Raw genomic sequence first — 72089 nt, 5'->3', positions numbered from 1 at the left:
TACATCTAATATAAGAAAAAGTTAAAAAGTGATTTATTCTTCAGCTTATTAACCATGTGTAAGTTAATGTTTTGAAAAAAGTAGTAAAAGTGCAAGTTTCCCTTTAAGGGACTAATTACCAGCAGGTTATCTCAATTTATGAAATTGCTGCTAAGATATATAAGGTACTTTTTGTAGCAAAATGGCATTACTTGATAAAGCTCAGAACTGTCTGAGTGAAAGCGCTTGTGTTTAAGGTTTTTTGGTTTCTCTCAAATAAAGGACGTTGTTTTTATTCAATATCTGCTGTCGCTCTACTTCCTGGTCTTGGATTATTGTTCCTTGGTTTGCTGCTACTTTTTGTTTGGGTTAGAATGCTTCTCAGGGCTTGGGCGATACCTTCTGGGCTGCAAGACTGGAGAGCTATTGCATGTCCCTGTACATGTAGTCCAGGAAGGTACATCTCAGGGCAGTGACACTAACATGGAGAATGACAGCCAAATCGTACCTGGTGAGGTGTGGCATGGGTGCATAGGTTATGTTGCGGATTCTGTTACCTGACAGCCAGATGTAAGCGACTATCGCCTTGTGTAGCCTGCTGAGTGGGACATCAGTGTGACCGCCTACAGAGTCACCTATGACCGGTGTGTTGGGTATGTTATGACACCCGATTGAATAGTTGATGGGCACACATAAGTCTGTGGGCTATAAGTAATTGATGTTGTGTTTGGTGATGGGGGCTGCCTCTGTTGCCTACACAGAGAGTATGGAGAAGTTCTGCAAATGTTGTAGTCATACTATGTGTGGCCTGCGGTAGTGGAGATTTAGTGAGACTATGTGATGAGTGGGGTGTGTTGCAAATGTCAAACATCCCCACATGAATGCCAGGTTCAGTCTGGGTTGGTGAGAGCATTACCCCCAGCATGGCTACATATGTGCATCTGCCACAGGCTGTAGTGTCGTATGTTGGGAGGTGAGCATTGACTGTGTACATGAGACAATTTCTCTATTGCCTCATGTTTGCCATATTCATCATATAGACAGGCAATAACACTGGTAAGTGACACTTGGACATGCCTGTATATTCAACCATGTCTCACAAGATATGCGAGTTACGTGTGTACAACAGCTGTTGTACTGTAAGCAAGCCGGAAACGTAAGGACAGACAGTGTACTTGTAAGAAATGAGTTGGAATGGGTGCTATAGTAATTAGTAGCTCATGAAGTGCTTACATGTTCTGAACAAGTGCTGAGCATGAATATGCAATACAGATAGGGTGTTGGATAATATAAACCCACTGCAACCCACAAGCGGAGACGCCAGTCATAATTGGAGGCACTGCACTATTACCCTGCTGAGTATGGTCTGCAAGTCTATGAACCTTTATCAATGTAGATGTTAGCAGTACAGATGTAGATGACAGTACGGATGATTTCACACTGCATAGCATATCTGTGACAGGTCATAGGACATCATCACCCATACTGTGTTCCAACTACACTGAGTATACTAGATGTACCTTCGTATGTCACAGGAGTGGTCTACCAGTGGCCTGTTGACAGAAGCAACACTACAAAAGGTGTCTGAGGACATGTGCATATCACACCAGTGGCAGCTACAGTAAAACAGGGTTAATGTTTTGTACTCCCCCCTCATTGTAGCCCATACCACACAGACAAATGTGAGGCATCTGCGTATGTAAGTATGTGAATGGCCATGACCTAGGAGTAATAGCTGTCTCAGTGTTGTGGACAACATACAGAATGGGCTTTGTGGGTGAGGTGCGTGACATATGTGCACAGTCTGACAGCTGATAATAGCATTGTCACCGCTAGGTGAATAACCCTGTACCCATTAGCTACCACTTAGGCAGTGGTCAACATTATGGACACTTTTTGTAAGGGATGGTGCTGTGCAGTTCACCTCCCTGAGCTGATGACGTCTCCAGGCCTATTAGGTAGTCATACAAGGCACCCATGTCATGACAGGGTGCCATCCATGAGCATGGAGATCATTGGACAGGCATACTCAGCACTCAGGTGACCAATATCGGATCACATATCACCTTTAAGGGGTATTGGCCATGCGTGGATGGGTAATACCAGCCTTCATAATCCTCACCTCCACTATGCAGCATGCTAGCTGCCTTGCATAAAGACATGTGCTACACTGTGATGTTGGGCATGCTACATGTACATATACTGATCTGAAAGACATACATCATGGACAGCCACCATCCTACTACAAGGATCACCACATGCTGGACAGATCCCTGTGCCATACATGTTACATACTCCTGCCATACCATGCAACCCTGTCCATCAAAGCTGCACATGTCATCTCTGTCATACATGGTGCGATGACCGCATTGTAGATGTATCATTAACTGTCTGGATCAGTAATGTGGCACTGATGCACCTGGCGATGGCAAAATGGCTGTTGGATACAGCTAGAAAACCTTGCCCGTATATGCTATAGTTGATAACCATCCCTGCGAATAATGTCTGGCTAGCCATTGTCCCATGTGTATCACATGTGCAACCCAGGTGATACGTGGCAGGATGTTGAACTGCTGTACAGTGCCGTGTAGATGTGTATGGCAAAACACATGCATGTAAAGGTTTCCGTGCGCATGTGTGCATTGTCACTGCTCATGTCCATTAAGGCAGTGTATGTGTTGATATGTGACATATACACAGCATCAAGGTCAACAGCATTACTGTGGACACATCCAGGCATGTGCTGATAGGTAAGAACACCAGTACAGGCAAACAGACATGCCCACATCAAGACAGCATTCACATTGAGTATGAGCAATGTAATGAGGTGACATACATATATGGTGATGATATCCAATGCACAACGGGTGTTACATGTGTGTGTCACAAACATATCAGTCATGTCAGTGTCATGACGATTTGCAAAGATATCTGTTCATATGTACTAGATTTAATACAAATGTATGTGCAGCTGTATCTCTGTACATCTCTGTGATACTGTGACCTGTCTCCATCATTATGTCTTCCAGATAATTCCTCATTCACACCTGCCAGTGTATAGCCACCTGGAGGATGATGCCCTCATCCCGTACCTCCATGATAACTATGAGGTGTTGTTCAGCCATGTGCCACAGCATGCCCAGCAGCGTGATGACCTGTGGCAGGAACTACACAGGAGGGTTAATGATGTGGGTGGCCATAACTGCACCTACCAGCAGGTGCGCAGACACTGCACAGACCTGATATGACATGTGAAACAGCGTGCCAATGCAATTGCCAGGGAACAAGGTGGAACAGGTGGTGGGCCACCAACCCAGCCCCCACTCACACCCACTGAGGAGCTACTGGCCAGCCTGGGAACACCCTCAGAACAGCATCCACAAACACTAGCTGCCATCGTGGAGGTGGGTGTCTCCCAACCACTGAGCCTGGAGTTGCCTGGTAAGTCACTACTGCACATATGACTATTACATCCCATTTAGTTGCATGTGTCATTGTACAATATGTAATGTAACATCGTATGCAAGGTATGTTTATACACATGCCGCATACTATAGTATGCTACCCTGTGTATGCACACATGTGCATACTATATGCTATTGTACAGGCGAATGTGTTAACATGCACAGTGCACCCTGTAGCTGTCATACAGTCATGGATAATGTTCAGACTGCTGTGTCACCCCTATACAGGTACCTCTGGCGTGCCGCACAGACATCAGTCCGTTGCAGGTGAAACATTTATCAGTATCAGGCATGTTAATGCATATATTTATTCGCCATGTGGCCAGTTAACACATGTACACATAATGTATGGTCCAGTCACGATATACAGGTCGCATCTGTCATCAAGCACATTGACTACCCATGTGCAATATATACAAACTAAATGAAACACCAACATGAAACCACAGTATCTGTCATTGCTAGATGTGTGGACAGCTGTGCATACAATGGTGGAGGTGTTGTTCAATGTAGGCATATGTACTATACATTGGAACAACATATGTGTGGTACGCAAACAGTACCACACAGTGAGCTGGGATATGGGCAGCCCACAGGATTCACCATTGTGTAATATGCCCCTGCAATGGGTGCACACATTATGATGTGCCATCTGACAAGTCCCAGACATGTAGTGTTCCGGCTACAATATTGTCTCACTATCCCATAATACATACCATACATACCAAACATACAATTTTTTGTCTGCATAACCCTGTTGACAGTGATGTATCTGACATCTATGGGTGTATGTCATATGGGACAACACAGACATGTGAGATAGATGGCTATCACGTACATTTGGCCAACACATGTTCACACATGGCCATGGAGGATGGCCAGAGACATGTAGCCACACAGTAGATGTGATGTGTATGCACATTGTCCACACATGGTCCAACTATAGCCTTTGTTGAATGGTTATATAGTTGATGTGGAACACTGCACATCCTAAAAGCCTGTGCACAGCTTGTGGAGGTGGCACTTAATTCGACCATATAAGATGTTTTGAACATCATGACTGTGTCATAGCATGACAGTAGTCACCTGTACAGCTTCCACAGACATAGACACCACATCAGGCCACAGATACCATCCATTTCCCTTGCTGCTGTTGGACATCACTGTCAGCCATGCACCTCGTGTGTGTGGTACATAAATATCATGTGGGACATGGTGTATTGACAAGTCTGCCATGTGTGGACACGGTTGCCAGGCAGCTAAGATATTTTAGTAGTTGTGCAGGGGTGTCATCCGTAGGTCTTCCAGTGACCTGTAACATGACACAGCATGGTTTAGTGTGTATACACCTCAGTGACGTGGGTCACAATCCACAGTAGTTATGTAACGTGTATGCATGCAGTCATGGCTATGCACTGTGTGTGTATTACACACTGTATAGCAATATAGGTGCCTCATGATGCCATGCAATGGCACAGTGTCTGTACTTCACACTGTATAGAAATGTAGATGCCTCATACTACCCTTCAATGCTCATGCACATCTGCTAAAAGTGCTTTCTATCTCTAGGGCATACAGACAACACTGCAATGTGATACCCATTACACTGCTGTACATGTGTCAGGACACCATTGTGTCAGACATGTATGCATGTCAATGCACATGTCAGCAGATTACATGTCATATTACATGTCATTGTTAAGGTCACATCAGCCATGTGTACTGTTAACCTGTGCTGGTCCACATGGTGTATCACAAGGATGCAGGCTTACTACCATGATTGTGTGAACTGCATGGCTTCTGATATGACACCTGCTTGCTGTTGTGTGCAACCCAGGGAGGTATGCTAACTACCACTATACATGTTTGAGATGCATGCTGTCTGCTGTATCACATGCATGCTGCATGCCATCTGTCAAATCACATGCATCGTGTGTCTGTGTGTGTCTGTGTGTGTCTATTGTAATGTAGAGTCTTTCTTTGCATTCACAGGTGATGTAGGTGCGTTACCCTCCTGTGGTCCATCTGATGATAGTGTCCCCACAGATACTAGCAGTGATGAACATATGCATGAGGTACAGGCAGGGTTGTCAGGGGCTGAATCTGTGCCAATGGTTGCCATCCCAGCTATGTCCCCCTCTTCCCCGCACACAGTTCTCATGCCAACACATACCCCATCACCAGTGGCCGTAGAGGAAGGACAGTCAGCATGTATTAGCTTGGAACAAGAACGTGTGGTGCTCTGGAAAGTGTGTCTCCACACCATGGTGTCAGTGTAATGACTGCAGATGTGCCACACAGGCATGTGGCCAGTGCTGCTCATAAGAGGACCTCTGGCAGACATGCACCTGCAGGACAGAGTGCAGCAGCCGGTGTCACCAGACGCATGTTCCAGACTGTAATGGTGGCACAGGCACGTGCTGAACAGCAGAACACAGAAGTACAGAGGCTTCAGAGGGCTGCTATCCATTCTTTAAACAACAACATCCAGGCATTGGCAAATGCTCAACAGCAGATCGCTCATGTTCTGGACAGGTGATTGGCTGACATGGTTGGAATCCTTGACCATGGCATGGCAAACTGCGAGTGTGAGCTGTCTGTGCTGGAACATCTGGTAGGAGTGAGGCATAGGCCACATGGACATAGGCTAGCTACACCACCTGGTGCAGGTCAACATGAACAAGCCACATCACATGCCCACTCCCACAGTGCCAGTAGCAGTGCAGCTGGTGCTGCGCTGTCCACACCAGGACACAGCAGCCCATGTGGACATGGCCCTGGATGTTCTCAGCAGGGACACGGTCCCAGTGGACATGTGTCATCGGACAGTAGCCAATCTGTACCTCTGCCTGGTAGTGCCCGTGCAACCCCTGGCAGGCACAGGTCACGTGGCCGGACACAGTGAGCTGTACAGCCTGGTCCGTATAATCTGGAGCTGTCAATAATACCCCTGTGTAGGCTGGACACATGGCAGAACTGTGTGCACACATACACGCACACAGCAGAAACATCTGTAGGGCACTGCAACACCCACATGCATAACGACCACACATGTCCAATCAGATCACCGGCCCTAACCCACACGCATGATGTCATCCACTGGTGCAGCCTATGCCCCTGGCAAACATTATCACCCTGTGCATATGATGATGCCTGTGCCACATCCCTGTCATCCACACCATCGGTGCAGGGACATGCTCATATGGTCTGATGCACAGGGTGAACAGAATAGTGAAAAGTGTATATTACATTTGTTGTGTACTGTTGACACGCACCAGACATACCATGTAGTACAGCTTTAGAATGCATTGTCATATGTTCACAGTATGTGTCTTAGTAACAACAGTAACAGCATGTTGGTAATTATACCCTGCTTCCCTCCTTAAGGTCTAATTGCATGTGCCATTACCTTACAGTGTTTGCAGCTAGAGTACATTGTTGTATGTTCACAGTATGTGTCTTGGTAACAACAGTAACAGCATGTTGGTAATGATGCCCTGCTTCCCTCCTTAAGGTCTACTTGCATGTGCCAATAAGTAGCAGTGTTTGCAGTTTCCCATGTGTAAATGTGGAATACTCACAGGCATGTATGGCAATACCAGCATGCTATACGTAGCCTCAACCTCACTGTTAGAAAGGCTACCATTCCACAGATGTCCACACATCTACTGATCCAGAAGCATGTGAGCTGTCTAATAGGCTACAGTGACTAGAGACGTGACATCCATACCTGGTCACATCATAGGTATGGTGACATGGTGTGGTGGGTTTACACAGTGGTCTGGCTGATGTCAATGTTAGAGGCCAGTTGATAGCATGAGGCCTCACTGTGTAGCAGTAATACACTGTCACATTACAGGATGAGAACATGCACAGACATACACAGAAACACACAGTAACATGACCACACTCACGGGGTCAACAACACTATAACGCACACTCGACAATGTTGAAATGAGGACCCCTGCCTATGTGGTAATCACCTTCACAGTACTGTGCACCCACATGACGTGACACAGAGAATGAACATGTACAGGTAGCCAGTAAGGCTGAGACCGATGGCATCAACAGGGTAGTAGACTGCATCACCATGAGGGGTTAGGGATCCTGTCTGTTCTGTATGGTAGCATACATCCTCACTCCGAGCACCAGACAGCCATACATACATACACACACACACACACACACACACACACACACACACACACACACACACACACACACACACTGTGGAGTCCACAAATGTCATTCACATACAGATAGCTGACATGAGTGTGATACACACACCACCCCTGCCTACATCTTGCTTTCTACACTGCAGTATGTACAGATCTCTACAACAGGGGTGTGTAACAATTGGGATGTATTCCCCACTATACGTGGCATATATGGTCACACAAGCAAACACACATGGCAGTACTGTGAATCATACACCTGCTATATGATGATACGTCTGACAGACATGCAGCTGTATTGGCTACATTATGTGTACCAACGCTACCTTCGGCAATTGTGCTGCTATATGCACACGGGAGAACGTAAGAGTTACAGGTGTCAAGTGATGTGCAGTCAGTAACACCCTTACTGCTGTGTAGGTAGTATGTCTTCACCTTCAAGTAACAGTAACATAGCGTACTGTTTGCACATGTAATGGTAGGACAGCTTGTGACACACCTGTGAGCTGTCTTCAGCAAACATCCATCTGCAAAGGTGGACCACCACTTTATGTACACACATCCATCCATACCTAATGTACACCCTACTGTACTGTCAGTATTTCACCATATACAGGTGTCAATGTTGGGGCTGCATTGCAACTGCATGTTGTAGTTAGACACAGATGAATGACATACATCAGCTACCGCACATGCATGGTAGCTACATGCACACCACTACATGTACATGTGTGTTGGTCCTACATTCCTGTCATGTAGCCATGTTTGTATGCATTGCAATTGGTAGACATGTGTGATGATATACATGACACATGGACTGTTGTGTGATATGTTGGTTGTCATGGGCAACTAGTACAGAGGGAATGTTACCTCAGTCAACATTGCTACCTTATGTACTCTTAGCATTCAACATCCATGGACCTACCTTCCATGTGCATGCATGTGATTGCTGTAGCCACTTATCTGCATGGATGACAGCAAAAGCTATGCTATGTACATATGCGTTGTGTGTGTGTGTGTGTGTGTGTGTGTGTGTGTGGGCCATGTACATATCCACTGCGATTACATGTATGTCATATTCAAACATGAGTGTTTTTTTGGTGTACAGCGACAGTCATCTGTTACAGCTGTGTTAAGACCCAGGGCCCCTGTTATGTGTAGAGCCAACCTGGTTATGAACTTTGGTATCATTGCATTGCATACCACATGATGGAACCCTGTCAGTACATGTGTAGTCTGCACAGTTACTGTAGACCTATGTACAGTCCACTGGTCATGAGTAACATGGTGTTGTAGTAATGTATGGATGTGTGTTGCTGGTCCAAGGACATGGTGATGTCTGAGGGCTACATAGTAGAATGCGGCATTTACCACTGTGATCTGCACCTGACACATCTGTGATGGCTCTTGAGTGTGTACTGGTCAGTACATATGAGTGGCCTTCATGTATGTGGGGACAGTAACACCTGGAGCTGTCCGTCACAGTCTTATGGCCCACATGTCTGTATCTGAGGTATACGGTGGTAGTGCTATTGTGCACAACTGTGCCATATGCCAGGTGTTCCTCACTGCAGAGATGTCCATATTCCCCATTCTTGGATCTGGATTCTCAGCTGTAATCACGAACACTACACAGCTAGCACTGACGACCGGTGTCAGATGTATGTAGTGCAGCATTCGTGCTAACAATGTTCACTACCGACATACTGTGCCCTTCCGTGTTTAGAATCCATGTGCATACAAGACAGCCCTTCACTACTACTAAGTGTGTGAGCATGCCCAGTTCACCGTTGTGTAGATGAACACACAGTACATTCCCAACTGTGCCCTTCCGTGTTTAGAATCCGTGTGCATACAAGACAGCCCTTCGCTACTACTGTGTGAGCATGCCCAGTACGCTGTTGTGTAGATGGACACACAGTACATTCCAAATGGACGTGTGCTACTAAGTGTGTGAGCATGCCCAGTGACACCATGTGTCGGTTATGTGCCTCTGTGTATGGGCATGACTACTGAAATCCTGTATAACGATAGTGGTCATCCAGGCAACAGATGTCCATACCCCACGTCAGGATGGATTCCTACATTGAACACACTGGGACTGTCTTGAAGCGTGTACTGTCTGTGGTGCGTCTCGTATCCATGTAGTGTTGTAATAGTGCTCCATAGATAGGCAGTTGTCCCGCTCACACCACTGCCATGTGTTTATCTACGTCTACCTTGGGACAGTAATATGCTTTTAGACTGCTCACTCTCCATACATTCCCTATCAGCGTCTTTGCCTTTGCTGATGATGTCATCCACCTAGAAGTATGCCTCTGGGAGTGCTGTGTTCCAGTAATCTTGGTAGTGCATTCTGTAACTGCATAATGCTGTAGTGTGATAAGGTAATTAGGTGTATGTTCGACTCCCGGCCGTGTGTGTGTTTCCAGCTGCCTGGGGACAGAGTAGTGCTTTTAGACGGTTCCCTCTCCATACATTCCCTATCAGTATCTTTGCCTTTGCTGATGATGTCATCCACCTAGAAGTATGCCTCTGGGAGTGCTGTGTTCCAGTAATCTCGGTAACGCGTTCTGTAACTGCGTAATGCTGTAGTGGGATAAAGTAGTTAGGTGTATGTTCGACTCCTGGCCCTGCCAAGTGTGTGTGTGTGTGTTTCCAGCTGCCTGAGGACAGAGTAATGCTTTTAGAAGGCTCCCTCTCCATACATTCTCTATCGGCGTCTTTGCCTTTGCTGATGATGTCATCCACCTAGAAGTATGCCTCTGGGAGTGCTGTGTTCCAGTAATCTTGGTAGCGCATTCTGCAACTGCGTAATGCTGTAGTGTGATAAGGTAGTTAGGTGTATGTTCAACTCCCAGCCTTGCCAAGTGTGTGTGCTTCCAGCTACCTGTGGACAGAGCAATGCTTTTAGATGGCTCCCTCTCCATACATTCCCTATTGGCGTCTTTTCCTTTGCTGATGATGTCATCCACCTAGAAGTATGCCTCTGGGAGTGCAGTGATGCTGAAACTCGGTAGCGCATTCTGTTACTGTGTAATGCTGTAGTGTGGTAGACTAGACAGGTAGGTGCTCGATTCCAAGGCATGGCAGGTGTGTGTGTGTTTGGCAGTTATACCCTATGTGTTGGTATCTGTGGGTGGCTAGCTGCGGGATGTGTTCAGTGTGTTTTGTTAATGACCTATATAGTGTCCACATCCTGCATAATCTGCCAAGACACTGGGTTGTCAACACATACATTCGCCAATAGGTCTGGTGAGTAAATGTCAGCAGTCCTACTCTTACCCTTAATGCAGTCTGACCCATGTGATGCAACAGAACACACATGCCTTGATAGTAACAACACTACATGATGCAGATGGCACATGTAGTTTCCTTTTCATGCCTGTCTAATGCTTTGCTGTCATGTGGTCTGCTGTTGTGATATAAATGCAATATCTACATATGTGTGTACATGTATATGTGTGTATGTATATGTGTGTGTGTATATCTATGTATATATGTACACAAATAATATATATATGATATATGTAGATATAAAGAGATAGACATAGATATAAACATATATGTCTGGGGACATCAGCACTATTGAATGTTTGTGCCGGATGATCTGTACGTGATAACCTGGGACGTATGTATATCTGCCATGGCATAGTGGTAATGCACATCGTCTGTTGTGTGCAGGGTCCCGGGTTGTAGTCATGTAGACACCGGTTATTTTGTTGCTGGGAGGTCCATGGGACATTGAATATGGTGATAGTAAGGCACCTGTTACCAGTTGTGTACAGATCTGAGCGACACTAAGTAGTGGTTATTAATTTGGAGGTTCGGTATGGGTCATATAACTATTCATTAGAAGACTATACTATGCAGATGAGGTTGACAATAGTGTATCCCATTTATCCCCAGGGTGTGATGCAGATACCTGGGGTGTATGTGTGTAGTTAGCCAGGTGCAGGGCTCGAATATAGTTGACAGCATGGGGGGGGCAGGCATACTGTACATACATTGCAGAACTGTGCCTCGGGAGTGCTCCTGCCTTAGCGCGCCTAAGCTAGAGGTGTGTCTATACCTGCCTGGTGACATTGGGAGGGACAACAGCAGTGGTGGGGTAGTCAGGGTGTACAGGCTGCACAAACAGGTGATGATCAGCACAATCAGCAGATGACATGGCCAGCCCGCACCTGAGCAGTATGGTAATGTGAGCAAGCAGCATACACACAGGTTTCTTCTGCACTCTACACCACCGGTGTATACCTGCGGGGACATTTCATGACACAGTCCAACCAAATGAGAAAGCGTGCAGCAGTCAACATAGACCAACATGTGCAGAAGGCTGAGGGCAGTGAGGATGTGTATGCTGACGAACATCCCTTACTGGGGTGTCATAAGACTTTATAGACCCAGGGTGACTTACCAGGGGCTACATGAGCTGGGGATGGTGGAGCACTATGGGGTGGACATGGACAAAGACCTCCTACAGCAGCTTGTTGACCTGTGCCTGCCACATCTGACACATCAAACAGGCCGAGGGAAACCCATCACAGTGGATACCACGGTATGTGTTGGCCTGGGTATACTAGCCACAGGTACCTCACACAGCACAACTGAGGATATCATGGGGATCTCACAAGCATCTGCATCCAGAGTATTGCACCAGTTCACAGACACCATGTCAACACATGCTAGTGAGCATGTACATGTCCTCAACACACGTGATTAGTAGACCAGCAATATGCATCTCTTCAACCACATGGATGACTACCCTGGGGTACTGGGTGCTATAGCCTGCACACACATACACATCAAAGCACCACTCGGTGAGTGGCATAGGGCCTACAGTCACTGAAGGGGCATACCCTCCAACAGCTAGGCCATATGCTATGGCCAGGGCATTAGATTGAATGTGTGTGCTGTCTGCCCTGGAAGCTATGATGATTCCAATATATGGCTTCTGACATAGCTGTACTACATCTTTGCCAATATGGACATCCCCTACAGTGTCCTAGTGGGGGATGCTGGGTAACCACTGGTGTCGTGGCTTATGACACCCAGCAGCAATGCACACACACCTGAACACTCACACCATAATGTGGTGGATGCACAGGCAAGACATGTAATTGAGCATGTGTTTGGGATGCTCAGTTCATGGTTCTGGTATCCGGACACATCCGGTGGAGCCCTGCAGTATTCACTAGCTACATGCACACAATTTGTTATGGTATTTGCTATGCTACACATTCTGATCCTGGAGTAACAGTTGCAGCAGGAACAGCATGGGGCAGGGCCACACGGCCCAACACCACTGTCAAGGCCTGTACAGGCACAGTGTGACTTGGCGAAGGAACTACCTGAGCAGGGCCCAGTCGGCGAAAGGCCGTGCACAGTATGACCTGCCCTTGGCAAAGAGGCAACACAAGGCATATGCACTGACACAGTAGGTACCCATGGATGTCTCCTCTCTGACCCGCACACAGTACAATGGATGCCAAACATGACACTACCTGTGCTCAGCCATGTATAGGAGGTGCACTGTGTGCATCCGACGTAGGCAGCCCTCCAGCACCATCCTCAGGTCCAGAACACCCCCAGGGTACATCTATCACCGTAAAAATTGGCAGTTGTATTAGAATGTGTATTTATCCATTGCTATGGTATGTATGTGAGCATACAAGAGATTTTGGTGGCCAACTGTTAGGGCAGCAGACAGTACACCTCCATAGTGGCACTATGACATCTGTAGCACATACGGGGGTCACAATGGTAGCCAGTCGTACACAGGGTGTCCTAACCCACTGCAGAGTATGGGCTGAACATCATGTGTGTCCATACAGCCCACAACCGTTCCATGCAGCTGGACAGATGTGGACCAATACAGACAAATGATATACAATGGCCTATGGATATGCCCAATGAATGACCCCAACCCCCAAAGAAACACACAGACTACAGCAGGCCAGGCAGTTTGATCTAGGTTGTGAAAGCTAGGACATCCAACACCACTGTGCTGGTATTAATGCTGGGATCTGACGTACACTGGTATCCCTTCAACCGGCAATTTAGGTAGGTCCACACACTGACATGGAGTACCTGGCATACCAGTACAGTAGAGGCAGACATGTACAACTGTCAGCTGTGCCCCCCCCATCCAACCTACACATGTGAGAGTCATGTGCGCCACCCACAGTGCTGTGTAGGACTGTGGATGTGGTTGGATGTCCCCCCACGCTATGCAGACGTGTAGCAACTGTCAATGCCACATGACCATTAGCTACCCTGCAGACACAGCATGACAACTGTCTGTGTAGAATGGAGGGATCGGCAACACAGTACTGACTATCTGGGCATGTGACACATGCGATACAGTTGTCCATACTTGGCATGCTCACACACATGATGGTATGACGGTAATGTCGGTCGACAACATGCGTAACAGTCATAATGGGCATGCTCACACACTGAAACACAGGATGGCCAGGCATGCATACACCAGTGGTCCGGACATATCTACCAGTACATTGCTATACTGTTGGATGACTGCGCTGCATGGTGTGTGTGTGGTCTATTGTCTGTACATATGCCATGGTCTATTGTTAATTCACATGAGCTATGTGTGCAGGGTACTGCTACCAACACGTGAATAGGGCGGTTCTTTGTTTGCGGACAGACCGACGCCTTTGGATGCAGACTGGGTAAGGCACATTCCAGCAGGTGGGGGCAGTTGTGCGTGGGTTTGCACAGTGTTAAACACTGCTGATCTCTGGTTACAGCACCTTTTACCCGTTTAGACTCCACATTTCTTTGACAGTGCACTACTGGCATACTGGTAGACAAACACGCTTACAGCCGCTCGCTCACCGACATTTCTGCTTACATTTGTCACTCACGCTGGGTGTGTGCGATCCCTTGTGATGCTTATTACATCGGACTACATGATTACAGTATCGGGTATGTCTAACCATTTGGCAACGGCAGGCATTCGACTGTACGGACTCGGCGGCCTGTCCAGTGACGTAATCATATTATATGCGTGTTCCTCATACGATCTGCTCCCATCTGCCTGATACATGGGAACCGATACTCTGCAATGTTGACATGTGACTATGATTTTGCTAACGCAGCTGTCCGGTGAGTCATGCTACCGCATACCTACTGTACGTTTTCCACCTTTCAGATTGCACGACGGGAGACTGTAGGAATAACACCTTTCCCACTTTGCATGGGACAGTCCCTCATTTGGCATATGTCATGTGACGATATTCTAGCCATTGCAACTGTCCTGATTAGGGCACATTCTCATATTCTACGTGTCTGTAGTGGTTGCTTGTTACAGGTCTTGTATACCTGACACGTTGATATGTTATATGTAGTAGCATAAGCAACTTTACAGCTGCTAGACTACACTTTGATTTGTGCTGATATGTATATTGCTGTACTATGCATGGCTGTAGGTATGTTCTGCTCTAGTATGTCTGACATTTCTAAAGAGCAGGTCCCACTTTGGCCATTCAGAATGGTGACGGCCCTATAGATCCTATATGTAGAGCTATCACATATGTCAAGGCAACACATACCCACAGCTTGTTGTCAACTGACTACTTCCATGGTTTGTATACGTTAAGGTTATTCCTGTAGCATTATAATTGCTAATACTGTTTCCTATTACATGTAGCTGTTTCTGATACAACAAATTAATTTCTGACACCACTACACACACTATATGGCCTCCTTTCCCAAACTCACAGGCCATGTGCCATAACATTCATTTTGTAGGACACAACTGCCCAGACAGGTGTGTCACTCAAAGGCGTACGGGTGTGGAACCTCATCTATTATGCTATCATCTACCTAAGGTGGTCAGCAAATTATGCACTTTCCGTCACTAGCAGACCTCACATACCAAAGGGAGAGAATGAACACTGTATCAGGAACACTGCATAACACCCTGTGGGACACATTTAGACGATCGGTTCTATTAACCAGACACATTGACAGTCACAGAGCATATGTATTCATTCACGTTTGTCGAGGTACATGCCGTTTATGACTCATACATGTTGTCATCTGTCATTACCTGTATTCTACCACCTGTCCAGCTAATATCACTAGTTCTGGAAGTGTTTAGTTGGACTTTGTTACATTCTGATTCATAACTATGGACGTCCATGCTAATCGGGTACACGGCACTGATTTGGTCTCTATGTATTCCCTCGATGATTTACAGACTATCCGGTAGATGTGCTTTTCAGGTTTGGGACATATAGGTGGCTGCTATGCCCACATAGGAATATTAATGACTTCCACTGGGAGGGCTTACTACATCTCTGCCAACCAGCACCTGCACACTTAAGCCCATTATCGCATACCCATGGTCCACCTACCTGGCACCCCTCTACAGCACTCATGACATATACTTACTGTGAGCGCAGCTGGGTTATGAGCACACCCCTACACATTCCCCACTCTCTCCATCTCGGGACATATGTCGTACGTTTTGTCAACCCATGTATTATCACACTTGCACAACCTACTGTTCCATGTACACCTACATCCTGCTCTCATCGATGACAACAGGTTGACACATACACTGAATTTTTGGGGTCCCGCAAGGGACACCGTTATCCATGTTTAAAGTGTAGACCTTGCAGATCTCTCCCACTGCTACTTTCCTGCTGGTGTTTTGGACAGCAGCAGTGTATTAATCTTTATTGCCTGTCTGTATGTCTGACTGGCCTAGCTGGGTGGTGTGGTGGGTACAACGTTTATTTATTGGACCTCCCAGTCACATATGCCTGGGCTGTATATATGTTATCCCTAATTGCTGTAAAGTAACCTAGTTATGTACATGTGTATATCTACAATGACATATATATTTGTTTTGTGAGTATGTGTATATATCAATACCTGTTTTTGTGTATACATATCTATCTATATATATCTGTAGTATATCTTTGTGTGTGTTTATCTCTGTATAAATGTATATGTGGATATAAATCTATAATATATATATATATATATATATATATATATATATATATATATATATCTATATAAGTTTTTATCTATATATACATCTGTGTGTCCGTTAACCTATACATTTCCCGGACATAGACACTTACACATGCGTATTGGGTTTTATCTCTGCTTCAACAGCATACTATTGCCTTAGTCATTATGACACCGACACTTCACTCCGGTGAACTTGTGATCAGTATACTGCAAGTTATACAGCGGACAGATGTCGCACGTTTTTCATGTCTGGGGTGCCGCTGATAAGTGTGATGTGATACAGTGTCATTCAACCTAGTACTCATATGCGCAGCCTGTTATTCCTACTACTGTGTTTGTTTCTGTGCACATTCATATTATTAATGTTAATAGAATGAGTGTTTGTGTTACTGAGATTGTACGTCAACATATTGATGTCTGCATGTAGTTGTGTCTTTCTGCTTTTCCCAGTTTGGGGTTGTCACAGCAGAACTCTGTTCCGCTCATGGGTGGCGTATAGGTTTTACGTGCCGGGCTGCCAGCCCTGATGCACAACGTCCGACAACGATACGCCCATTCACGCATGTCTCCACGCAGACGATGCTCTATCTGGGAATCGCACCTACGTACTAGCTGACCTCCCCAGGCCGCTCCATTGCAACCGGTGCAACATACCCTAGCACTCCTGTGTCCATAATCGCATATTCATAGTTTCTCCAGCACACTCGTGTTGAGTTTCCACGCATAACAGCCATTATACACCTGATATCACAGCCATGACACACCTTTACACATTGCCCTCTCCAGAGCATTGGGGCCCTACACACATTTTGTACCACCTCGTGTATTCACAGGGTCACCATCCATTCATATTTGCACATACGTGCCTTTCATGGTGTTATGGATTACGAACGATTTGTGGGTTACAAGTATAGGTGGTCACAACATGTACTACATTCTGTCTGTGTATAATGTTGACGTAGCACTTCAACAATGTTCCATGTGTTTCCTTTCACATTTGCCTATTTCATTCATTTATAGATACAATGAATATTATTCTGAACATCAGTTATAAATTCACTACAGGGGGTTTCCATGTGTTTCCCTTCGCATTTGCCTATTTCATTCATTTATAGATACAATGAATATTATTCTGAACATCAGTTATAAATTCACTAAAGGTATGCAATAGTCCTATCAACAAATGTGACGGTTGGTTGGTGTACATATGTGTATGGACCTCTGTGATACTCGGGGACTAATTTATACAGTGACAGGGACAAGGCTATGACAAATCAGGGACAATCACGGACACTTCTACCATATTAGTACTATTAACTTGGAACATGTTGGCAGATTCGTATTACTACTAATTTTCTGCAGTTAAATGCATCTATTTCTCTTCATTGTTGTAAGTAGTCATTCTCATTCAACACCTTTCCTCCAAAGGTCACTGGCTTTGTGAGTGATTAAGAGGCTGGCCAGTTACTGTGCGAATGCTCTGACCATTGGTAGGGTTGACACATTGTCATATGTACAGGTTGGGATATATTCTGGGGGCACCAGATTGTTTAGGGCAACACATACCCACGGTCAGTGCAGGTTTAGAACATTCATTAGTTTCCTAGCTGTGAGCCTATATCTTTAGCACTTTAGTTGTTAGTCTGTTTCTTGTATGAATTACGTATTTTCTATCCTGACGTGACCGCTTTAGGCAACTGTTACATGCAGTATGGTACATAGTTATTTCCTACAATCACAGGACATTTGACATTGTATCATTGTTGGTCAGGACACACCTACCTTCACAGTGACTGTCCCTCCCACAGTGGATCAGGGGGTATTCTGTTTACGTCAGTGCCTTTATCACCCTATTTCCATGTACCACTATGCGAATGTGTACAATATATTCTCTCGATTATTCATGTTGGGACACGTGCGTCATGGGCAGGTGTTTGATCCTGGGGAGTAGGTTCTGCATGACCATCTAGGGTTGGACAGTCTCGTGCACCACTACTGCACATTCCAACTTGTGTCCAGATGTCTACAGGACTGGACATCGTGTCTTGCTACCCATTCTAATGTTTACACAGGTTACTTATCCCATGAGGGATATCCTAAAATTTAACAAGACCAATACCAATAATTTTTTTGGCATTATGAAAATGTGCTGGGGGTTTTACATGCAAGGGATACATAGTTTGCAATCCTGAAACTGCCTAGGGTGACATTGCCTACTACATATGAGTAGTGGTCACTATGTGTAGATGTGGCTGCGCTAAACTAGTAGGCCAAGTATGGCTGGATTTAGTGGAAGTTCAGGTATGGGGGTGGGTTGTGTGCTGTGGAGGGGATGCTGGATATTCCATTATGCATCCAGGTGTGTTGCATTTGATTTGGCCAGTTCCATCAGGACCAATCTGTGGGTATGTGCTGGTGACATTTCTGTACATTTGTATCGCATATTTTAATATTCATATGGTTGTGGGATTGTGTTCTACAGTATGGCCTGTCTGGTTGTATTGCAGATGTGTATACATGTTCTTAGTGTTTCTTTCTGATTCACCCGCTGCTCCCTCATACACCTCCAGTTCACCTATTCTGCATACCACACAGTCTCGCCTTTGAGGATTATACCATTACCCATCCCCCCACACACATATTCCTGACACTCCATCCATCACTGCTTTGGTTGATGGCCCATGACACAGTCAAGGTAACACATTGCATACACTACATATGTCAGGTACCTGTATGGTTGTGGGGACTACCCTGGCATGTTTCACCTTCCACATGCTATACATCACACACATAGGTACACGCCCATACTTAACTTTCATGACATGGTAGGTACACCCGGGTAATACCCATTCAACTGTGGCACATCCTGACATGTATGGCTTGGACCGCAGATGTGCGGATTTTGGCCGACTGTTCTGATCATTGGTAGGATGCCACCTTTTCCTATGTCCAGGATGGGATATATTCCAGACACATATCCGATTGTACTGGACAACACGTACCCACAGTCAACGCTACAGATAATACTGTTCCTTTAAGCCTACATGTTGCCTAATTGTTGTAGCAGTTTATATGCTCCTTCTGTTTTGTTTACATGCTTATTCTATTTCCTGTCACATATGGTATGTTAAATACGGACATACCTATTGTATGTCACTATTACATGCGTTATGGGATATAATTCTGTCATACGGTCGCTAGGTATTTACATTTATCGTGGATTTGTTATGGACACATTTGCCCAACTGTGTACTCTCCCTCACAGTATGGGTCAGCTGGTGACCCTGACCATTGGGCTGGACATACCTATTAGCGGCGTGCTAACATGATGCGTTTCACTTCCACTTGGTATAACTATCTACACTGTGTTGGACTACAGCCACATAGGTTTCAATGTAATTTGTTCGAGGGATAGGGACCCGTTATTCCCTACCGTGCATTTGTGTTTGCTTCTTCATTTTGTGTTTGCAGGAACTGTCTTGCATGCTTTGCATACGTTTCAGTATCCATGGACACTGACAGATGTGATTACTATTGCTTGCAAATTGTTATATGCAAGCATTTTAGGTTGCAAGTCGACAGCTGACATTTCCGTGCCTCCGTGCGGCACTTCGACACACCCTATGCACTCGTGCTCGTTTCCTATGCACGTGGCTGTGGTGGCAGCGCACCGCACCTTCATTAATATGCATTTGGTGCTACTGCGCCATCTTCACGCCACACAGTCGGATCAAGCATAACGCCGACCTTGCACCGAGCTTTATGAATCCCGGGGCATGTCTTATCAATGTTTTTAAATACATTCTGGTCATAAACATCTTTGAATAATGTCCAAAAGCCTTCATTTTTCTTACAATCCAAAAAATAATGTTCAAATGTCTCTTCAGTATGACAGCTATTACATAGTCTTTGTTCTATCATTTTATATCTCATGTTACTTTTCACTGGCAGTTTGTCCAACAATAAATGCCACAGAAAATCACTTGCTTCAAAAAAAAAATCAAATCTTTCCTGCCTTTTCCTTATTAATTTCTTGTATTTACCCCCCCCCATTTCCCCAAGGATCAACATAATAGTATACTTTAATATTTTTTTATTCAGTTCTTTCCTTTCCAGCTATATTTCATTTATATTAATTCCCCATGTCTTTATTTTACTTTCATATTCATTCTTTCTTAACCCCACTCATCCACTTGTCTTTATATGTTTCAAATAAAAATATTCCTAATGTTGTCTTTTTTTTAGACACTTTTTCAACAACCAAGGTAAATTTATTGACACAATCGGATTTATTAAATTCAGCCCCTCCTCCTTTTCTTTTGCAATATACACTATCCCTCTTTTGACAGAATTCAATCTTGTTCCCCAAAGAAAACCAAAACAAAAAAAAAAAACAATTAATTCAGCTTCCATACAGCTTTGGAGCATGTACATACCACCTAAATATGTTAGCTTTACTAAAATATCTGTTTAGCATATACACCCTTTTTCTTAAGGACAATTGAAACATCTTCCACCGACTTGTCAGCTTTTGTATTTTTTTAGAACTCCTCTCAATTGTTCATTTGCTACTTGTTCCCTTCATAACTTAATCCCTAGAACATGAATTTCAGTTCTCATAAAATACATTTCTGCCATTCTTACATCTCCAACCCCCTTACCTTTTGTTTATTTAACTGTAATCCTACTGTACCTAAAATTTGTTTTGTTCTGTATATTATCTCTTTCGTCTAATGTTTGTTTATGGCTATTAAGAGAAACCATCTGCATAAGTAAACATTAATGGTAAATTTATCTCTTTCTTTTTTTTTCCCAATATACTTTTTATTGCTTTTGTTATTCCAGCAATAATATTGCAAACCTTGTAAGAAAGACAAATGAAAATACAACTTTCTACAATAATCACATAGAAACATAAAGAAAAGAAAAAGAAAAAATAAAAGTTGACCATTACTGAGGATACTAAGAAAGAAAATTGCACACTTAGTTCTGTTAGGAATGATGTAGTACCCCTAATTCAGAAAAAAGTAAAACTATTTTCCACAGTGAAGAAAAGAGAAATTAAAAACTTGTTTTATACCATCATTTGTATATCACTCGACTTTATAAGTAGGGTTACCTTACTGTTAAAGGGCTGGTGAAACTTTGAACTATGTACAAGTTACACTATTAACATTGTTGGATGCCATCCTTTTAATGCTAATCTTAAATCATGTTGTTGTTTGAGCAATATATTTTCTGAGTTTAGTTTATAAAAGCTTGTGTGGTCTACCAAAATTGTTTTTAAATTAGGGATTTTGTTTGCTTGCAAGGATCATGTTTACAACCTTATCTCTTTCTTGACTTCCCATCTACCATTCTCTAAATGTAATCTGCATGTTTGTATTACTGCACTTATTACCATTACAAACAGACATATGCTCAATGGACAACCTTACTTAATCCCTGTCTTATATCTTTTTCTTACACATCCATTCACCATCACAAATACACAAGAATTTTAATAAATTATCCTCACTATCTTTCTTATTTTTTTCTCCTATGTCATATTCATTAAAATGTTCAAAATTTCCCCATGATCAATATTATCAAATGCCTTAGCCACAACACATACTGCTACTTTTCCTTCTCCTTCCTCCTTATCTATACACTCAACCAGTTCTTTAAGTATCATTAGCATTTCATTTACCCTTTGACCTTTAACCCCATACACCCCTTCATCCAATTCTTCTTTCATGACACCTGTCATTCTTTTATGAATAATCTTTACTTCCCAAAGTAATTGGTCTCCATTCATTTCTTATCTTTCCACCCTTTCTCCATATAATTTTATAACCCCTTGTAAATCCCTTCTTCTTCTGTTATACCTTCTTTCATGTATTCATTCAATATTTCCAGAAAAAAAACATCCTTTAATTCATCTGACATTTCTTTATAAAAACTTACCCTAATCCATCAGGACCTGGTGCAGATTCTTCTTTACCTTCCTTTATAGCATCCTCTCTCTTTCCTCTTGATTCTTTTTCCTTTTCTTTCACTACTTCCCTTTTCATGTCCCCCCTGTCATATTTTTTCTCATAGCATTCTGTATATATCTTTCACATATATCCATAATTTTGTCTTGTTTATATTTAAAGTGCCCTTTTCCATCCTTCATTACATTTATTTTTCTCTGATTATATCTCAGTTTCTTACCCCAAATGGGGAAACATCTTGTCTCCCTTTAAAATAATATCTTTGCCTTTATATCATTTTTTTCTGTTTCCTTTATTATATTCATATAATTTCTTTTCTTGTCCTTCAAAACTTTCACTTGCCTCTTTCTCTACTATTCTTTCACAAATGCATTTTTGTTTATTATATATCATCTTTCCTTCTTCTATTGCTCTATTTAATTTTAAATATATTTTTAAACTTTTCTTCATACACCATCTGCCACGTTCTCAAAACTGACATAAGATGGCTTCTCTGTCATATGATCTTCACACAGTTGCCTTCTTTATTTTTTAAGACATTCCATTCCTGCATTTTTTCCTGTCAGTCTTTTTGCACCTTTTCTTTCTTTTATTATATATTTATTCACTGATATTATTACCCATGCAGCTCTGTGATTTGAAAACAAAATATAACCAATCTCTGTTTTAAGTAACCCCCTCTTATATATTTTCTCTGTTTAGCTTTCCTTAACTTACCATTATTTATAACCTCTCTCAGCATTTTTACATCTTGTGCTATTTTCCCTTTTACTTTCCTTAAATTATAATTAAAGTCCCTCACCACAATAACAGACATATTTACTATCACATAATTTGAATTTCCACATTTTTTCTTTCAGTTACATTTGCATACAAATACACAATTTCTATTTTAAACATATTCTGAACCCTCTCTTACCTCATACACTAAATATTTCTGCTACCACTACCATTATATCTATTAATTTAATTTCTTCATTTTTCAGTAATACTGCTATGCCTGCACATCTATCAATCCCTATTGTCCACACCCACATTTCTTTCATGCCTTTTCAAATTCCACACTTTACCTTTTATCAGTGCATCTTATGTCAAGTAAACATATTACCTCTGTATCTATCTTTTCCCACCATTCAAACACCTTCATTCTTCTAACATCACTTTTCATGCTATTCACATTCAGTCAGTGATGCTATACTTATATTAACTCTTTCATGTGTGTGTGTGTGTGTGTGTGTGTGTGGGGGGGGTGCGTGTGTTCATGTGTGTGTGTGTGTGTGTGTGTGTGTGTGTGTGTGTGTGCGTGTGTGTGTGTTTTGTTCATCTTTTGGTCTCATTTTTCTCCTTCTCACCTTTCCCCCAATAGAAAATGCTGCTTCTTATTTTCTAATTCAGAGCTCTTATCTCCCTCTTCTTCTTCTTCTTCTTCTTCTTCTTCTTCCACTGTTTCTAATACTCCAAACCTGTTTTCATATCTTTATGTGCTCTTTTTCATGTATTAGTTTGTGTACTTCACCCAATGCATCTTTTTCTATATTTTATCTTGTACTTCCTTACCCTGACCCCCAGTCCCACCCTTATCTTTTCAACATTTGTGCCCACCCTCTCCTGCATAAAAACTCGTTTTCCTTCCTCGTTTTCCTCACTTTGTCTGTCTTCATTAATTTGAGGATAATCAAACAAAAATGCTCCTGACTTCCATGTTTCCTACAATATGGTTTACAGTTTTTTGGAATGTCTAAACTCCCCACACTACCCACATCTTCTTTTTGTATAATCCTGGATTAAACGTGATTCATCTCCAGAGAAAATGAAAAAAATACATGCTTTTGAGTGTCTCCAATACTTAACACTCCATTTTCCCTCATGTATTACTCTTACATTATGCAGATGCTGTAACTTGTTATTTTCTGTGTTCCAAGTTAAATAAATGTATCACCCTAGTCTATATATTTGGCATGCATATCCTGACATAAGCTTAAAAAATATTTTAATTCATTCTCTTCTATCTCAGTTCTAAATTGCAAAAACAGTTTTCTTTTTAACTGTACATTAAAATGTTTATAAATATAGTCCTGCCAATGAAATATATTACTTCTCTTTTCGCATTCATTAAGAGCTTCTTCTGCTAATTCAAATGTCTCAAAAGTTATTTCACAGGAAGTTTCAGTTCCTGTATGTATTAATGTCCTAATGTCAGATAAATTGAGTCCTAAGGGCATAATATCATTGTCTAAAACACAGTGGGCTGGATTCACAAAGGCTTGCATGGAGTCTTAGAGTAGAGTAAGACACCATGCAGCCAACATGTCTGCAGAGCGATCCAGGAACAGCTGGTAGGGGCATGCAACTGAGATCTCTAAACTAGTCCTACATGGACAGGGCTGGGATATGCAAATTACCTCAATTGCAGGCTAAAGCTATGCAAATGAAGTAAATTTGCGATCCAGGAAACTCGAACCTGTCTGAGTAGGAGCAGTGTTACCTGCAGAAACATACTCAGTTGATAACTGAGTACGGTTCTGCAAATAGCAAAACGGAGCCGTGTCAGCTGGAAATAAAGCATGAATGTACAGAAGGAAGCATGCCAATGGCCAAAAATATGGCCATTGGCAATGGGAAGGGATGCAAATTAAAAATAAAATAACTTTTTTTATCCTGATCTCAACTGTAGTGCAGCGCCGTGCAAACGCGCTGCACCCTAAAAAGCAGAAAATTAATAATTAAGATCCACAAATGTGGATTTTATAGCTAAAAAGAATTTAAAATGCAAGTGAATAGCAGGCTGAAGACAATATGGCCACCGAGTAGAGGTTGCTAAGGAGGAAAGCTCAGTCTAAGAGATTTAACTAAGCATTAGTAGGCAATCCTATGCAAATGAGAGTTAGGATAGTGAATCACAACTTTACATAGCAAATGAGCACAGTCAGTGGAGTGTAGGAGTAGGATAAGGGGAGTAATAGAGTAGAAGATAGGTGACATCACGAGGGGGGTATGTATGAAAGGAGTGAAGCTCATTGGAGCAGATTGTCATGTGTCAGCTTACATTCACATAATAGTGAAAGAGGTGTGTCAACAGGTAGGCCAGATAAAGTCAAGAAATCGAAGGTGTATGCTGTGGATAACACCGAAGTTTCGTGCTGAGCGTGCATGCGAGTGTGTGCACGCCAGTAAACCCAAGTAAGACAGTGTGTGTGCATGTAACCGTGTGTGCTTGTATGTAGGCGTGAGTAAGCATATGTAAGGCTGTGTAAGCAGTTGTTAGCGTGTTTGAGCTGGTGTGTGCGTGTTTGAACAAGAATAAGCAAGTTTTAGTCCATGTAAGCATGTGTGTGCATGTGTTAGCTGCTGTGCGCGTGTTTGCACTTGTGTGCGTGGCGCTCCCCCCTGAGGAAACAGAAAGGAAAAAGGAAGCACACCAAATAGTGGGAAGTTACCAAGGAGTACTAGCAGAGCTAGCAGGTGAAAACAATCAGAACAGGCAATTGCCCAGGCAGAACACAAGCCCAGCCCAGCACTTAAAACTCTGCAAACAACAGTCCATTATGTTTCTCTTAAGAGACACTGCAACACTGCAGTAAGCTAATAGAAGTGAAAACTGAAAAAGCTTCACTGAGACAAGAAATGTTAGGGGCTGCCATTGCTGTTAAAGGTGACATATGCAACATGCTGAGGGTGGTGATAATGCAAATGCTGCTGGACAACCCACAGTGAGGATACGGAGAAGAGTGTACAGGCCCAGGGTTAGCTACCAGGGGCTACATGAGCTGGAGATAGTGGAGTGCTATAGAGTGGACAGAGGGCTCTTGCAGCAAATTGTTGAGCTGTGCAGGCCACGCCTCACACACAGAACCAACAGAGGGGAACCCATTCCAGTGGAAACTAAGGTATGTGTTGGCCTAAGAATATTAGCAACAGGTACCTTCCAGAGACCAACTGGTGATATGATGAGGATATCACAGGCATCAGCATCCAGGGTACTGCAGCAGTTCCTGGATGCCATGTCAGCACATGTCGGTGATCATGTATATTTCCCCAATTCCCGTGAGGTATTGGCTAGCAATATGCATTTCTTCCAGCAAATAGCGGAATACCCTGAGGTAGTGGGTGCAATAGATTGCATGCACATACACATCAAAGCACCAGCCGGTGAGCGGGGTAGGGTCTACTTCAACCACAAGGGCTTCCCCTCCATCAACTGCCAAGTCATGTGTGATACTGAATGTGTGTGCTGGCTGCCTGGAATCTACCATGATTCCCATATCTGGCATCTGATACAGCTGTACCAGACATTTGCCAGTGGGGACATCCCACATGGTCACCTAGTGGGGGATGCTGGCTATGCACTGGAGCTGTGGCTGATGACACCCATCAGAAACGCACACACACCTGAACAGGAATGCCATAATGAGGCACACGCACAAACACGAAATGTAATTGAGCGTGTGTTTGGGCTGCTCAAGTCATGGTTCCATTGCCTGGACACATCTGGTGGAGCCTTGCAGTACTCACCAACTACATGTTCCCAAATTGTCATGGTATGTGCTATGCTACATAATATGATCCTGCGAAAACAGCTGCAGCAGGACCAGCATATGCCTGGGCCAAACAGCACCCCATTATTGCCAAGGCCATCATAGACAGAGCGTGACTCAGAGGAGGAACAACCTGAACCTTACCCAGTAGGCAGAAGGAGGCATGCCCATTATGCTTTGGCATTGGCAAAGAGGCAACGCATAGCACATACACTTGCTCAGTAGGAACTCTGGAAATGATACATCTCTCTGACCTGCACATATAGTAAAAGGGATGCTTACATTGACACTACCTGCTTTCAAACATGTATAGGGAGTGTAGTATGTGCATCCGACATAGGCAGCCCTGCATCAACACCTGAGGCATGATTGCCATGTGTTAAGCAATATAAAGCAGTGCTAAACAGCATTTACCATCATGAAGTATATGTAAACAAAATCACACACACCAACTACTACAAATGTGGTCAATGTAGAGTAATATTGGCCAATGTCCAGCAATGATGGTTAATATTGAGCAATGTTGGACAAGCTGGGTCTAGGTAGAGCATAGCTGAACAAAAGCCAACATGCTCATATTTGCTCTACTGGCCCCTAAGCAGTCTGGTCTGCTCAGTATGAAAATATAAGTGGCGATGGGCCTTGAACCCAGGATACTGTGCACTATAGTCATAGTACTGAACCACTAAACCATGACAGTACTGCAGTGGTTAGCCTGTATGAAGAAATGTCGATAAGTCTATGCAAACTATTTCATGGAAACCCTGCAGGCACAGCATAATCCCTGTCGAGTTATGACACAAATGTGAGTCCTGCAGTAAGAATAGAACCTGACTTTCAATACACACAGTACAAATGTTAATATTGGACATGTAGACATACATCAACAAATGTAGAGGACCTCAGACAGCAACATACTGAAAGGTCACACTGGGCATGCTAACACACTTGAATACATGAGACAAATGTCAGGCAACAGAACACTGACAGTCTGAACTGGGCATGCTCACACACTTAGGCCATGTTGGAGTACAGCATTGGGCCACACATAGCAGGCAGTTGCATGTGTTAACCCAGGAACCTCTCACTACCCAGCAATCTGCCCTGTGCACACACTGATATGACAACAGACACGTAAATAATATAGTGGAATCCTGCCATAAGCAAATATGTTCTGCAGATACCTAAGCAGTTCATAGAAAGTGTGAAAGCAAAGATGATAAAAACCTGCAAACAGTATCAGCAATAAACATTGTGCATCATGAAAATTATCATAGGTTCAGAGGTTGATACTAGGCTATCTGCCCTAGGGCATGTACAAGCATAGACAGAGTGTGTTTGGCTTCTGCAACCCAGTCTAATCAGAACACTGTGCCTCTGAATAGTAGGTCACACAAGATAACCCATTCATGTTGAGTGTATTGTGCCTCTGTCTAGCAGGGACCCAGAAGATATCCCATGGGTAAACATGTGATCACCCATCCACATGTCAAGATGTCACCTGTAGGTTGTCAGTGGGTGGCTCTGCCTATGCAAAACCAGGACTATACTCCGGAGTGAGTGGAGGCTTCCTGATAATAATCTGTCCCCCCAGTATGTCCTTTTAACATCAGTGCTGAGGTATATGTCCCTGGAGTGTGTAGCTCCAAGGGAGTCGGATATCCTGAGGTGGAGCATGTCCAGTAAGTTTGGGTCAGATATTGCCTGCAACTTACAGGCACACAACACATCCGTGTAGGTGGTAAGTGACTGAGTATAGCTGAAGTTACTGTATCGGAACTGTGCAGGGCATCTGTGTGAGTCCCTACATCTGCTCGATGAGTAAAATTTTGGCCATTACAGTTGCTACAGATGTCAGGTAAGGTACATCCCAAATGTGGCATAGTAACCAAGCATGGTCGTGAAGAGTATAGGGGTACAATGACCACACATGATCAACATGTGAAACCATGTGGGATATGGTGGGCTATGTAGATGTACTGTCTAACCACAATGGCAATAGGATTGTCAAAGGCGTGAGTACAAACAGGTTGTGTCACCAAAACCGTAACAACCACTACTGTATGTAATGGATTACAACCTATGTAGTAATGTGTGGGCATTTTGTCATCCTCAAAGGGGATGACTATGCAACTAATGGCATGTAGCCATGGGCCATGGCGCAGGCACGATTCAACCTATCTCTGTGAGACCCTGTATGAGTATGCATGTGCCAGCAGAAGAGCTGATTATGCACCCAGTTTGCAGTCATCTGCGAACATGGGCAGCCATAACCTTCCTGTAATAGCCTGTACGTCACACAAATATATACTGAACAAGAGAGGTCCCAGGACTGAGCCTTGTGGGATGCCATGTGTAATTGGTGTATAGTCAGACATGGCACCTGCAACACTGAGCATGTGGGTGCTATCCCTGATCCAGGTAGCAATCAGATATGTGTCGATATTGATGCTGGGGAGCCTATGCATAATGGCCGAGCAGGGTATTGTTTTGAAGGGTTGTGCAAGGTCCAGGCAGGCTGTGTGGACAACTGTCCCAACACTGATGGACCTGGTAACTGTTGAAAGAATATGAACAGGTCCAACAGGCAAGATCTGCCCACAACAATGCTGTATTTTGTAGGACCCAGTGTCTGTAGGTTTCCCATGTCTATGTGCATGAGTCCCATTACAATACACCCCATATCTTTGCAGAACAGGCTAATTAGCCTTTTAGGCCAATATTGCCTGTGGTCTGTTGTGGCAGTATTCAGTGGAGAGGGACCACTATTGCTGTACGCCATTCCATGGGTACATATGCTGCAGTAACTCTTATGTCGAACAGTGACGTAATGTGAGTGTTATGTCTGTCATGAAGGCTGTGTACGACACAGGCTGGGACACCATCTGGTCCCATTGATGCTGTGTTGTCTGCTGTGGGGAGGGCAGCACTCACCTGTTTACTCATGATGTCTGGGAGGTTACACTCTGTTGGTATGGACAGTACCACCTTAGGGGGGATGTGGGGGACACATCTGCACTGAACCTGTTTGCCAGGATGATGGCAATGTCAGTGGGTTCAGGGTATGTTTAGTCAGTATGCAGTAACACGCAGCATATCAGTGAGTGTCCAGCCAGGTACCTGAATCAACTGAAGAAGGCCTTGTGAGTGTCCGACGTGTCTGGTGCAATTGTCCGTTAGAAGCGTGCCTGACATAATTACCCAAGTGATTGTAGCTATCTGCTAGTACAGATCACAGATGCCTTCCCTGTCAGGGATTGTGCTCTATCATGTAGTAGCTTCCTCCATTTGTTGTAAAGCGTATGAATGGCTGGGGTCTACCACACAGGTCCACTGCCATTGCAGGAATGAGTCCAGTTGTTATTTTGGATGTAACAATCTATGCGGTCCACTAGGTGTCCATAGAATGTGTATGTAAAGGATACAGCAGTCTGAGCCATACTTACCATTGACCCAGGGTGTCTGAAGGATACCACAGTGGTTTGGAGGAGTGTGACATTTTCCTATGGGAGGTTCACCAACATTACCCAGGAAGGGTGTGGGGACGGGATATGGATGTCCAGTGAGATAAAGTATGTTCTGCCATTAGCAATGAGGGGTATATCACAGGTGTGGAACATAGAGTCCCCATGTCGGTGATGATCATATCCAATATGTTGTCCCCTCTTGTGGGTGTGGTGACTGGTTGTGCCATAGCATATGAGTGTAGAAATAGTAGCAACTGTTGGTCGAGGGTGTTGTGGCCTGAGTACTATCCACAGTCAATGTGTGGGTATTTGACGTCACCCAATATAATGGTGTTTGGGGAGACCTTCATATTGTCCAATGCTCCCAGGAAAGCTGAGTGGGGTTGCTGAGTTGGGGAGTGTGGTCTGTAGCAGGCAACAAACCAAATGGCCGATTTGCACAATGATAGGTGCATATGTATGGTCTGTGATGCTTTGTGCAGTGCTACCAACCCGGAGGTATGTGTATCTGTGATGTATATGGATACACCCCCTATTTGTGTTGGCCATTCCGAGTTATCTGGTCTGAAAGCATGGTATGAAATATAACCTGGTAGTGCTGGTGTGCATGTGGGAGCCTGAACTATGTGTCTGTTAGTGCACAGATATTGCTATCCTCCATACTGAGGAGATTCCTGAGTGGGCGCAATTTGAGGGTAATACATCTGGTGTTGAGCAGCATTACCCTCAGTGTTGTGTACTCTGTAATGTCTATGGGGGTGGTTCTGTCCTTTGAGCCCCGCTTAAATAAGGCACTATGGTGGCAGCAAGTGCCCTAGCCAGTATGCAAAGGTCCAAGGGTGACAGGTGCAAGCTGTCCATAGGGAAGCTACGTGGCATGTTGAGCATGTCACCCCAGGGTGACAGACACTGTATCCCCTTTGAATAACACCAATATGTTAGCCAACTGTTAAACGTGACCAGTGTGTTGGTATACTGTGACATCATACTTGGTGAGTGTAAGATGCTAGACAAGGTCAGGGTAATACTGGGCTGGGCTACATGATCACAGAGGTCCTCTATGTTTCATGTCATGTGGTCCAGGAAGGAACGTCTGAGGCTGTACGCACCAGCTTGGACAATGATGGAGCCAGTTCTGGAATTGCTTTGGAGTGACCTGAGTGCATGTGTTATGCGGCGGATCCTGGCACGTGAGAGACAGCTCAAAGTGACTATTCCCTTGTTTGGCCTGGTGAGTGGGACGACAGTGTGTTTGACAGTAAGTGTCACCTATAACAAGTGTATCAGGTGTGTTGTTTAGACCAACGGGCAGTGACTGTGTGGCACACTGACATTGTGAACTGTGTGACATGTGGGCATTGTAGTGGGGTAGCAGTTGTATGTGTCTGCTGTGGAGGTCTCTGCTGCTTAGGCAGAGTGTATGTAGAGCCTCCGAATATGTGTATGTGTGATAATGTGGTTTGTGTGCTGTCGCTATCAGTGTATGTGAGACTGATATGTGGTGTGTGTGTGTGCGGTCACCCTCACCACCTGATAGACTATGCCAGTCATGGGTCGAGAGAGCTCAGCGTCCTGTATGTCAGTATTGTTACATCTCCCACATATATGTGAGTGTGATGTGAGGAGGAGAGGGTTGTCTGTGTACATGAGGCAGATGTGACATTGTGTCATAACCACAATATTCACTAGCTGGACTGGAGGAGAGTACACATTAAACCGACCCCTGGACATGCCATGATGACATCCTCTGTAGCCTGAGCACAAAGGATCAGTAGGGTGTTAAGTGTGTAAAAGAGTTTAACCGGGATTAGTGCTCAGGTTTGTTGGTATTTTGTAAAGAGTAGCTGAGAAGGAGTCCAGACTGAGAATCATGACATGTCCTTCAGCTATGTAATAAATAGTAATGTACACGCATATATGTGCTGAGTCAGGGACAACTGTACCTTATTGACATTGTCAACATCCTATCAGACAGGCCCATGTATACATACCCACCTCCCACAGACGATAGTCCCTGACATCATACCAGGAGATACCACATGTAGAATGGCTGAACAGCTCCCCCCAAAGCCAATAGCATGGCAGCACTTGGATTACATTGTTTCCCAATATGTGTCATGCATGCACTACAGAACAAACAGACCCTGCACCTGAACAGTCTGTTGAGCCGCACCCACTCCACAGGACCTGGAACCATCAAATGTGTTACAGCAACACAAGGCACTCCCCGCATGTGTGGGTGCACAACACACCATGGGAAGTATAGTCCAGTCAGCCTATAAAGTCTGATCTACAAGGCCATGGAGTGCATCATGGCAGACGTGATAAACAGAGCTATTGGAAACCGACAAACACACAACCCTACCAACTGTGGTATGTCCGTCTGCAAGGCAGCCACCCAGGACATACATCATGGAACAGAGCTACACATGTCCCACATAGACTTTGAACAGCTCTTCATCAACATCACAGACACATGTCGTATCCACAAAATCAACAATCTGTGCATAGATATGTGTTGACATATGAAGGGATGTCAATGTGTCCACAGATAGATCACACAAGGTGAGACTCATGGGGTCCTGTACAAGCTGCTGATACCTGCCAGCCTACATGGATCATTCCTGTGATTGCAAAACAATGTGTACACACATTACCATGTCCAGTCTGATGATGTCATCATCCTACAAATATACCAGGAGAACTGAAATCACCCAGTAAAGCAAATAGTGCACCGTGTTAATGCGTATCTCTCTAGTATCATAACATAGTTAGGTAGGGGTTTGAGTCCTGCAAATGCCAAGTGTGTGCATATGGGGGGGGGGGTATGTGTGTATGTGTGTGGTTTCCTTTGAGAGGAGTAGCCTTTTTTGAGACTGGGAAAACACATTAAAAGAGGTACATCCCTCTTTGGAAAGTCTGATGATGTCAGCATCCTACAAATATTCAAGGAGAACATAAACCACTAGGTGATGCATATAGCGCACTGTGTTAATGCATATCTCCCCAGTATTATAACATAGTTAGGTAGGGGTTTGAGTCCTGCAAACACCAAGTGTGTGCTTGTGTGTGTGCCACAGGTGGTCAATGCAGTGTGGGTTTTGTTTTTACTACGGTATGACATATGTTTCAAACAGTATGCGCATTGCACACATCGGGTATCTGCGTGTCAAATAAATATGTGTACACGTGACCTCAATCAGTACATAGGTGTGAAGCCTGCATACGACATGAATGCATTTGTAACCTTCGACAGATTGTGCCGCTGCTTCACAAATCATAGGTCACATATGTATGTCTGTGTCAAGCCCGGCCAATGTAGTGATCTGTGGCCAAGGACATATCTGCCACACACACCCATGACACGTACTATAGATTACTGTGAGTGAGGGCAATTGCTGGGGTATATGTCAGACATGTTCATACACAACAACGACTGGCAATAACGGACAGTCATTATAGGTGTACACCAGCCCTGTGGATATGCATGCAGGCCCCTAATGTGTTATGTGAAACACTGAGGGACCCCACAATACCTATGGTTATGTGGATACCAAGGGAAAGATGACATAACACGCGTCTGTCTGTACACATTGGTACCCAACATACATGTTGAGGGCTACCACCTATGTGATACTGTCGGGATAGTATGTATAGTAAATGTGGATGAATATGCCATAGACGGCTTACTGCTATACAACATGTATTGGACAGCAGGTATCTGTCTGTGTGATACCCTTGTGTAGGATATGTGTCCCATCCAGGGAATGCAGTGTAGGCTAATGCATGCATTTCCAGATGTTGATGGACATATCCCTAGTGTATTTGCTTGTACCTAAGAGGGCTCTATGCCACACAGGTGTGGTCCCAGGAATGTGTGGCGGTCAATACCATTGGTTACTGTTATTGTATAGTACTGGAAGGATCCAACTGTTACTGAATTCCCTACAACTGTGAGTCATTTGTCAGGACATCATCTAATGATTGGTTATAGTCATGCTGCTGAGATGGTGTATACTACCAGACTGCAGCTCATAGACAGATATCAACAGTATCACCCACAGCATAGTGCCAACCCATGTCATGCACACATGTGTACCCATGTTAATACATATCTGTAGTATAATGCATAATGGCCATCGAAAGATACCATGAGATGTTAACAATGTGTAGAACAGGGTATGTCGCACATCCCACGTGTCCACTATGCACGTACATGCAGACAGTGTGCACACACCATGCTCACAGATGTACACCCACTAATTTGTAATGCACACATCACACATGTACTGTGCACTCACTAACACATGCTGGCAACACTGTACACTTCAGCCAAGTGGCACATGGGTGGACATTACATACTCAGGACTAACACTGGTGTAAACAATGCTACAATGACTATCACAGCTGTGATGCATAATGCCTGCTTCGGTATACCTACAAGGATATCATTACACTTTCCTGTTGTCAACTTGCTACTATTGCTACACTGCTATAATGTCACCCTGTGCATCAGAACCATGTTAGCATGTTCCTGCATCAATGTTACAGATGACAGGAGGTGGTACAGGTGTCATCATATGCACAGGGTGTGTTGTAGGTTTGCCAGAGCCCGACATTGACCCATCCAATCAGCATGTCTGTATGTGTGTGTGTGTGTGTGTGTGTGTGTGTGTGTGTGTGTGTGTGTGTGTGTGTGTGAGGGACAGCAGTACTGCATGGGCCAATTTTGATGTAATGTGTGTGTGTATGTGTGAGCCCTAGTTGTATGGTAAATGTGTGTGTGTCTGCATGCACATAACTCCACCATGTGGCTGCCATATATGGGTGGTTGTGGGACAGCCACAGACTGTACCTGCTAGGCCGTACAGATCACTGTCTCTGGCCATGGACATGGTACCTATGCCTAGCAGGGATGCTACAGGCAGTATCAGGTACCAACCTTGACTGGGTGCTGTCATCAGAGGCAGAGGTATGATGACTGCACCCATGTCCCTGCTGGGACTGGCCAGTGCCACGTGCACGTGGTCTAGTAGGATGGTCAATGGACAGGCCAGCCCCAGCATTGCTAGGGCTGGTACTGCCACTACGGGAGTGGCTGTGATCTGTGGTCCATCTGCGATGACTGCCAGCTAATGCTGTTGCTGGCATGCATCCGCATCAGCTTTCCATCCATCCCACACTGTCCTGGCTCATGGCTAACACATCGTGGAGGTCATCTAATGTCTCCCTCCAACGGCTATCAATGACCTCGGTGTAATTCCGGATGGCACCAGCAAGGTCATGGATGCTGTCATTGATAGCAGTGTAATGGGCCCTCTGTGCCCTTAGTCCCTGTTGGGTGTACCGTTCCATACGTGCCTGTGCCTGCATTACAGCCCGGAACATACTGGAGGTTGTAATACCTCTGGGGGCACGTCTGCCTGGGGCAATATGACCAGTGGTGTTCCCCTGAGAACCCTTGGACATCCGCCTATGTGGTACCATTCCAGTAATCCGGCTATGGCTGCTGTGAGGGGATGCACGTGCCATAGGTACCACACTTTCCTGGTCAATGCCAACTGTATGCTGTCCCTCAGCTAAGGCCATTGGTGACGAGGGATGTATTGGCAGTATGAGTGTGCTCATAGATGGGGTTGACCACTGTGTAGTGTCGATTGGTGGACCAATGACAGACCCTGTCAGACCTTCCTGTGCCACAATACATGTCTCATCATCTCCACTATCAGTGGCGGTGACATCAGGTTCCCTGCTGCATTCAGCCATCCCTAACTCAGCACCTGTGGAAGGAAGACAGGAAACACACTTTACAATCTGTACGTGATATTAGCACACATGCACACATGCACACATGCACACATGAACGCATGCACGCATGCACACATGAACACACACACACGTGCACACATGCACACATGAACACATGCACACATGCACACATGCACATAAATACACTGCTCACCACACACATACACACACACACACACACACACACATACACACACACACACACACCAGCAATCCAACACATACACAGTAGTGGGTGATGGTGGGTGACAGTATCACAAGGCAAACAGTCACCACACAAGTGTCAGCATGCAGAATATGTGTTGCTGAAGACCATGCAGTGCAAGTGTAGACAGCCCTATCTAATGGCATTATACATGGCTTTGATGCATGTGTGTAGTTGTTCAGTGATTGGGTACACCCTGGAACAGAGTGTGTACATGGACACAACATTGCTGTGCAAGTATTATCTGCTCTGCAATGTCATGTGCACCATCACTCAATGGTATACATACCATGGCTGCATGTGTTATCTGTGTGACACATAGAATGCCATGTCTGATGACAATGTCTGTGTCCATAGCACATAATAGTGGGCACAGGTGTAGCAAATGCATGCAATGTACAGACATGGGATGAGTGGTGCATATAGACGTGAAGGAATCACAATGCTCGACATGGACATTGTACAGTTGTTATGGTGAGTGTGGGACATATTGCAGATATGTCAGTGCCAGCCACGACATGGCATGCTACACAACTGCAACATTAAACACCACGCATACCCAATGTGTGTCATGTGACCTATACACCCAATAGCATTCCAGGACATATATGTGACTCTTTGTACAGATGGCGACTGATGTGCAGAATGTGTATACTAGCATATGTAAGCACACGCACAACATGCTATGCATGGTGTCTATAGGTGCATATGTTTGCACACACAGAACAATGAGGTGCACAACAAAGACTGCTATGTGTAGTACTGTGGTCACTGTAACTGGATGGGGTGTAGTACCATGTGCCATCATCATCATCATGCATCTTGTGGTCACTCACGGCTACTACTGTGTGACAGACCACCACCTAGCATGATGTACCTGAAATGCAGTGCCATGGATACGTTCACTATTACACAGCCACTTTGTACATGGGTGTATGAGGTGCCCAGTAGGGAGCATTGCCTCACATGACTGTGTTATGTGTTGAAGAGTGTTGCACAGCCCCATGATAGACCTCTACCCCTGAGGTACGTCATGTGTGTGTGGATGACATGTGGGTTACTGAAGTGTGACCTTACAGTGGGTGTGTGGTTACGGCATATGTAGCATGACTTTGTGTACTGCATGTGATAAATGTGTTATGTTGTGTACAGGTGTTGCAACTATGCCTATCCAATGTGCAGTACGGGGTTTCCACAACTGTGTGTCATGCTCTGTGTATTGCATGTCAGTGAGGCAGCTACTGACATTACTGAGCTGTGCAACATCTCACAGCAAACATGCATGGCATGCATGATGCGTAGGTGTGTTACGTGTACATGGCCTACACCTCACCTATGACATGCATATTTCATTACCAACATTGCAGGTATAACACACTCACCAGCATGGATCAGCTGCCCTGTTGTCACACCATTGGCTCTAGGGCCTACGGCCGCCTAGCCATATGCTACCCTGGCCTTTGACACACATGTACTTTGATTTCACTTGCCCCTGCCAACCTGAACCACAGAGGTATTTCCTGGGGTGTATTACCAATCTCCCACACAATAATCAGGGGTATTTATAACAACTGCTAAGGAGGAGCCTTGTTTGCTATTGCTATGTGGTCTATTCCGGTGTATGGCAAATCTCTTAGATGGGAACCTATCCCTCCAGCATGTGCCGTTTAGTGAGCTGACAAGGTTTAGGGCCCTAGAGCATGTATCCTGGAGGGATTGTGATATGTTGCCATGGTGGTTGTCACCCAGCTATGGGTGTGACATACCTCTGTATGTCTGGCAGAGGTCACCTCTGTGTGGCCAGTATGCAATACAGTGTAGTTGTGGTTTTGTGAGTCAGTCTGCATAGGGCATCTGTTTGCAGCCAGTATTACCCTCTGGGGGGGTCTGTCTTTGGCCTGTTCACCTGTTGTAATTGTCATGTGAAGTACACACCACACAGGGCATTGTGATGAGTAGAGGGGAACTGTACCCTATACTTCCATAGCTGACACACCTGTTGTCATGACACATACCACACAGACAGATTACAGGTGTAGTGTGGCACTGTCTTCATCAAAGCGGAGGCTACTGTCCACCTGTGTCCCATGTTCCCTTATCACACCTTCACTGTTAGGTAGATCTCTACCTATGTGGTAGTTAATGGGTACACTGTTTTGGGAAGGTGGAATGGCACTGCAGTATCAACACTTGTCTACAGTCCATGCCTTGGTCACCACACACCTGTTGCAGTACATATGAACCCTTGCCTCTCTGTCTCTCTCACTCTATTTGTATATGTATATATATATATATATATATATATATATATATATATATATATATATATATATATGATATACATGCATATCTGTACACATACATGTACACATGCATTGCTGTACACATGTATGTACATATAGGCACATGTACAGTCCACCTTTCATGGTGGGGATATCACTTATGTGACAGTTGTGGGAATGTACAGACATGTGATTAAATTGCACGGTGTTGTGCAGAATGCATGTGGGTGTCCGCAGCCCTTGTAGCATTGGCAGGCCTCACTGGCTGTAACACAGCAGATCTGACAAATTTGTCCCACAGCATTTAATCACCACATGACGTATATCAACACTATCATAGCTGGCCTTAGGCATAGGCCAACTGGGCAGCCGCCTAGGGCGCCGCTCTAGGAGGGGTGCTTTTCCAGTATTTATGTGGTGTAGTAAGACAAGGATAGGGGCACCAGGAAGTGTAGTAGGGGGCACCGTGGAGCCCTTTTGCCTAGGGCACTGGTTGACCTATGGCCACTCCTGCACACTGCATGCTGTTTTCTAAGCCACACACTACGACCTACATGGACATATGCACATATCAACCTTCACTGACAGATATCTCTCCACCCTTCACTAACAGTTGCAGTATGTCCCTTGCCCTATGCACATGTGCAGATACAGATAGATACATATTGCTGCAACACATTGCAGTGTGTAGAGTACTTTTCAGGAACATCTACAACATGCCAACACATATATGTGAGTTACATACCTTACCTTAGTATTTCCCTGCTCCGTGTGTTATGATGTTGTAGGTTTTTTTTTATTTGTGTTTTTTTTTTGGTTTTCGCCCTCTATTCAATGTTCTGTCTCTGTTTCTCACTCTGTTCTGTTCTGCTCTGTCTCTGTCTCAGTCAGTGTCTGTGTCTGTGTGTGTCTCTCTCTCTCTCTCTCTCTCTCACTCTTTATCTCACAGCATCTGCAATGATATAATTGCATGTGTGGACTGCAGGTACAGCCTGCTTTTCTAGGTATCTGCACTTGTGCATGTGACAGCTTCTGCATCAACTGCTGCCCACCATTCAGTAATTGCATGCAGTTTGCTGTTTGGTGATTGCATCACTCACTTCGATTGCAGCTCACTGCTATAAAATGCTAGGTTAGGTAGGCGTAGCCCTTTCAGATTTTCAAGGTGGGGCCCATGCTTGTTTGCTCTGGACACTGTTGTGTCAGTCTGAAGGTTGGTAAATGTCTCTTATGTGATGCTAGGGTTGTAGCCAGTTATATGCATGTTGTACTGAAACCTGAATGTTGCTGCTTCCAGTACACACATCTCAGTAAAGACATGTACACACCCCTCCAAATGCTAACACAGGATACATGGGAATATATATACTTTTTTCACACTTACACAATTAACTGCCATACAAATGTAGTTATTGCACTGTATTCCTGTGGCCTGTTTTAATCCTGGTCTGATACTGTGTGGTGTTTGTAAGGTGCTACTGTAACATTATTCCTTGCTAGGATGGCTGGTTCTCCTTTCACAGTCATGTCATGCAATTCCACAACCACTGCTGGTAAAGACCCACAGAAAAGGATTTGTGTTATACCATTCCTAATTTCCATTTACATCCCCTCATTGTAATGCATGATACATTTATTTCAGAACCAAGTTATTTGTATATCTGCTGTGGCTTAGTGGTAATTCATGCAGTCTATTGTGTCAATGGTCTGGGGTTAGAGACTGGCAGAGGTTTTTTTCTTTTGCTGCTCAGCAGAAAAAGGGCCCTGCCATAGAGTAACTAAGGCACTTTTAAGCAGTTGTAAGTGGGTTTGCGCGGGTTTGCACAATGCTTAGCGATGCTTAGCTAAGCATACACATGTGCACATTCGCTTACTCTCTCTTACTACTGCTTAAAAGTGCTTACTCCTGCTAACCCCCGTGCTCATTTTTTTTAAAGAAAAGAAAATGGGGAGATAGGAAAGTGGTGAAAAAGGGGGCACAAAGAGGGACACACAGTAGGTAAACAAGCTCGGGATGTGCAGGAAAGGTGTAGGGAAGGTCCATAGCTGCCCATTTCTGCAACAGCAACAGCTGTGCATATGCAATGAATTTGGAGTGAAATTTGAAACCTTCCACCCCTGGGAGAGGGGTGAGGACAACAAAGTATGTTGTACTGCCAATTCTAATTATCAGCGTACATGTTTGTCCGATGGACATGTGTGCGAAATGGGCAGCTATGTATGGGGCGTAATTTTTTTGTGGGTACAGATTGCCCTTTTTTTTTTTTTCAGGTGAGAGTGGGAAGTGAGGTAGAGGAAGTAGGTATATCCAGGGAGGTAGGTTGGGAAGGTACACAGACAAAACAAACAAGACGCATACAGGGGCGGTGTATGACACATGGGGTGGGTGAACACAATTGACGGGGTCGGATGTTTGGAAATCGCAAGCCCATGAGCCCACAGATGGTAACAGTGGAACTGAGATCCCCACCCATGGGCAGTCACTACTGAACCTTCACAGCCCCGAGGGTGGCTGTGCTGGGGGCTGCATAAGACGGGCAGGCTCACCCGTGAAACGCGTCACTCTTGCCTCAAGCTAGCGTAGGGGATCAGTGACTGAACGCTGGCTCTCCCTATGCACCACAGCCCGGATCCTTCGAAGGGTGACAGGTGGCCCTTCTCCGCCCACGCTTGCATGGGGGGGATGAGCCCCATCCCCTGCAGTGCTTCCACCTAAAGGTGGCACAGGAACAACAGAGGAGGGGATCCCGGGCTGGGCACCGGACCTGCCGGTGCCAGGTGCACTCACCAGCTGAGGAGGGACAGGTGAGTCCGCTGGGACCGGCCTTCCCATATGTTCTGTGATTAGGTGTGTTTAATTGCAACATAAGTAAAACAGCATTCCAGATTGGTTATAACAGCATGCAATGATATTCCCATTAACCCAACACACCAAGGGTACAACAGTTGAACAGCAAGCATAACACATGCATATATTGAACCACAGTGGTTATTCCAACAGCATGCAGGGATGTTTGGTAGCAACAGGCCACCATGATTGTGGTGTTTAAACAGGGCACATGCATCACCATGAATGCAAATATTTATAGAACAATAGGACATATGTCCCAACAAATATTTAAGATTACAAATACCCATTGAGGAGTGGAATTGCATGGTTTATACACATACAGTAGGGTGTAGAAAAAACTCAGTTAACATCTTATAATGACCTTTTAGTCTACACTACATTCCTAGTGACTGCAAGTGTATATCCCCTACCTGTATTATTACACTTGCACCATACATTAGGTTGTGTAATGCGGTTGTATAGTTCAATATATGCCTGACCTATATCTGACATACTAACTGTTCAGGATGCAGATGTTACTGCTACATATTTCTTGATTGCATTTATATTTCTTTATCTACATATCTGGGATGTTTTCACATAACATTTTCACTTTGATTTGTACAGAACCCTGCATTTCTTGACACACACTCACATTTCTGGGGAAAAATTACATGCTACACGTGTGCCAGGTTTACTTATTCATGCCAGCCAGTAACTGACTATTGTGGACTGTATATATGTTTCACAGCTACTAGCACTTCCATCACCCACTTTATATAGGACTGCACAACTCTGGGTTGCTAGCACCTTTTCAAACAGTACTGTTTGTATAATGCAAGGGTACAACAACATTTCAGACTCTGTGACACAGACACACTCTGGGTTTTAGACCTTTATTAATGACATTACACACTTTTCCACAGGCTCACTCCTTTATTTGTTTTAACGGTGTATATGGCAGACATGTTCAAGACATATTATACCTTTATTAATAGGTTAGAAAATCTTTTTTCAGGCTCACTCACTTATATTATATGACAGTGCCTGCAGAGATATTATTCCAGAAATATGTTACCTTTCTTAATGGGTTACTACACTCTTTTTCTGCCTCTCTGAAGGTTTTATCTGACAGTACATGCAGAGGACTTATTCAGGCAATTTTATGGCTGTATTATTGGACTAAAAAACTTTCTTACATGCTCTCTCCCATATTTTATATAACAATACAGGCAGAATAATCACTAACCTGCCTGGTGGCACAGCCTTAGCAGCCTATCAGCATAGGCTTGCTGATTTGTAGCACAGTCACCTGCAGCTGTAAAGTAAATGAAGGGATATTGAGACATACCTATCCATTATACATACTCCATTATCAATTCTTACATACTGCATTCCATGGCTGCATACTCATTTGTGGGGCATCCCGTATCCCACGGGCCTCCTGTATCCATTGGTTCAGGTGGTCCTGCTTTCGTCTCTTAGGTTCATAGGTTAGTGCTAAGCTAACTGCCTTTGCAAGCCATTTTAAGCCTAGCCATTTATACCTTGTGAGACTTAAACCCTGCACCTTCTGTTTGTAAGGCAAATACCTTAACCATTAGGCCACCCTCCAAACCCCTTTTCAGGTCTGCATGGTGGTGACGGACCTGCTCACCAGTCTGAGGAATGCCTGTGGCACTGGTGAGGTCACGAGCTAACCAGTTCCAAGCCTCTGCCTTGTACTCCATCCCTTGGAACTGGCCCTGCAGGAGTCTTGACTTGTGACGGTGGACAAGGAGCCAAACCCTGTATTTGGACTCCTCAATGCCCCAACGTTGTGCTCGGAAGCATGTTCCCTCTCTGACACCAGATATTCTAACTGCAGATGTGAGCTACAATCAGTTATGTTGTGTATTCCCACCTGTGGGGCTTAAATATGCTGCATTTCCCGCACTTTTTTGTGATTGGCCGTTTTGTAAAATTCTCAGCTGACTGCAGACCTGCTTAGTAATGGTTAAACTACCATTTGTAAGTATATGAATGTTAATAGTGGCTGCTTCCCCTATGTTGTCATGGCTTAGTGGTTCTGTACTTTGCTTCTGATGCAAAAAGTCCTGTGTTTGAACCTTGTCATATATTTTATTTTCATACTATCCAGACAGGCTAGGTGGTGTGGCTGCATTTAAGCAACTTTGCTTTACGTTGCTCCTCGGTGCCCTACGGTGCCCTGGTTGGCACGGCACGCACGTCCGTGCAAACACATTGTGCTGGGTAAAGCACTATTCAACTATGGGCAACTCTATTGCACTGGGTGAAGCACTATTAAATTATGGGCAACTTTATTGCGCTGGGTGAAGCACTATTAAACCATGGGCAACTCTATTGCGCTGGGTGAAGCGCTGCTTAACTGCAGGCAATTTTATATCAGGATCCTTTAAAATATTTATTTTGTTCACTGATACATTGGCCATTTCACTGCTTTTTAGTAATGTTTAAACATATTTGTCAAGTATTATTTCATATACTGATTTAGAAAATAAATACGAAGGGGAGTGGTGGGATAAAAAATAAATACGAAGGGGAGTAGTGGGACTCGAACCGTGGATGCTCTTCTTTGTGCGAATGCTCTACCATTATGCTATTGCTATTTGGTGTGATTTGCATAAACATTCTTCCTTATGCTCTTCCATGTCAGAATTGCTAACTCTAGCTAAGCAATAGGCACACCCGTGCACACACGCGCAAATACGGGCAGCTATTTTGACAATTTAAAAAAAATGAATGTTATGCATTTTAGAACTGTGATGGGGGTTTGCAATATCAGACAGCGAGGTGTTGGTTGCAGGAACATTTGAGCGGACTCGCTCTTGTTTATTTGCTTTTATTTTCAACACTTGCTGGGGCTTGGACATTTAGACTGCTCAGCAGTCGGACACGCCCCCTGCTTTCTTACACGGTCCATGTAAGACTTACGGTTGAGTCAGTGTGCCCTCATGCATATTCATGGCATGCTGACATCATACCGTTCAACTGCAGCCTCCGCATAGCCGGCCTTAGGCATAGGCCAACTAGGTGGCTGCCTAGGGTGCTGCTCTACCAGGGGCGCTTTTCCAGTATTTATTTGGTGTAAATAGACCAGGATGGGGGCAATGGTTAGTGTGGTGGGGGGCGCCGTGGAGACCTTTTGCCTAGGGCACCAGTTGACCTAAGGCCGCTTATTAAGTCTTACATGGAGGATTCGTGAGTCCGGGGGATTATGTTTATTTGCTGTCAATTCTTTCTTCTCACTCACACAACAGGCCTTTTCCTCCAGCTCTCAACAGCTCCAGTCTGTCTCCTCTGTACCTGCACATCTTTTTCTTTTTGCAGTCTTTCACTGGAACCTGGTAATGTTGCTGCTGCATAAGTCTTTACTTTGGAAACATTGCTGTCAGTCTCTCTATCTCCCTGAATATCAACACAGAGCATGCCTTTAAATTCAGTTACTTCACTGGTCAGACATGCCTCCTCTTTATCCACACCATCTTTACAGCAGAGGTTTTCAACTTTTTTTACACTTGGAGACCGGTGAAAGTAGTAGAATTATTTCTGGGACTGCTAAGGCAGAAATAAGAAACATTATTTATAAGGAATCAATTACAACAATTGCTGTTTGAGCATTGTATGCCAGCATAGTAATCACACCAGTGAAGAAAGATATAGATATGTGGTATGACCATAGAAATTGAGTATACTCGTCCCTGGCAACACTGTCCTGCTTCACTCCACTGCACAATCTGGGTGCAGAGCCAGATCAAGGTCAAATGGGGCCCTAGGCAGAGTAATGGATCAACCCCACCCCCACCCCCACCCCATCCCACAGCCATTTCAGTGTCCCATTACTTGGCTATTTCTCCCCAGTTACCATAAACACTGTTCAAAACTCTCAGAGAGTATATTGTTTTCTGCTTTATTGCTACGAGGATTACAGATATTTGGATTTAATTTAAAACATTTATTTCAAATTTTATAGCACAGACACTGATAGGTTTGCTAAACAAAACAATATAGTGTCACAGTGAAAACCCTTGTATAATACAGCTCCATTTGTTAGAGAGTGTTTTAAATTTATAGTTTTGAATATTTTTTTCTAGTAAGCAATGAAACAAAACATATGAACCAATAATGACAAAAACTGCCAAATACAGAACATTTCAACCATAAAAAGACACTCAAACTTCTGCCATTACAATCCACCAATATTAGTCAATATGCACAATCTCTGCAGAAGTAATACTCATCTGAATAATTCCACATTAAAGAGATCTGTAACTATTGAAGAGGTTGCTGAGTGCAAACAACTTTATATTTCAGTGTTTCATCTACAAATTCAGTGCCTACTGCTCTTGAAGACAAAAGATAGTAATCTGGTAATATTGCAATATGGAATGGATGGCAAACTGAAAAGAGGTTAGTAGTTACTAGGTATCTCATCCAAAAGAGGGCATACTCAGGGCTGCAGCACCCCACCCCCCTTAAAATACAACACAGTATCAGCAATCCATCCACATGCTCTGGGAGTAGAACCCACAGCCTTCTGCATCAAAAGACAAGTATGCTACCTGTTATGCTACTACCATTGCTTTTAAAGTCTGTATAACAATAGTGATACCATTTGCTAAACAAAATAGTTGCAAATTGTAAACAGTCTTAACATGAGCAGCAGTAAGCTTTTCCCTTGAAGCTCACAATTCCTTAAAAATGCACCTGAATCTCAGTTCCCTGAAAAATACAGCTCGATAGTTGGGGTAGAGGATTCAGACTCTTGTTTCCTGTAACTAAAATACAGTGAGCAAATTACTAACTGTGACGAACCACTACTGGATCAGTAATAAAAGAGCCTCAATCTTCACCACTGGCGACAGTGGGGGACATTCACTGAGAGGATGGCAAGTACACACACAGTATTTCCAGATGCAGGTCTCTGTATCAAGTACAATTTCCATTAAGAGCACACAGAGACCACAGTCATTCCAGGGCTGATTCCTCTACCTTTCTCCAGATACCCAAAAAGACTCCCCTGTGGCACAGCTATAGAGTTGAGTCCTTAGCCAGGGTTCCAAGCTAAGTCCTCCAACAGTCTCTCTGTCTAGCCAGTGCTTTGTGTTCCTACCCAAGTAGCTCACACACACACACACACACACACACACACACACACACACACACACACACACACACACACACACAGACACACACACACACACACGCACACACACACACTCTCCTTGAGGATTTCATTGGCGCACCCACACACACACACACACACACACACACACACACACACACACACACACACACACACACACACACACACTCTCTTTGAGGATTTGAGGATTTGATTTGCACACACACACACACACACACACACACACACACACACACACACACACACACACACACACACACACACACACACACACCAGGGAAAGGCTAGCACAGATTTATTAGCTATGCCCCCTTTTGCCCAGACTATAAGGTAGTTTTCACTGCCACCAGAACCCTTCTCCCAGCTACCTTAAGGTCCTTAACAAAGGGTGTCCAGTCTTACTATGTAATATTAATATCAATACAAATGCCAGTTTGACCAAGAGCAAGGCTGCTATGAGTGGCCCGCACAATGTCACCAAATAAATATGCAAGTACACTCAAAATTTAAATATCTCCACAAAGATCAGCCACAAGGAAAGGTTTAAATATATTTAATAATAAATAATAAAAGAACAAGACAGTACTAAATTTATATTCACAGTGACATCAGTGTTCAAAACCACAGGAAATATTTAAAACTACATTGCAGGACAGTCTCAAGTAAATAAAGAAAAATATCTAAACTAAGCTTCACTATATTCCTGACTGAATCTAAGATAATTATACTATAACCTAAGAACTTACTTAATTAGAGCAAGGCAGGTATTGCAGTGAATGGATCTTCTAGTTGTTTTCAGGTACAAGACAGAATGCAGAATGCTTTGTCTCACTAAGAGACTTCTCAAATTAATATCGAAAATATTACTATTGGGGTAGCTTGCAGAATGACATAATTTCTGGTCATCTGACTTCTAGTTCCCAGGCCAAAACCCACATTGCTAGAAGCTGGTAGCATTTAGCATCTACCTGTAAAAATATACAGACAAGGGATTTTCCTCACTTCGGCAGATGCTGGAAGTCATAAAACAATTGCATTCCTTCATGCTTCAAAAGTAGCAAATAGTTCACTCCAAGAACAATACAGAAAGCTTCCTAGCACAGACTCTGTCTCTCTAGCTGCACTGAAAACTTGAGAGGTAGCCTCTTTATTGTGTCCTGTAAAGTAATTTAATTTCAGATATTTTTCTAACATTTGCTGGACTGAGGTTAACATAAGCATCTTGTATAAATCATTCTGATATTCACCAATGACATATAATTATTTATAAAATTCCAGCTACCTGTGCTGACAGTATCTCCGTTTGTCACACTAACTACCCGCTATCACTAACTAGGGCATTTCACACTCACACACAGACACCATGAGGTCTTACTGCAAGAAATATGGACAAAGCCTAAAATAAATAGGGACAGATTATAAATATTGCTCTCATGAACTTAAAAACATTGCCAGAATAACAGGATTTGTGTTAGTATGCATTTTTCTAAAGGATATGAAGTCTGAAACTTCAGTCCTTTTTATGAGGAATGGATGAAAAATATGAGCAAAAATCTATACCTTCTTTAAAAATCTGGACAGTTGAGAGGTATGCAACCTACCTATGTCTTACACACACACACACACACACACACACACACACACACACACACACACACACACACACACACACACACACACACACACACACACACACACACACACACACCTATCTTCCTACTTCTTACATACACACACTTATCTACCTTGGACTTACATGCATCTACCTCTCACTTGTCCATTCATGGTCCGCATTTCAAATGTCTTCTGGCATTCAAATTCCAAGCGCGTGGAAAACAAAGACATAAACAGCAGGTCGCACAGGCGCATAAGATGAAAACAGGTCACACATACCTGTCATGTCTATGCAACTGGACACAAAGTGCTAATTCGCCTAATAGTATAAAAACCATCTCGGGTCTCCCCTTAAAAGATGGTACTAGCCTAGTGGAACTAACCCAGTCAACAAAGGACAATTAAATAGATAAAAACTTTCTCTAAATGTTTATTTTTTTTACAGCTATTCTTATTGGTTGTAAAAAATATGAACTTAACAAAACAGCTTTATGACTATATACAGCAAACCACTTCAATATGCTCACAAAATCAGTAGTGATCAGTTCTTGGTGTTGATTATAAGTACTTTTCAGCACTCACAATGTTTTCTACATTATGTTATGTAGTTATAGTTATTGGGCCACTGAGCTTTTTTACAAGTGATGATAAGTCAAAGATATTTTTTTCTGATTTGTGCATATTATGTTAATACAGAGGATTTTTTTTATTCTTGCATGGGTTATTTTCACTATATTTCTGTGGATTTCATTGGTGAAATCCATAATAAATTAAAAAAAAAAATGAATCTATTATTTTTTTCACATGAAGCCTATATCTTGTGGGTATATTCAGTTATATATTCTGCATTCCATATTAGATCAATTATCACTTATATCAGTAGTAATGCCATTGTTGTTGTATCTTTCGGCTTTTCACGGTTAGGGGTCACCACAGTGGAACTCCGGTCCACTAATGATTGGCAGAAGATTTTTATGTACCAAGTTGCCAGCCCTGACGCACAACCTTCAAAGAAGGTATGCCCATTCACACATGTCTACACACAGAAGACGCTTTAGCTGAGAATCGAACAGGACAACGGCTTACTGTGAGGCGACAATGCTACCGCAGTACCACCACCGCAGTATCAGTAGTAATGCCATTAATCTAGTTATTTATTCCCATTGATCACTGTGAAATACCTATGAAAACTGTACAAGACCTTCCTTTGTATAATAGCTGGAGCGTTTCTCCCTGGGCCTCCGCTGAAAACTGGCTTCTTTCCAAGTCGGACCTTCCTGGTAAACAAAAGTAAAATAAACAAATAAAACCACTTGCTATACAGAAATAGATAAGAAAATCTAAAGAAATGGCTGAGATAATGGTAATTTACACAAGTATTGCAGTAAATACACCAAGTAATGCAGTGTGCTTAAGGCAGTGTGCACTTCGATTGTGAAATGTATTAGGAGTGTGTTATTGTATGACAAACTGTTTGCTCATTCAGAAAATCTGTCATTCATATGAGGTGTAGTAGAAATTTTGGAGGGATGCTTAAAATGGCTCAGTAAACATACATTTCATGAGATAGCTACCTACTAAAGATAACACGAGACACTGATTGAATCCAAGATGACTAACTGTCATCTGAAAACAGGAGTAACAAATAGTTTGGGAGGGTGTCATAATCAATGTGTCCAAAGTGTTTGAAGGATGCTTGACTAATAATGTTGCTAATGGTGCTGCTATCAGTTTTTCTACATTTAGTATTGTAATCAGATAGTAATATATTTCACTTATATTTCAAGCATTGGCAAGGCTTGTGCTGTTCTCTTTCTTCTTCTATCTGTTTCTACACACACACACACACACACACACACACACACACACACACACACACACACACACACACACACACACATACTTACCCACACCCACATAAATGGAAATTATACAGATATATAGATATATAGTTATATATTCAATTACATAAGTGCATTTTATGTAAATACAGAGAGAGAGAGAGAGATGCATTATGTTTTAAGTGTATGAACAAAGATGTAATGTGAAATGCACTGCAATCTTTGGGCTTATGTACTGCATGAAGTAACAATGCCCTTGTATAAAAGAACATTTTTAAATTTTCTCTGCTCTGGAGTACAATAAATGATTTCTATTAATGTACATGTTTGCTATCTACTTTCAAACTTCATGACCTTGCTTGTCTTCTTTTATTAAGTGTCCTTGAGCTTAGCTTTAGTCTTTTTATATATAAACCAACAAATAATGTTACCTTTTTAAAAACATACAAAGAGCAATACAATTGAAAATCGTTATAACAATACAGTTAACAAATCCAAATACAGACTTATACAATTTCAGTCAACTCTTCTGTTAAATTCTGTAGTTTACAGTAACTAATGAGGTAAGCATAGTATAAGTAATATTGTCCTGTTATAGTGTCTTTAGCACAGTGGTTGTAGCAAACCATGCCGCTGATGAGATCTTTTGTCTGAAGCAGTAGAAAAGGGTCGCGTAGCTGTCAAGGCCTTCACTGTCAGTAGCTCTGCAGCAGCCATTACCTGCAGTCAAGACTAATCAGCTTCTTATCAGTCTTGTCATGGTGATGGCATGCAGACTTGAAAAGTCTTCAGAGAGACGAAAGTTCAAGATGGGGGATGGGATAACATCTGTTCAAGAGGCCTAGCAGAGAAAAGATTCAATACTATGTAGCCAGGCTAAGGTGAGTATGATCCTCACGGGAAGGGCAGTTATGGGTTACATCAGGAATGTACCATTTCCGGCAGAGTCATTAGCTTTTTCTGTTAACCAAATGATGGAAGTTGACATCCCTTATATAACCTACAAATAGTAGGGCAGTATTTAATAAGTACATAATTAAGTTCCTAGCTTTAACATTCTTTCTTTGAAAATTATTTATGTGAAAAACAGTATACTGTTTAAAATGTCAGGTCTGTGTGTAATGTTACAACTACTTGAGATGTGCTGTTTTTTAAAGTTGTCAGTACTCAGATTTCCTGGTAACCTGGTAACTAACGATAATGCTCAGACAGCAGATAATTATATTACAGTGTTTTCAAGCTGCATACTGATTATAGTACCTCATGCCTTTCAGCTCTCCAGATTTTTGCAGAATGCCCAGTTTTTTATTCTTATTTTTGGTCTGTTCCTCAAAAATGATTTTTGGCAAATCTCTGAGGTTTGAAATAACTAAATAATGACAGACAATTGAGTTCCAGACTTCATATACTTCAGTAAATGCATGCTAATGTAACATATGTCATTCTGGCAATGTATTAAGTTTAAAGGAGCGATATTTCAATTCTCTCCCTGATTATCTGTTTTTGTCCCACTATTAGTAATTCCTATGCTAAATGGCTGAGAGCTATGCAGTGTTCAACATTTCAAACTGTCACTACCTGCCACTACATTTATTGTATTTTGTAGCCCACTACCTTTTTCTGTTGGGTATAAAATACATCTTTAAATTGACTTAATTTGATTACTCAGATATTAAAAAGTAAGTGGAATTTTGTTGAATTCACAAGTAATAAAGGAATATAAAAGAATGCAAAAAAAAAATATATATATATATATAGAAAACAACATTCTTCACGGGTAGATATTTTTGCCCTTACATGAGGGCTGTACACCTCAGACATACACACATTACTTATTTAATACCACTTTAAGGCTGAACTGTAATGGAGAAGAGGGAAAGTCAGGTTTATATCTCTTACCTGATGTACTTCCTCATCTCAGATTATTGCTGGCTAAGTAGCAGAGATGCAGAGGTACAGCATCTTATAGGCACAAGGGGTGTAGCCCTTCTAAAACAACAAAGCAAAACAGTTAGAACAATGATGGTGCAGTGGTAGCATTGTCACTTCACAGCCAGAGCTTGTCTGGTTTGATTCTCAGTTGGGGTGCTTTCTGTGCAGACTCTGCATGCCCTCCCTGCGTTTGTGTGGTTTTCCTTCAGGTGCTCCTGTTTCCTCCCATCTTCCAAAGACATGGATCTGGAGTGCTTCTCCCCAGGCCTCTGCTGAAAATTGTCTTCATTCCAAGTCAGACTTTCCTGGTAAATACATGGAAAAACAAACTTTTAAGTATTATAAGCAACTTCTGCAAAACGCTGATCTGAACATCTTTATTTACATCATGATGAGATATACATTTATAAGGGGTTTGATAAGTTGCGGCACATTTTTACACCATAAAAACATTGTGTTGAGATTTTACTTACATAACCAAGATATATGACTCCAGTCTGATAACATAATTGAGTACTTGGCTAGCTTATAGTGACCATTTTCATCCTATATGTCCATTATCATGATCATTGTTAGAATTTCTGGGGTAGCAGTAAACCATTTAGTGAACTCATGTCCAAGATAACTGCTATTCTTCCTCCTCAACATAGGTTTATAGTTTCATAGTTATATACTAGGCTAATGACCATCAGGGCATTTATAAGCCTAACTGTGCAATTCTCTATTACTGTCTCTTTATACTGCCATCTCTGCCAAATATCACTGTCTCCACACATACCATTTCACCTCTGACTTCTTATAAAAGAAAACTCAGCAGGAGATACAATAATCAGTGCATGATTTCTAAAAAGATAATAAAAGTAAAAACAAATACATACTGCAAGCAACTTTACCTAAATGCCAGTACACACACACACACACACACACACACACACACACACACACACACACACACACACACACACACACACACACACACACACACACACACACACACACACACACACATACACACATTACTTATTCAAAAAATATGTTGCATTGTTTCTCCCTACAAATACAATACATGATACTGCTACACCTATTATTGTATATGGGACAAAATGCTGTAGTCCCTAAATATTACAATCAGCTTCAGAATTCCTGCATACTGGGGAAAAGGTTCTTGTCTCATTGCATTAACTACTATCCTATCAGTGAAACATAGTCGTATATTTTACATTTACAGTAGCTCTGTTTTGTTCATTTGAAATTGTTACCCAGGATAGATCACTGATTACAACTGACTAATTTCATTCTCAGTCTGGGTAAATTTGCAAAAATACAAGCAGATACAATCAGAACCATAGCTTGCTTATCTACCACTCTGAAACTATAGCTCTTGTGCTCTGGTAATATAGCAAACAGCTTGAAACAAATGAAGAGAGCAGCTTGCTACAATTAAATTACCACACACTGAGCTTCAGCACTTCAGTCATAACCGCAAATGCAGTATCGGTATTCTTTTCTGAATACTGGTACTGCACTCTTGCAGCATTGGCTCCAGCAGATAGGACCATCCATTGCAAAAATACAAGCAGATACAATCAGAACCATAGCTTGCTTATCTAGCACTCTGAAACTATAGCTCTTGTGCTCTGGTAATATAGCAAACAACTTGAAACAAATGGAAAGAGCAGCTTGCTACAATTGAATTACCACACACTGAGCTTCAGCACTTCAGTCATGACCACAAATGCAGTATCGGTATTCTTTTCTGAATACTGGTACTGCACTCTTGCAGCATTGGCTCCAGCAGATAGGACCATCCCTCTTCACCCCACCTAGTTATGCCTCTGAATACAAGGTTACAATAGAGCGATCATTAGCATTTTACTTCCTTTCATCCTTATATTAAATTCCTCTGTGATGATGTAAGCAATTGCCAGCTATACCAGAAGTAGGGCAGTGGATGTGTAACATATGCCAGTATAGCTACTTGGAGTTTTGTAAAGAATTATATTTCATTTGTATATCAAACTGATTTGTACAGATGCATGTGTTGAAAAATTTATTTGTAAAGCTGCTTGTGTTAAAAATGTACCAACAGTATGTCCTGCTGGACAGAAAAGAAATATACATGTATGCCAGACTCAGCTCTTGAACCCTACATTATGAGTCTTGAGGGACATACCTAAGGAAGCTCCTGAGTCTAAAGGAAAAGGGGAGTCTGTATACTGGAACAAAGGATTACTGTATAGAGAGTGTATAGAGAGTGGACTCCTGAGGGATGGCTAGAGGTGAGGTAATTCAGCAGTTGGTAGTGTCTAGAGCTTACCATCTGGCACTTCTAGCCATAGGCCATGACATTCCTTTTGCATGTCATACGGGCATAAAGCATACCAAGAGATGTGTTAAGCAGAACTTTTATTGGCCTGGGATTGCAAGTGATGTAACAGGGTACTGCAGAACCTGTGAGCAGTGCCAAAAAGTCAGCAAGACAGGAGACAAGGTCAAAGCTCCTTTGATGCCTTTGCCTGTGATTGAGGAGCCATTTCAGAGGGTAGGTATGGATATCGTAGGGCTTCTGAGCACCCCAGGTTATACAAGGAAGAAGTATATCCTGGTAGTAGTAGATTATGCTACTAGATACCCTGAGGCTGTGGCTCTATCCTCCATTGAGGCAGAGAAGTTGTCAAATGCTTTGTTAGAGATTTTTCAGCTGGATAGGTTTCCCAAGAAAATTATTGACTGACAGAGGTACCAATTTCATATCAGACCTGCTAGCCTGTCTGTGAGAGTGCTGTATGGTGAAGCACCTAAAGACAACCCCCTACCACCCCCAGATTAATGGTCTTGTGGAGAGGTTAAGCTGTACACTAAAAACCATGATACAGACATTTGCAGACCAGTTCAAGAGAGAGTGAGACAAATATTTGCCCATCTACTGTTTGCATACAGACAGGTACCCCAGGAATCCACAGGTTTTTCACCCTTTAAGTTGCTGTATAGTGATAGGGTGAGGGGGCCTTTAGATTTGATTCATGATGAGTGGGACAGTGAGTGTGAATCACACAAGGAGTCTGTTGTGGCATATATCCTAAACTCTCGAGAAGGATTAGGGAGCTCGTGAGCTTGACCCAGGAGAACCTGTCAGGAGCCCAACAGCAAAAAAGGTCTGGTATGACAGGAATGCTTGAGCCTGAGAATATGCTGTGAGACAGCAGGCTATAGTTCTCAGAACTGTGTTTATTAAATAATTAATGCTGTCCTTTGAGTGGTGCTCCTTTTCATGGAATTTATGTTTTCTTAGGATATAGTTCTCATTCCTGTCAGACACAATAAGCTGCTGGCAGCTTGGGAGGGACCCTTCAAAATGGTAATGAAGGTCAGTGATATTAACTATATGGTAGAACTGCTAGGTAGGAGGCAGGGGCACAAACTGTACCATGTTGACATGATGAAGTCTTATCAAGATAGGGAGGTCCTGGTGCTATGTATTTTCAGTGGATGGTAGGAGGAGTCTGAAGGGGATCTATGGCTGTATCAAGCTAGCCAGCAACATGCCAAGTTACTAAGGTAGCCTAGGGCTGCAGACATATAATATGACAGTGCAGCACCATAGTAGGGTCAGCAATGCCAATGCAGATGAGCTCTCATGACAGGGTATGGGTTAATGTGCTCCCAGACAAGCTCATGTCCCTCAAGCAATGTTTCTTAAGGGTCACTTGAGAAACTAGCTTGAGTTTTCAAAGGGGGGAAGAGATGTGAAGATGTGAGGTATTGCCAGCTATGCCAGGAGAAGTACGGCAGTGGATATGTAACATATACCAACATAGCTAGCTGGAGTTTTGTAAATAATTATATGTCATTTGTATATCAAAGTGATTTGTACAGATGCTTGTTTTGAAAAATGTATTTTGTAAATCTGCTTGTGTAAAAAATGTACTAACAGTGTGTCCTGCTGGACAGACAAGAACTATGCATGTATGTCAAACTATACTATTGTAACTGATTAAATGTTTATATTATAACATAGGATACTGGAAGAGAAGAGGTTAAGCTCAGTCCCAGCTAACATTTAGAAAATATCCTGAAATTAAATTACCTGGTTTAGTACATAAAGATTGTATCTTACAATTCTGACTGCAGCCAGAAACAAAATGTCTGTGAAAACAAGGACTAGGAATCCTGCTGTATTGTCCTTAGCAGTGAATAATTGCTACCCTGGAAGAGTGGAAGTGTTAAAATAGTTGTATAGCTTCCCACTGCTATAACACACCTTAGCAGAGCTCTGTGTGTATGGTAACACACATGTGCAAGATTATGATTCAGTTTCTAGTAAAGGGGGTAGTATGGGAACCAGAAGTCAGATGACCAGATGTATATGATGTCATTCCACAATCCAGCACTGAAATGATGTTTCAAATACTAGAGGAGATAGAAGTCTCACAGAAATCTGTTTTTGAAACCTGACAGGAAGGAACCTTCACCTACTTCATCTTGACTTGCTTTAGTAAGTAACCAGGGAACAGTAATTCTTTGGATCAGTCAGTAAAATATGTGAATCTATTCATCTGGGTTATTGTAATATTTTCTGTGATTGATTTTTTATATATGATATTTAGTATTTTCATATACTTATATTATTGATTATTAAATATATTTAAATGTTTCATTGTGGCTTGGCTTTTACAGGATATTTTAACATTTGAGAGCACTTATATTTATTTGCTAAAACTGTGGTCGCTCCTGAAGGCCTTACTGCATTGGTCAAACACTACCATTTGTATTAATAGTAATTTTTACTCAGTATAACTGGGTACCCTTGTAAGAGCCTTAGAGAAGGCGTGTGTGTGCGTGTGTGTATGCGCGCCTGCATGCATGCCCATGACATGTGTGTGTCTGCAAATCAAATCTCAAAGACTGTGTGTGTCAGCTGCTTGGAGCAGGCATACAGAGCACTGGTTTCACAGAGCGAGAGTGGTGGAGGACCTGGCTTGGACAGTCAACTGAGGCCTCAACTCTACAGCTGTGCCAGTTGAGAATCTTACTGGGGGCCTGGAGAGAGAGACAGAGAGGGAAACCTCAACTCTACAGCTGTGCCAGTTGAGAGTCTTACTGGGGGCCTGGAGAGAGAGACAGAGAGGGAAACCCAGCCCTTGGACTGAGTGTGTTCCCTGTGTGTTCTTAAGAGACGTTGTGCTTGATGCAGAGAGCTGCATCTGGAAATACTGTGTGTATCTATTTTTGTTCAAAGTTAACATCCCTCATTGGTGTCAGTGGCAAGGACTCAAGTCCCTTGTTTGCTGGCCCAGAGGGGAGGCATCACATCTTCTCCTAAACAGTCCCATGTCCTCTTAAATATCATGGTGGATTTTTTTATATACAAGCACTACTACTCATAAATACTTTTCCCTTCTCATATATAGTTTCATACATGTGTACTAGGTTAATTGCCCTGGAGTTTTTACAAGCATAGCCCATAGGATTACCCTAGTGCCTCTGTCATGTAGAGCCACTGGAGTGATCCCTGAGGTGAATTTTCTATTTCCCATTCACTCATCAAGATTTCTCTTGAAGAGGGTCAGTAAGGTGCTCTGCTTGACATGTATGGGAAGTCTATTCCATAGCACGGGCAGTCTCTGGGTTATGAACTTGTCCCTCCAGCATGTTCTGTTGATTGTAGTAATGAGGTTGAAGTCTCTGGAGTGTGTGGTGAGGAGGGATTGGGATTTATTTAGATGTAGCATTTCCAAAAGAGCTGGGTCAGACATGGCTTTGTAAGTCAAGCAGATATCGCCTTTAAGTAGGCGATATGAGACAGAAAATAGTTGGAGTTTTTTGAGTCTGTCCATATAGGACAAGTGTTTAAGGCCTAGGATCCTCTTTGTGAGGTACTTTTGTGGCTTCTCCAGTTGTTGCAGGCATCTTGTGAGGTACATGCCAAATGGGACTAATGAGGGAAGAGTAGAGGGAGACAATGACCTCTTTCTTCCTGGATGCAAAACCCTTAGTAATGAGATGTGCCAAATAGAAGGACTTTCTGACCACAGTGGCAATGTGGTGGTCAAAAGAGAGGTTGCTGTCAATCTGTATTCCCAGATCTCATATAACGTCTTCTGTGTTCAGTGGACTACCATCAATGTGGTAATTCAAGGGAACCAGGTTTTTCCCAAGGGGGGATGATAACACATTTTTTGGCATTGAGCTTAAAGCCATGGTTCTGACACTAGTCATTGGTGTCGTTCAGGCCTTTCTGTAGGATGCCAACATCACTTGGTGAGTTAATAATAGCTCCCAACTTGCAATTGTCTGTGAACTTTGTCAGCCAGAGTCCATTTGTGTTGGCTTAGACTTCAGAGAAGTAGATACCAAATAGAAGAGGACCCAGGACCAAACCCTGTGGGACTACACTCATGACTGGTTGGCAGTCTGACTTGGAGTCAGCTATTTTCACACTGTGGTTTCTATTTGTGAGCCAGTTTGCAACTGACCTAGTGATATATGGGTTGATGCCTAGCTTAGTGAGTTTTTCTATGATTCCAGAGTGTGAAATGGTACCAAAAGCCTTGGCCAATTCAAGGTAGGCTGTATGAACACCTTGCCTTCATCCACAGCTGTGGTGACTAACTCAAAGAAGTCAATCAAGTTAAGCAAGCATGATCTACACTTCACAAAACCAAACTGTGCAGGATCCAGAGTTTGGAGATTCCCTATACCCTTGTTTATTAGGACCATGGTGATACGTTCCATAGTTTTGCATATCAGACTTGTCAGGATAATTGCAGGATAATTCCTGGGGTCAATAGCCACTCCTCCTTTGTGGAGAGGGATGACTGTAGCAGTGCACCATTCAGTAGGGACAAAGCCTGAGGTGATTGAACAGGACACACAGGTGAGGTGCCAGTTCACTCTGTAGTTCATGTAGAACACAGCCAGGGGTATTGTCATATCCCATAGAAGCTGTATTCTTGGCCTTGAACAGTGCTGCTTTAACCTGTGCAGCAGTAATGCTGGGTGCCTGGCTATCTACTGGTATTGTGATTGGTCCTTTGGAGGGAGAGAGGGGTAAAGTTAGCACTGAATCTGCTGGCCAGTATATTGGCAATGTCTGCTGGCTTGGTACAGGAGGTACCATTTTGCAGCAGCTCAGAGCAAATCTGGGTATTGCCATGGAGATTCTTTGCATATAGAAGGCCTTGTGGTTATCTTTACTATCTGCTACAATTCTGTTTTCATAGCTAGCTTTAGAGGATTTGATGAGGGATCTCAACATTTTATTGAGGCTGATAAGGGAGTTTTTCCAGTCTTGGGACTTCACCTTATTCCGCATCCATTTCCTCCTTCTGTTGCAGAGTTTGTTTATGGCAGGGGATCACCAGATTGGCTTCCTTTTTTTGAGGAGAGCATCTTAGTTCTATTGGGTATGGTGAGATCCATGCATTTGTATACATGTTCGTACAGTGCACAGTGCATTGGTGTATGATTCGGCGGTCATGCAACTATTCTCCATTTCCATGGGTGCTGTGAAGTTAGCCACCTCTGTTTAGGAGCCCAAAGTTAGCTTTGTGTTAGCTTTGTGGGGAGGGGGTGGGAGGGATGTGGATTTTCAAGGTGATTAGTTTGTGGTCTGATCTAACCAGGGAGGAGTTGACTATTGGTGTAGAGCAACCGTTGCCCATGTTAGTAATGACCAGGTCAAGGATGTTGCTACCTCTAGTGGGGGTAAGAATGAGCTGGTCCAGAGCATTTGAATTAATGAATTCCAGAAAGCATTGGGCAAGTGTATTGGTACATGAGTAGTTTTCTCAGTTAATGGAGGAGTAGTCGAAGTCACCCAGTATGAGAATGTTAAGTTTGACCCTAATATTCTTCAGGATGCTTAGGAACATGGAATGTGAGTCCTGGGACATAGTTGGGGACCTGTAGCAGACTACGACCTGAATTGCTGTCTTACCTAGCGTTAGCTGCACCTGAAGTATCTCAGATGCATTATGTTGGGTTACCAGTCTGGAGGTGTGTGCATCCTTTATGAATATGGAAACATCATCGCCTATGGAGCTTCGGTCCAAGTTCTGGGTCCGAAAGGTGTGGAATGAGTTTTAGCCTGGTAGTGCAAAGGTGCTTTCTGCTGCCTTGAACCAGGTCTCTGTTACAGCACAAATGTCGATGTTCTCCATTTTAAGGAGTGCTTTGAGTGACTGCATTTTGAGATTTAGACTTCTAGCGTTGAGCAGCATGACTGTCAGATTGCATTTGTTTGTAGCTGTTACGGTGGTAATTTGGTCTTTGGAACATTGCCTAAAAAAGGCACTATAGGGGTGGCAAGAATCTTGGACAGTATCCAGAAGCCCAGGGGTGACAGATATAGGTCATCTCTGGCAAAGCATCGAGGTCTGTCAGTCATGTCATTCCAGGCAGAGAGATACTGGATCTCCTTAGAATGACACCAGAAACTTGGCCAATTGTCAAAATCAATAATTTTCTGTTTGTACTGTGGTATAATTCTGGGTGATGGTAGGATGTTGCTCAGGGCTAGAGTCATACCCGCCTGGCTACATAATCCAAGAGCTCCTCCATGTCTCTTTTCATGTAGTCCAGGGAGGTAAATCTCAGGTCACTCACACCCACTTGTACAATGACAGTCATATTTGTACCTGTTGTTGAGGGATCTGAATGAGTGCATTATGTGGTGGATCCTGGCACCTGACATGCAGCTGACTGTTACTTTCTTCTTATTCAACCTAGTGAGTGGGACATCGATGTGCCTCACTATCGAGTCACCTATGACTAGTGTGTTGGGCATGCTGTTTTGCCTTAGGGGCTTTGGTTGAGTGGAACTTTGTTTAGGAGAGTTATGTGTCTCATCATTAGTGGTGTGTTGTGGTGGTCGGGTGCATTTCTGCCTTGGAGGTCTCTGCTGTTTGTGTAGATTTTTATTGAGAACCTCCGCGAAGATGGGTGTGTGGTTTGTGTTTTTATGTGAAGGCTGTGCTGGTGGCACCTGACATGCAGCTGACTATTACTTTCTTCTTATTCAACCTAGTGAGTGGGACATCAGTGTGCCTCACTCTCAAGTCACCTATGACTAGTGAGTTGGGCAGACTGTTTTGCCTTAGGGGCTTTGGTTGAGTGGAACTCTGTTTAGGAGAGTTATGTGTCTCGTCATTAGTGTTGTGTTGTGGTGGTCGGGTGCATTTCTGCCTTGGAGGTCTCTGCTGTTTGTGTAGATTTTTATTGAGAACCTCCGCGAAGATGGGTGTGTGGTTTGTGTTTTTATGTGAAGGCTGTGCTGGTGAGTGTTCTGGAGGCATATGTGTTCCATGTAGTGTGGTGCAAGTGTTGAACTTCTCCTCTTGACCAGCTATTCTTCTCTTGGCTGGAGAGTGCGTGACTTCCAATTTGGATATATAAGTGCATCTTTCACAAGTCTGAGTGTTGGGAGGTAAGAGGAGAGGGTTGTAAGTGTACATGAGGCAGTTGTTACATTGCCTCAGAATGCCCAATTTCACCAGGTTAATAGGAGAAAGCACAGGGAACTAACCTTTAGACATGCCTGGAGGAGTGGGAATTAATAAATACTGGAGTTATTTCCCTGTAGAATGTTTAGTGCTGGTAGCACTTTTGTGTGCTACAATAATTGCTACAAGAAGTCTGGTAAAGTGCTAAACTAATAAGCTAGTAAAAGTGCAGGAGAGGAGAGAACTAGCAGATCTAATGGAAAAATTGAAGAGCAGACTTTGGCACCACTCAGAAGCTTACAAACAGTCCTGGATACAGACAATCTGTACCTGGACTAGACTAGTTACAGGAAAGTCAGGAAGCAAGTGCAAATGCAGGCTTTTAAACCAGAAAGATGAAGGAGATGGAAAACTGATTAAACAGACAATAATCTACAATTTCTGGGCCAGAAACAACTCCTCTTGTAGTAAATAGGCTACGCAGTGCTTACCACTCTCACTGATAAGCTAGAAGGCTTTCCTCCAACACAGAAAGGCTTGTGGGGCTCAGAAACTTACCAACAGGCCTGGATACACCAAATCTGTATCTGGACTAGACTTGTTACAGGAAAGGTGGGAAACAAGCACAAATGTGGGCTTTTAAACCAGAGAGTAGAAAGAGATGGAAAAACTGCCCAAATGGTCAGTAAACTACAATTTCTGGGCCAAAAACCACTCCTCTTGTGGCAGATAGGCTACCTAGTGCTTACCACTCTCACTGATAAGCTAGAAAGTTTACCTCCAACACAGCTGGGCTTGGGGGGCTTAGAAGCTTACCAACAGTCCTGGATACAGCAAATCTGTATCTGGACTAGACTAGTTACAGGAATGTCAGGAAACAAGTTTCAATTTTTTTTCAGAAAGCAGCTAAAACAGCACTAAAAATAAAGCAAATACAGTTTAAATAAATGCAGTTTATTTGAAATGTATTCTGAACTAAATTCAACTGTTGCTTTATTCAACTCTGAACAGTTAAGAAGTGCCAAAAATATACTTATCAACTGAAAAGCACACTCAGCACTCAGTCAGAACACAAGGAGATTTTTTTTGTTAGCAAAGTGCAAGGAGAGGAAGGAAGAGCTGAAGATAATTCAAGGTTAAGAACCTAAGTGGGTTGGCCTTCTCAAATGATCTCTCTGTAATAGGTAGAATGAACACTAGACTGGAAGGAGTGTCCCAGATCAAATTTACAGTAGGAGCGGGCAATGGCAAAGCCACCAACTATAACAAACACCACAGGAATAGGGTGGGTGGGACGGAGAAAACCAGTTTCAGAAGAGATAGAGATCAGGAACAAACAAAACAATGCCAGGAAATATATAAAATAATTCAGTCAGCAAATACATAAATAATTCAGCAAAAAAATTAAGACAATGCAGAACTCTGAAAAGTTAAAGTGCCAAGAATTATACTTATCACCGATTATATTTCCAGATTGTTTGAGAGCTCTCAAGTCAGAACACAAGGATTTTCAAACAGTTTCTATAGCTAACCTCTTTCTAACCCATATATGTCCATCCTTTTCCCCATCCCTATTTCACCTAACATATCTATCTCTTTGCCTCTGTCTTTTCTTTATAAAACAAACATGCTAACGTACAACTACAACCTCCTCTACAAATGTTAATCTATTTACTTTACTCCTGAAAACTCCATTTTTACAATAGATAAATGGTATACTGTCCAAACATGTTTCTAACTAACATATCTCTAAGCATCCATTTTTCTTTCTAGTTACTGTATATATATTCAATTTCAGTAAATACTATATCTGACATTTTATCTGCAGATCCTAAACTGTAAATACAATTTTAATGTACATACATAATCTGATTTTTAATGACAAAACCACAGTGTTTTAAAATATGTATGTAAAGTGTAAATTGTATGTATTTTGTAATTGTAATTTTTGTAATTGTAAACATTGTACAACTTTCCTTCTTGTACAATGAAAAATTCTTACTGTGTTCTTGTATGCATGTATTTTTGCAATGTTTTCTGTACTTATATCTGTAATAACTGATGAGTGTTTTTTCCCCCAGGCCTCTGCTGCAAATGAGATCAATTCCAGCTGGACTTTCCCAGTATCTGTCTATCTAGGTATGTAGATACCTACACAGATGGATAGATAGATACTGCCTACTGTAATAGTCCATTCTACATATCCAGAAACCTGGTAAATTAGACAAAAGAACAAATTAGCAAAAAATGTTTATAAGTAATGACCGTGGTTTCTGAAACATGCCAACTGTAATTGCGCTGAGACTACTGTGGAACGGCTGAGTTTGCAGCATGTCTAGAAAGTAACTAAAATTAACAATCTGAAATTTCATGCCTCAGGCTGTTTCAAATTTTAAAAAAAATCACAAGTTCACTGGTGAAAGATTATCACTACTGTGACCAGGAATGCTATGAAGAGAAGTGGTGAGCAAGTGGTAACATGTCCACGCCTGAGGCCGTGCACAGATGCTAAACACTGCTGCCATGGTAAATGGCCTGCAGCAATGCTTGTATCATGCATATTAATTTAAATGGGGAGAGAATAGGTTTATAGGAAAGTTGGAAAAGGAGTAAACCAAGTAACATACACAAAGACACAAGGAGGTAAGGCTGGGAGAGGAGAGGGGGAAGAAAGAGTATATTATTTATTTATTTTTTGAGGGACCTACACATAGGTGAAGAAGAGATGTGGAAGGATTTAAGAGGAAATCAGGGAGATAGAAAGAGGGTAGTAGGTGTGAGAAGGGACACAGAAACAAACATAAAACAAAGGCAAGCAGAGGTACACAAATAAACAAACATAATGCAGAAAGACCAACAGAGGAGGTGCTGACACCCATGGTAATGCTACTACATAGCAGAATAGCAGTCCTCATTAGTTAATGACCTCAAGGGGTCACAGGTGTTACCAGGCTGACTTCCTGCTGCACCAAACACGGAGACAGGCCTGGGGTCATGTAGACTGCTATAAGAAGTAGGTTGGGCATGATGGTGGGGGTGGAGACCTGTGCCAGACCACTGACACAGGCATTGCAAATGCTACAAAAATGCAACAAAGAGCAAAAAATATAGATTAAAATGAAAGACAGCTACAATGAGAGGGAGAGGGAAATAACAGAAAGATGACATTATATTACTTATCTTACACATGCCCACTCAGACTGCTATGTAATGTTCTGCTACAGGACCAATATGTATGTATGATACTAGGCATTCTCAGATAACTCTGTATAAGTGCATTGCACCAAATCAACATGGTAGGATGTGCAATCAGGTGTGCAGTGTCACTGCCTAGACTTGGTGTGATGGTGTGGAAACTACAGTGCAGGCATGATGGCAGACATCATGGTCGGTATGTGGAATATTGCCCTAAGGATCTCCCAGGAGAGACATGCTAAGAAGCATGCTGTGTAGATTTAGACACTGGCAAAACCAGTTTAACCCAACATTTCTGTAATGGAAAAGTGCTGTAACAGTTATAAAAGTAGCCATGTTGGACATGGAAAGCTGTCAGCAGGCATTGTACAAAGAAAGACTGCAATGCTAATTGCCACACATGCTCACATAACATGGATGCAACAACATAAACAGTTTCATGTCATGTGAACATATAACCAATAAGGACATACACACTGGAGTGAAGCATGGGCAATATTGTGCTGACTCCCCTGCCACTCAACACAGGCCTCCAACTCAATCACCCCCATAATATTCAGCCCAACCCACACCCAACTTTAAACTCCACACTCATGCAAACATGTTTACACCTCCCATAAATCACCCCCTCCAGTATATAACTTCTGCTAGGAAGGGTGCACAACTCATGGATATAATGACCACACTGCATGTCATCCTCTAGGAGACATACTTTGTGGGGAGACAGAGATGTTTTTCTTACTAGAAAAATACTCTTTATAATCTATGAGTATGACCATTCTGCATGTTGGTGTGCAAAGCATCATGTATTTATATATAAGGATTGTCTTAGTATCCAAATAAGTGAGACATATGTCAATGGTAAAAAGGTTACCTCCAGCACTTTAATAAACTAATAAAACATATGTAGACATAATCAAATGAGCTGCATCAGTGGTCACAGCTAAGCAGCAGTAATATTGCTCAGTATTGTATAATATGTTAAGAAATTGTACCCACCCTTTCACCTGGATAGCCACTCCATTCTGCCCTTGCACATGAGAGAGATACCCATGATACCTGCTTAAGTAGCAAAACAATAAAAAGAGTTGCAGCACTCATTAATTAAATGACAGATAATACCATAAATACCTATAAGACAAATAACAAAGCTGATAAGATTGCCATACTTATTATATGTCTCTTGGACCCTTACCTGATCTACCCACTGGCATATAAGATCAAAATTCATAAATTCCAATGCCCTGGATCAACTAATCCATAGTCCCACCAGGGGTTTCAATATCCTGGACCTGCTCATTGCCAACATGGGAAATCGATGCTCCACGCCAGTGGTCACCCTCTTGTTGGTTAGGTTTGACCATAAGCTAATCCCCTTTGACATCCACATCCCATCCCCGACTCCCAGTAAGGAAATATCCATAAAAAAACTTCTCCAAGGCCAACTTTGTGCTACTCAAGTCAGAAGTGACAAACTTCATGACACCCACGAAGATAGGAACTGAAAGTTCGACTGCTGAATCCTACACTAAAGCACTGTATGAGCAAATCCACTTGTGCATGAATCGTGCCATCCCAAATAGAACCAAGATGCTGTCCTCCAAAAAAATGGAAGCCAATCTGGTGGTCCCCTGCCATAAACAAACTTTACAACAAAAGGAATAAAATGTTGCAGAAAAGAGGAAAATCACAGGATGCAAAAAACTCCCTTACCAGCCTCAGTAAGAAGCTGAGATCCCTCATAAAATCCTCCAAAGCTAGTTACGAAAGTAAAATTGCCAAAGATTCCAAAGAGCATCACAAGGCATTCTATAGATATGTCAAGAATGTAAATGACAATGCTCAGATCTGCTCTGAGCTACAACAGAATGGCATTAAATATACTGATCCCAAGGACATTGCCAATATCCTGGCAGATCGATTCAGTGCCAGCTTCACCTCCCTCTCACCCCCTAAAGGGCCCATCTCAATACTGAAAGATTGCCAAATTCCAGTAATAACGGCCACACAGGTAAAAACCGCACTCTCCAAAGCTAAAAATACAGCATCCATGGGACCAGCTGACATCCCAGGCTGTGTACTACATGAACTACAAAATAAACTGGCACCTCACCTAAGTGCCATGTTTAATCATAGCCTCACCTCAGGCTTAGTGCCCACTGAGTGGCGCACAGCTGCAGTTATCCCACTCCACAATGGGGGATCCACCTTGGATCCTGAGAACTACTGTCCCATCAGTCTGACAAGCCTGATCTGCAAGGCCATGGAACATATTATCATGGAACTTATAAACAAAGACACTGGCAACCTTCAAACACTGGACCCCGACCAGTTTGGGTCGGTGAAGGGCCGAGCGTGTCTCCTGAACCTGATTGACTTCTTCGAATCAGTCTCCAGAGCCATGTATGAGGGTAAGGTGGTCCACACAGCCTATCTGGACCTCGCCAAGGCCTTCAACACCACCCCCCACTCTGAAATCATAGATAAACTTACTAAGCTGGGCATTAACCCCTACATCACTTGATGAGTTGCCAGCTGGCTTACTGACAGAGCCCACACTGCAAAAGTAGCCGACTCCAAATCCAGCTCCAGACAAGTGACAAGTGGAGTACCTCAGGGTTCAGTCCTGGGAATGCTCTTGTTTGGCATCTGCTTCTCTGAAGTAGAGGCCAACACTAAGGGACTCTGGCTAACAAAGTCCGCAGATGACTGCAAACTGGGAGCCAATATTGAATTCCCCAAATAATGTGGATATTCTACAAAAGGGCCTTACAGAAACAGATGCTTGGTGACAGAGCTATGGGCTCAAGCTCAATGCCAAGAAATGTGTAGTTATCTCCTTTGGGAAAAAAACATGTACCTATGAATTACCACATAGGTGGCAGTACACTAAACACCAAAAGTGTGATAAGAGACTTAGGAATACAGGTGGACAGTGGTCTCACCTTTGATAACCACATCACCATAACAGTCAGGAAATCCTTCTATGTGGCACACCTCATCACTAAGTGCTTTTCATCCAGAAGAAAGGAGGCCATTGTCCCACTGTACTCATCCCTCATTAGACCCATCACAGAGTACAAAACCCCATTTGGTATGTACCTCACAAGACATCTGCAACAACTGGAAAGGCCGCAGAAACACCTGACTAAAAGAACCACAGGCCTAAAGCAGATGCCCTATGCTGACTGACTAAAAAAACTCCAGCTATACTCTGTCACATATCATCTACTCAGAGGTAATCTCTGCTTAACATACAAGGCCATGTCAAACCCAGCGCTGTTGGACATGCTACACTTAAAGAAATCCCAATCCATCAGAGCCACACACTCCAGGGACTGAAACCTTGTTATCACAATGAACAAAACCTACTATGGGGATAGGTTCCTGACCTAGAGACTCCCCATACTCTGGAATAGACTGCCCATACATGTCAAGCAGAGTGCTTCCTTGGCCCTCTTTAAAAGGAACCTTGATGACTGGATGGGAGATAGGAAATTTACCCCAGGGATCACGTCAGTTGCCCTGCTAGACAGGGGTCCAGGGAAGTAAATATTGCAGGAAGAAATAGCCAGGGAATTGTTATGGCTAGGCTTGTACAGGCTCTAGGGCTGATAGCCTAGTATCAACCTATGAACCGATGAAAATGGTGCCTCTAAGGTTACTTTAGTATTTCCAGAAGGGCTCAGCAGACCATTGGCATTAGTCACTACCCTAGCAAGGCTGAGTTAGACATTCTCTTAATACTGGGAACCCTCACAGAAGTACCAAGTTTTGTTCACTTGCTGATCCCTATGAAGTAGAAACAATGACTTTCCTTGGGTAACCAGATGGAAGCCATGCTGAAATCAGTGCCCTTGGAAACCATGGCCATACACCAGGTCACATTCCCTAGAATTGTGGTATCCCTCTCATGGTTTCACATGTTGATGTGATTGACATGTGACACAAAACATTGGGTCAATATCACAATGTCGAACTTACAAAAGTTCGATCGTTGTAATATCGAACTGTTATGTTCAAAATCCAACAAAACCGAAAGCACAGAACAGCGATTTTTTTCCCAGGAAAACAAATTGCTGTTTCGTGACAAAAAAATCAATAAATAAATAAATAACCTTAAACCTAAACTGCCCCCCCCCCACGTAAATATACCAAATCCGAGATCACACCGCTGTAGAGGAAATAGCAAAGCCCTGAAAGCGACCCACTGATTTTTTTCCCTGGGAAAAAAGTCGATGTGCCGTGGCTTTGCTATTTTCCACTTTCGGACTTTAGGGTTCGTTATTACAATGTTCAAACTTGTTTTAGTTCAACGTTGTAATATAGACCCCAAAACATCCAGTAGCTAGCTAGTGTGACCAGCCATAGTGAAGGTATTGTATAGATGAAATTGCATGGCATGTCATAGCATGATGTTGTCACAGTGTAAGCAGTATCGAGGAAAACACATATAAGTATTGTGGTGCCAAGTTGTGACAGCAGTTTTGTTCTTTGATGTCTGTATTTGCTATGGGAGTGGAAATTATTCCTCACATCCCTGCAGAGCTCATTGAATCACTCACACATGATCAGTGTGTTACACAGGTATTCATGCAAATTCATGCAGCTAAGCAAATCTTTTGGCACAGCACTGGTTAATTGTGCAATGAGGCAAAGATGCAGTTCAGGGATACTCATTTGAATGAACCTCATTGGCATAAAGACCATGCAAAAACCTTTTGAAATTACATGACCAAAACTCAAGTATCTGCCATGGGTCTCATCACACTTCAGAAGATTTCAAGAGAGCAACATTGCCAGCATCATTGAAAGCTAGTTTATACTATTTCTACAAGCAGCAAGTGTTTATGAAAGATAAATTATAGGTGAATAGTATTTTACTCATTTTGTACTGATGAACTTATTTTGTGCATCATAATATCAATGACAGTGTGCTACCATTGTACTTGTTTATGTTGCTAGTTTCAAGTGACAATGCTTGCTGCTGCTGCTGTGGGAAGTGTTACCTTTGAAAGAGGGACTATTTCCAATGTAGAAAACATGGGGTGGATGATGTTGCAGGGTACATTCCACATAAATTATCAGTCGTCTGTGTATTTACACTGCATGTATAAATGTAAGCCAAGGAATGAGTGTTTAACTTAGTGCCTATTGATATGGCAGAGATAAGAAATGATGTGTTGGCTGAAAATTACAGCAGAAGCTGTTACACTACTGCTTGCATTACTTGTTGGGGGGGAATTATAATTATATGCCATGCATATCATATTTTTGTTTTTTGGAGTCATAAAACAACTACGTTAGTATGCTAAGATTATTGTGAAACTTGACATGACTGAGCTATTGTAATGTGTTTGGTGGTGGTGGTGGTGGGGGGCAGATAGCACAGTGCAAAAGCGTGTATACATTGAACATTTTCCAGACAGCCACAAAGGCTATTACTGCTTAAAGTTTGTGTATATAGACACTCATCTTCTCTGCAACCCAAATGCACCACAGATGTTGTGGAAGTATTTGAGGTATTATTAAAGTGCTCAGGGTTGGAAACTTGCACTTACATAATTTTATGTCTGTATTAGGCTGTGGATCCTATAGTGTCATCCATGTACTGCAAAGAGTCATGTCAGAGTTAGGCTGTGGACCTCATAGTCTCCTCCATGCACTTGAAGGAGTCATGTCTGTGTTAGGATGTAGAACCTATAGTTTTCTATGTGCACCAAAGGGAGTCATATCTGTGTTAGGCTGTAGATCCTATAGTTTCCTCCATGCACTGCAGGGAGCCATGTCTGTGTCATCCTCAGTGAAATAGTCAGTCCACAGCATAAACCACTAGTTGCCATAATCAGCTGCAAGCAGTGATCAGAGAAGGATATAAGGTCAACAGAGAAGTGGCTATGGACTTGGAAGTTGACTAGGGAGAAAGTGCAAGAATTCAAGGAAATGATCAGGGCTCTAGCACCAAAGGAAGAAGAGGAATTATGTAGCACCTCAAAACAATATCTGTGAGGACTATAGAACAGATATGGAAATTAGGGTCATACGGAAAGATAGTGATGGAATGCAGAATTCCAGAAAATCACCAAAAAATAGAATTAGTGCAGGAAGAAGCGAGAGCTAGATAACACAGATCTACTATAAATGAATACTGTTTGGCTAACAAAAAGGCTAAGAGAGGAGTTGCAAAAGAGAAGAACAAGGAATCTGAGGTACTCTTCCATCTTCGGGAAAGTGACTCATTAGATAGCACAAAGAAACTTTATCAGGTTGTAAGGCAAAGACAGAAAGATCAAGAAGATAGTTATCAGACACTCTTCATAAGGAATGCCATCTACAACCTGCTCACTAGACCACAGGACATCAGAGGCAGGTAGAAGGAGTGCTTCTAGCAGCTTCTGAATGAAGAAAACCTTACAGAAGCTGTACTGCCCCAGACACAGCTTATGATAAAAGAAGAGGAGGAGCCCACCCTAGAAGAAATAATAACAGGCTCAAATGATGTCATAGCAGATATGTTCAATATATTGGATCAGATATGGGATAAAAGGCTCCTGAGGGTACTCATAACAATGTGGGGAGAAAAGCATAACCCAGATGAGTGGTGAATAAGCATACTCGTGTCAGTGTGCAAGAACAAAGGGGATGTTCACAACAGTGGGTAGTACAGAGTTATCAAACTCCTGTCATACTGCATGAAAGTTCTCGACAAGGTGATTGGCAAATGAATATGTAGAACAGTAGAAAGAAATATGGGAGGTTAGAAGTTTGGATTTAGATCATAATGTAGTACAACCAACCCGATGTTTGCAGTGAGACAGACAAATGAGAAAAAAATAGAAATGAGAAAAGAGTCCAACTGGGCATTCCTAGGCTTGGAGAAAGCATATGAAAAGATAGCAGGAAAGCTGATCTGGGCAGTTGTGTAATGGTTTCAAGTCCCAGAAACATTGATAGAATTAATGTAGGCTGTTTACAAAGACTAAATTAAATAAGTACAAATAGTGTTCAGACTCACAGAGTGGTTCTCATTGAGGGTGGTTGTACATCAGGATTCAACTCTGAGCCAAATGCTGTAGATACTGGTGATGGACTACATTAACAAAGAGGTAAGACAGGAAAGATCAACAAAGTTGCTGTATATAGAGAATGTGGTATTACAGGCAGTTTC

This window comes from Protopterus annectens, chromosome 5.part0 (assembly GCF_019279795.1).
Source record: "Protopterus annectens isolate FY-2018-M chromosome 5.part0, PAN1.0, whole genome shotgun sequence".
NCBI classification, from domain to species: Eukaryota; Metazoa; Chordata; order Ceratodontiformes; family Protopteridae; genus Protopterus; species Protopterus annectens.
Note: the sequence above shows the minus strand (reverse complement) of the source record.